The sequence below is a fragment of the Equus caballus genome, chromosome 26, assembly GCF_041296265.1.
Source record: "Equus caballus isolate H_3958 breed thoroughbred chromosome 26, TB-T2T, whole genome shotgun sequence".
In the NCBI taxonomy this organism is placed as follows: Eukaryota; Metazoa; Chordata; class Mammalia; order Perissodactyla; family Equidae; genus Equus; species Equus caballus.
The window spans coordinates 38701579-38773667 of record NC_091709.1 but is presented as its reverse complement, the minus strand read 5'-3'; the positions used below and the strand labels follow the sequence as shown (position 1 = coordinate 38773667).

The window sequence follows — 72089 nt, the reverse complement described above, 5'->3', positions numbered from 1 at the left end:
ATTGCCCAGCAAGCCCTGAAGTTCCTCACCAATCTGAAATGCAGTGCTTCTGCAGAAGTTTCTTGATTCCCTACCTTGTAAACTTAGGGCAGAAAAAATGAAAAGGCAGTTCTTCTGACTTACTCTGCTTTTGAAGAAACTGTGCCACTCCCAGTATGAACCACATCATTATTTTGCAGAATTGACTTTGTTCCTCTTTTTGAAAATTGAAACGTGTATCCTTAATAAGTCTCAGCTTTCTTTTTCCCCCTATTCTGCATAGTTCCTTAGAGATTGATAATGATTCAGCGGTCGTGCATGCCAAATATCCCAGTCCTGGAGTTGGGTTTGTAAGGATAACAGACTTGAGAAGTGGCGTAACATAGCAGTTAACTTAGCTATCAGAGTTCACAGTGAACAAATCTTGGCTCAGCCATTTATTAGCCAAGTGCTGTGAACATCCTATAGAGCATCGGTTCCTGCATCTGTAAACCTAACTTTCTAATTCATAGAGTGGCTGTGAGGACAAAATGAGAATGAATATGGCACACAGGAAGTACTCAGCGAATGTCAACACTCTTCATCACTTGCTCAGGCACTGGTTTTATCAAAGTACAAAATCTTTCTAGGCCAAAGCAGATTCTGAACAGAAGAGATGGATGCAAATAGGAACTGAGATAGTTCCAATTTCTTCCCATTATCTGTGACATACATACATTGACCTCTTTCTCACTGCAATACAACACTTAAATCCACCCCTTCCTTTCTTTCCTTGGGAATTTAAAGACTTAGTCTCCTGGATGTCAGAATTTCCAATAACCTCATTACAAGTAGGTATTACTGGTTATGAGTCCCTCTTTCCTTCTGCTGTCAATGTCTTGGAGGAGCTCCAGCTCACGGGATGACCCACTAGACAGTCCTTCTCATCATTGTAGACATTCTTCCTCAATTTTTCTCATCAAGGATATTTCCCATTTATCATTAGAACCTCATTTTTATAAGATTCTCTTCCTTCTTGAAATAATACCTTTCCTTTGTTATGTTAAAAAAAAAAACCACTTAGTATAGTCTTGGAACATGGTAGGTGCCAAGTGAAACTTTTGTTTTCCTTAATTCTTTTGTGGCCATTACAACCTCTAAAACAACATTTTCTTCCAAGATTTCCTTTCTTCTTATTCCAACTATCTGCTTGGATTCAGGGTAACAATTCTCTGTATCTCTCTGTGAGATGAAATTAACTTTGAGAGTAAATGAGGAGCTGGAGATGGCTCTCAGTTTCACAGCCCTGGGGCCTGTGAATTGGTAATGGTTTTCACAGATTTAAGGGAGAGTGGAAGAGGCTTTATGGGAATGGGAGAGAAGTGACACTTGGTTTTTAATGTGTGAGATTTAATGTGCTTGTGGGATACGTTGGTGTATCAGGATCTGTTCAGCCGATAGTTTATAGGAGAGGCTGACACTGCCTCTCCATATTCGAGAGTGACCCATGAAGAAGACAGGGATAATGTGAGTCCAGATCATGAGGAAATCACAAGGGAGAAGAGTGTAAGAGAGCTGACAACAGACTCCTAAAGACCATCTACATCCTGATGGGGGAGGAATTGGATCCACAGAAGACAGAAGAGAAACTATCAGAGATAAGAGCAGAATCAGATGAGCATTCCATCATGGAAGAGAAGAAAAGAGAACATTGAAACAATTTAAACGGTTTAGGAACAGATGGTACACAGAAGTTAAAGAAGATGATAATCGAAAAAGGTTATTGTATTTGGCCCCTTGACATGACAACAATAATAAAAACACACAACATCTAGCACAACTGATCACTCAGGATAAGACCACTACAGTACTAAGCACTTAAGTCACTTCATTGTTACGATAACTCATTGTGTTGTTATAATAAATACCAATAAGACATTGGTATTTAAAATAACCCTATTTTAAGATGATGAAAAAGAAATTACATAGATAGGTTAAAAAGACTCAACAGCATCGGCCCTTGAAAGAATTGGGGTTCCAACCCTTGGTATCTAATTCTAAAGCAGGAGTTCCTTAATACTTCATTTCTGCAGAAAACTTATCTCTAGCTGAAGAAAATACTGGAAAGGTCAAGGAACCTTTGAGTGATGAGGACATAAGGGCCAAGGGTGTTAACTATACTTTTAAAAAATTGGCAGGGATGAGAAGAGGAGAGAAAGAGAACAAAAGTATGATTGAAGAAAGTTTAGAGTTTTACGTTTTTTCTGAGGATGGGGAAGACAAGACATAGGCAGAAGAGATGGAATCCACAGACATTAAAAGAGAAGGCAGGGTTTTGTAACTTCAGCGAGAAAGTTATGGTAAACTGAAACTGACCACTACTGAAGTGGGTGTAGAAACAGGTCACAAAACACTGAACATCACTTGTAGGAAGGTCAGAGAATGGAAAGGTATCTTGGAGCATGGCGAAGGATGGAGACTAGGGTAGGGAGAAAGGACGAGACTCATTTCAAAAGAGAAGAGTATGTTGAGAGGGTGAATGAAGAGGGCTGAGAGAGGCCACTGTAGTGAAGAGAGGCTGGACAAAAGCATGCACTGTGGACCCCAAGCCCCGGGAAAAAGAGCTAGGAATGCCTGTCCAACACCCTTTGTTGGATAAAATTTCTCTAGAAAACCATGTCATCAGGTATGGCATTTTAGACTTGCCATTCTACGTAATCCACTCAGTGGGGATGGGGCTGGAGCTTGGATCTCTGCAAGATATTTATTGGGCTCTTGGACATTTTGTCAACTAGAAGGTGCCGGGATCTGTTTTACTTGGTGGTATTGTACGGAATTGCGTAGGTCAAACCAATTTCAATTTCTAATATTAACATAACTCGAAGTTCCTTGTGTCTTAATTAGAGGTCATCAACTGCCTTGTAAAGTGGTCCCTGTCAGGACTGCCTTTGGGTAATTCGGGGAGTTCAGTGAAGCTTAAAATGAAGGATTTGATAGTCAGTGTTTTTTTAGTCATATTGTTTTGTTCTTCAGCAAATAATGGGTAGCCCAGACTCCAATTAGAGCAGTATTCAAATAATTTTAGATTTGCATATTTGAATTGGCCGTCTTTGGGAAGGAGAGGCCAGGCCATGCATTTCTCCAATTATTTAGTGCAATTAGAGGAGATGATCAGACACTTCTGAGGTCTCATTAGCAGGCGTGTTGCCTGCTCCGACATCTCTGAGGATCACAGCAGTGGCTGGGCCTGGCCGCCCACATTCCCTTTCGGGAGAGTTCTGCAGACAGTGAGTCACTTTGAGTTAAACAAAGGTATCTATTTTCACAGCCTATTTCTACTTTCTGTCTGAAAAGTCATTCACCACTGCTGTTTCTCTAAAATATACATTGTAAATACCAAAGTCTTTTTCTACTTAAAAGCTCTCTAATTTTTGTTTTAGATCTAAACCCATCATCATCTTGGTACTTAATACCAGGCCATAGCAATTTCCCAGCAATAAAACTTGGTGCTTAGAAAACTAACTTTTGGGAAATGAGGTAGCCAGTATTCTAAACTTTGGTACATTAACTATAATCACCTTTTCAATCATGATAAGCACCTTAAGAATGAGCAGAGCTTTAGTGGTAAACGTCCTCCAGTTGTCAGAAGCACGGTATTAGCTCTCTGTTTGTTGTTGCACTTGGTATCACAGTTTCCAAATTAAGGATTTCCTCCTGTTCTGGCATAGCCTCCAAGCCACCCTCAATCCACTGAGCAAAGTCAGAGTGATGGTTTCTCTTTCCTTGTGTCCTGTTTCCCCAAGCAGTGGCCCTGCTTCTGCCTCCTTGTAATCCCAGACCTGAAGCCACGCCTGCATTCCAAAATCTAGATTGTAAATAAGATCAAAATAATTGTTCTCATGATTTTCAAGGCTCCACTTTAATTTCCATTTTGAGCATAAGTAGAGTGGAAAGAGAATTGGGCTTAGATCAGGATACGTAGTATTTATTTAATTTACTAATGTCGGGTCAGTGATGACCCATCTCTCTACCCTTAATCTCATCATCTGTAAAAATGACGATAATAATGCTTAATACTTGCCCTTTCTATCACATTCCAGTTGCCCTAAGATCCAACAGAGATGGAGTTTGTAAAATAGTTTTGGAAATGATGAATATATCACAGGCTTTCTCACATGTGCAGAGAGTTCTTGATCCATTTCCAAAAATTCTGCAACAGGTAGAATTTGAGGTGGCACTGCTTCATGGTTCTGGGGCCAGCCTACCTGGGTGTCAATCCCAGCATCACCGCTTACTAGCTGGGTGGCCTTGGGATGATATTTAACCCCTCCATGCCTCAGTTTCCTCCCCATGATAGTGGAATAATAATAGGATCTACATCATGGGGTTTTATAGGGCTTAAAAGAATAATAGATACAGAACCACACCTAGCACAGTAAATGCAACATGGATATTAGTTAAACTTCCAAAAAATACATCTTTCTTGAGAAGCTGGAGGGACTTAGAGTAGGGGTCTGCGGTTTGATTTTGTCTACACCAAGGTTCTTCCAAGTTTCAAGCTGTTAAGCCACATCTTGGTTCTGCTGTGATTTTGTGCTCCCAGTTTTATTTTCAACCCAAGGCATTGTTAATGGTAGCCTGACTCTAGACGTATTCAACCCAGACCAATCTGTCAGACTTCATTCCAAGAGTGTGAGGCAGTTTAGCACAGGTCTTGAGCAAATCAGGTGGCGTCTCTCCAAGCCCCCAGTTCAGCATAACTTTGGGAGTTAGGAAGACAAGGAAGGAGAAGGATGCCTAAACATACAAGCCACCTGGGAAATTTCTCGATGCTCCTGTGAAGCTTGGGTTAATCCAGTTATGTAACTCTGGGTGCCACCAAGCAATGCCTGAAAAGGCTTTAACCCAGATTGTAGCCTCCAAATTAATCATCTGTATATTTTAGGTAAATGGCAAATGTTGTTTTTGTATACCTGTGCCTCAAATGCTGCACGGGACATACACTAAGAAAATTATTCATTGTTTTTTGAAATTCAAGTTTAACTGAGCATTCTGCATTTTTATTTGTTAGATCTGGTAGCTCTTGATAACACGACGTACCTCCAAGGCTTTGAGATTAAAGTTATATAGGTAGAATGTCTAGAAGCCTTCACATGTAGCCTATGTGATTAAATATAGGGGATGAATCAATAGATGTATCTCTTAAAGGAAATGGGAAACAGTTTGCTAGTTACTTTGCAATTGCTGGGGGTTAACCATCCTTGATTTTTGCATATTAAAAGTAATCTAGCTTTCAGTTGAACTTTTCCCCATTTCTGTTGGTCTTTGTAGTCAGGTCCTATCTAGTCTTCCAGCCCTTTAAGAATGCTTATAATTTCATTTCTACATTTTGTTGTGGATGTTTAGTAAGTTTTAAAAAAAATTGGCCTATGTTAAATTGAAGAAATGAGCATTCAACCCAAAACTTTTCCCTCCTTTTTTTTTTTTTACTAAAAGCATGGCTTATTAAATTATTGAAAGATCTCTCTTTTCTAATCAATAGCTTCTGCCCTCTTGGTTCCTTCCAGAAGGGCATAATCCAGCCTGTCGTACCTCCAGGGCTACTATAAGAAAAGACTCCGATACCAGATAGTTTGCAACCTGGAATGGAATGACACAGTGAATGTGAATGTGCTGGTCGTAGCTTGGGTTACTCTGGGTGCAAAAATGGTCATGAATTGGCTTTTCTTTGAGGAAGAGTTTTTCATCCAAAGACTGATGCTCAAGTGAAAAGACTCAGCAGATCCCCTGTGCCTCTTTGTGAGGACTGAGAATCTCAAGGAAAATGACCAGGACCGGCAGTACCAGTCAAACAGCCAACCCTGTCCTAAAGGAGAGGTCACACTGTGTGCTGATGGGCTGGTGACTGGCCCCCAAGGGAAGGGAAATGTGTGTGTAAGATCTTGGTCATTTGCTTGACTCCACTCCGTGCTTGGGCCCTTGGTAATAGAGAATAAATAGGGTCAAGGGCAATGTGGCTGCTGTGCATTGCCCTGGTCCTCTGTCTTTATGGTGAGTTCTTTCTTGCCCACTGCAATTAACTCGCTATCATCCTTTCTCATCCCTGTGCTCCGTCTTGTTTCCCCTCTCATTCTTCCTTTGGTGCAAGACATCCAGTAAGAAATAATGGCTGCTGTGAAAGGCGCTCTTCTGAGAGCAACGTCTAGGAGTCTCTAGGAATCAAGCCTCTGCCTTATAATTTCAGTTGCTAATACTAGACAAGCATCTCCCCTAACGTTCCTTTAATTAAGCTGACTGTTAATATACCAGCTGCAACTTTCAGAAGTTTTCATAGAGATTTGACTGCTCATGCACTGCTTGCAACTGCCAAAGAATTTCTTATGTTTTCACTCGTTTATTCTTTGAGCAGAGAAAAGGCAATTTGATAACAGCAAAAAAAAAAAAAAAAAAAAAATCAAATTTTAGGTAAATGTGGTCTTTTGGAAGAAGTTCTAGGGTTTTCTTAAATATAACAAACATAATAGAAATTATCAGCCTTTAAAGTCATAAATGTTCTGGCCGTTTGCTGTTGTTTTGTTTCCTTGCCTGCCTCCAGTTATTCCAGTGCCCTGCCATCATTTTCTTCTGGGAAAAAGACTTCTGAAAGCTGTATTTGGTGACCTGGCTCCAGAGACTGTCCAAATTTGTACCCAGTGGATGTGAGTGAGAATATGGCATTTGGAGTCCTAAGTGCATAGATTCTAGCAGTCTATGGGAAAAATGCGTAACTAAAGTCCCATAAATTGATCCCCTTTTAATATTGACAATACTTGTCAATGAGAGGAAGCTCAGTGACTAGAGTGTAGGTTCTTCTCAATTTCATTTAAGTCCTTAGGCAAACCTTGTTCCACAGCAAGTATCCTTCTCAAATGGTTTCACCCTATGAAGCAAGACCGGCCTACCCCAAAATGTTTTACAAATCTTTTATTTCTGAACCTAACTAAATGATTTTGTACAGGATAGAAACCTGAGAAATTCATTGTCAAAGGTTGTAGATTTTTCTTTATTGACATCAATTTTCAGAGCAGTAATTGCAAACATCCATCTCACAGGCAATATCAGGGGTGTGGGAAAGACTTAGAGGAAGCTTGGAGATCATTCAGGCTGTGCACTGCGTCTCAAAGGAGGAACGGAGGCATGTCCCAACAGTTAGGTGACACAGCCAGCTGGAGAGGGACAGGACAACTGGGCTCAGACCCAGGATTCTGCTTTCCCAGGTCCATACTCTCCCAGCTTTGTTCTGCAGAAACGTGTGTGTTCTCTCTTTCCACTGAGTTGTATATCTGAGTGAACTCTATCTAGTTTGCAAATAATGCCAAGATAAATGTTTAGTTCATTTAAAAAATATCAGGAGGGGCTGTAGTGTAGTGGTTAAGTTTGCACACTCTGCTTTGGCAGCCTGGAGTTTACAAGTTTGGATTCTGAGTGCAGACCTACACATCACTCATCAAACCGTGCTGTGGGGGTGTCCCGCATACAAAAAATAGAGGAAGATTGGCATGGATGTTAGCTCAAGGACAATCTTCCTCACCAAAAAATAAATAAATAAAAATAAAAGAATAAAAAATTTCAGGAAGTAGGAACTAAAAATGTGTATTGCAGAGAAGTAGACCCTTTTAAGAACATATGTATTAAACAGCATCATAAGAAGACCTTTTGAGAATTAGTGAGTGAATTTCATATGTGCTCGATATATCACATATGGTATAATTACATTTTAAATTTAATATCTTTGGAACTCAACTATAGTTTAAGCAACTGATTGTAATCATAAGTAAATGTTTCTCTGACATTGCCTTCAATGTTCTTACTTAGATGTACTTGTCACACCATGCTAAATCTTGTGGTTTCATTAAAGAATGAATTGTGACAAAAATTAAATATTCAAATCTCTGTATATAAAATGAAAGTATACTATTTGTTATTTAATAATTATAAAAACAAAACAATAAAATAAACACTGAAAGCATGGGAATTCCGCACTCGACTTTCTTGTTTTTCTGGTCTATTAGGAAATCTGTTGTTTATGAAATGTGGTCTCTTATATAATCCTTTCTTTTTGCCACCACTCTGAAGTTCAATGTTAGCCCTTCAGAGTCCAGCTACTACCATAGAAATCACTGCTGGCAGTCACGTAGTAATTTCAGTTTCATCCGTTAGCAAAGAAAAGAGATACTTATTCACAAAATACTTGGAAATTTTCAGAAAAATACAGAAATTGGGTGGCATTGGGAGCGGATGGATAAGTGCTGGAACCTATGCTATGTGTAAAGAAATGTGAAGGTAGAAGCAAGTGTTGGAGAAGTCCATGGTGGGTAAAGAAAAAATTAAAAATAGAACTACCATATCATTCAAAAATCCCACTTCTGGGTATTTATCCAAAAGATTGAAATCAGGATCTCAGAAAGATATATGCACTCTCATGTTGATTGCAGCATTATTCACAAACAGTAGCCAAGATGTGGAAACACCTACATGTCCATTGACAGATGAATGGATAAAGAAAATGTGGTATATATATACAACGGAATATTTAGCCTTAAAAAGGAAGGAAATCCCACCATATGCAACAACGTAGATGAACCTTGAAGACATTATGCTAAGTGAAATAAGCCAGTTACAGAAGGACACACATTGTCTGATTCCATTTATAGGAGGCATCCAAAATAGTGAAACTCATAAAAGCAGAAAGTAGAATGGTGGTTGCCAGGGGCTAGGGGGAGGGGAATGGGAAGTTGCTGTTCAATGGGTGTAAAGTTTCAGTTAAGCAAGATGAACAATCTGTAAAGATCTGCTCTATAACATAGTGCCTATAGTTAACTGTACTATATGTGTGTTTAAACATTTGTTAAGGGAGTAAATCTCATGTTAAGTGTTCTTTTTTTTAAAATTAAGGTAGCATTTGTTTATAACATTGTATAGATTTCAGGTGTACATCATTATATTTTGATTTCTGTGTAGATTACATTATGTTCACCAACCAAAGACTAATTACCATCCACTACCACACACACGTGCGAATCACCCCTTTTGCCTTCCTCCCTCCCCCGACCCCCTCTGGCAACCACCAATCCAATCTCTGTCTCTATGCATTTGTTTGTTGTTGTTTTCGTCTTCTGTTTATGAGTGAGATCATGTGGTATTTGACTTTCTCCCTCTGACTTATTTTGCTTAGCTTAGTGTTCCTACCACAATAAAATTGTTTAAAAAAAGGAAAGGAGAGATATGGAGTACCCAACATACACTGGGCACTGATTATGTATAAGCCACTGGAGTTCCCAACAATATCTTTGTGATATATGTCATTTATAAAAAAGAAGTTGGGCTCCAGAAAGGCTAAGTACTTATCCCCAACTCATGAAACTAGAAGTGTTAGAATTCATCAAGATATGAGCTCATGATGGGGTCGTCTTTGGAAGTAAAGTGTGGAGTGACAGTTAATCCTTTGCATCTTCCGCCCGATCTGTCAAAGCCAGAAGCCACAGCTTAGTGGTTCCCCAGTCAAAGGCTGCCTCCATGGAAAAAAGAAAGCTCTTAGGCCAGGCTAGACTGGGGAAGTAACTGCAGGAATATGATGGGACACAGGTACCAGGGGAGCGTCAGCTGAAGGATCAGGAAGCACCCAGGAGGTGACAACGCTGTCTAGACAGAAGATCAGCTTCCCTTACCTGGATATGGATCACATTTTGTAAATTTTACCTTTCCAACAATCTGGGCATCTGTAATAGAAAGGGAAGTCTTCCTGAAATTCGAAAATAATTAGCAGTCACCATCAGGAGTTCTGAGGTCAGTTAATGTATTCCTATCATCTGTCCCCTAGATTTATCCACAGGAATCAGAGGAATAGCCCTGACTAGAAAAGGCCTCTGTTGACAATGTACAATCCTTTCCTATTCCTTGTCTAAACAGGCTTAATTCTTAGAGCTTCTGTACATAACGTAAAACATCTTTTCTAATGTAAAACATCTTTTCTAATGTTCAAAGGGAATATCATAATGTTAATCGTCTCTTCAAAAAGAATTCGGATTTTGAAACTTGATAAACCTCCCAAATAATGATTTGGTTGTGTTTACCTAATTCTTATTCATCGGTGAGCGTCTAAAAGAAATCATTATTAAACCTAGCTCACTGATTGCTTTCACTAAGTGTTAAATAATAAATAATGCATTTCTACTTCAATTAATCTACTTAGACATCTCACAGGCCAAATGCTTTGGTGGAAATGCTCTAATCTAACAGAATCAATCGGCAGCCTGGGTCTGCCTCTTGACATTTTGAGCTCCCTAACAAAGAGCTTCTAATTCGAGTTAGGAGGTAAATGGATGATTGAGATGACGGTGTACTGCCATTGTGCTCAAGCTGATGAGTAAGATGGGGCCCTGTCATGACAACCCACAGGTGTACTCGGGATAAATTTGGAATAAATCTGCACCCCTTCAAAAAATGAGAATTTTTTTCTTAATTTTATATGCTTGCATATTTTTCATCTTAAATTGGAGGTCTACAAGTGCCCAAGACTGGCTTTTTCAAGTGCTATGTGGGGTTTATGAAATGATCCAAATTCTACCATTTTATTGGCATTGTTAAAAAAAAATATTAACAGAAAGCCTAAGGATTACAGTTAACCAAAAACCCTTTATGTAACATCAGTTGTTATTTTTGTATATCCCCTTCTGATTCTTATCTATATACGTAAATATTTTATGTGGTTGAAACCATAGTGTACATACCATTTCTAACCCATTTTAGTAATCACCATATTAAAAACGTTTTCATGTGGGAATAGGTTTCATAATTATCACTTTTAGAGTTAATTATAATGCTATAATCCATCTAAAGAATGAAACATGATTTAAGTCTCCCATTAATTTTGGAAATTCAGTTCCCTGCCATATTTTTGTTAATATAAATAATGCTGAAGTGAACATCTTTGTGCATAGACGATTCTTTCCCCCCTCTTTCTTTTGGGGACAAAGGTCTGGAGACACACAGTCCAATTGCCACTTGTGAGCATACAGGTGCACCAGAGTCTCCCCAGGATTAGACATTAACACTTAGTAAAATGTATGGTAATAGAATACACAGAATGTTACTACATTTTAAATGTATACCTTTAATTACTAGTGAGATTGAGCTTTCTCCCATGTCTGTGTTCCTTAACTGAATTTCATCTTGCGCATCTGCATATCATTCGGCTATCTATGAACTGGGATCACTGTATTATGATTTTTAGGAGATTTCTTCCACATTTTGCAGAATCTGTTACCACGTCTGCAAGAATAGCAGAGGATTAAAGGTAATACATTGAAAGTAAGGGTAATTAGTGTACATTTCACGTGCTATGAATCTCAAGGAATTAAAAACTTGTACACTTCTTGAAGCAGGAGATAGAAAGTTCCCTGGAGGCAGCACCTGCCTTCATTTGTTCCATGTCTTGCACCATGTTCTTCCTGGAGAGTCCTCCAGAAACTGTTGTGAAATTGACTCGGGTATCTTTTACCGTGTTATCTTTGCTTTCTCTGACCACCCTCCCTATCCAAATATTGTGCCCTTTTTCATTCTTGAGAACTTTAGACATCACTTTTTCTAGGTTGAGTTTGCAGGTCTTTGTGTGTGCTTCCTTCCTTTCTGCACACGCCTCTCTGCTGTGGCTCACATCATCCTGTATTTACTTATTTATAATTCAGTTTCCACAGTGCACTGTGAGCTCCTGTGAGAGGACCAAGGGGCTGTGCATTTTCATCTCTGCATCCTTAGTACGTAGAACGGCACCAGGAAGAGATTGAGTGCTTGATAAATGCTTGCAGGTGCTCAACACATGCTTGCAGGTGCCCAACACATGCTTGTGGTGTTCACCGAATGCTTAAAGGATTAAATTTCATATCAATATTATTTCTGTAATCCCATCACATCATCTTCTTTTAGGGTCTAAATCAACTCTTAGTTATAAAGGGCCTGGAGACAGACCTGAGCTTCCTCAGAATTTTAGCTGTTCGCGGTGGATGCCAACACCCCCCAACACACACACTTCCGCCTCTCTGTAGGATGAGCCCAGGGCTAGCCGTCTCCTTCCAGGCTCTCAGCATGTGGACCAGGCTCCATTTGTTTGACTCTGAACCCAATCTACACATGACAGAATGACTGACACTACGAAAATATGAACTATTTTAGTTTAAACAAAGTGGCTTCTGCTACTCTTTTTCTCTCCGTTGTTTTGTCATGCACATTCTTTTATATAAAGTCTTGCTCACCCTTGCCACCACTGGTAGTTTCAAAAAATGATGTCATTGTGCTGCAAAACACTTGGAAATATTTGTGTACATTGTACATGACTGCTCAGCTTTGGGAAGGAAAGATAGATATGTCTATGTCTCTGTGGAAGAACAAAGTTAGAAACTCAAAAACACTCATTCTTTGCCCCAAATAAATACATTTGTCAGACCCAATTAGACACTAGAGAGAATAGAGTCCATTTTGTTGGTGCAAAGGCTGAGATGAGTTCATAAGATTCTTGAAGACTAAGGTTTTCCATTCTGTTGTTTAGAGAAAACTAGACTGAATGCTTTGAATGAAATGATACTTTCAAATACATTTTTCTTTGATATCATGAGTATCGATAAGACAATTGTTCTTGGACATGATTTTTTAACAGGCATCTAAAACGTCTCAGTTGAGCCTTATTTGAATGATGATAGAGATTTGAAGAGCAAAACCATGCCTGTAACTTATTTTCAAAATTTTGTCACAATAGCACTTAGAAGTACTCATCCTGGTGAGTGCTTATAATCATGACTTAGTGATGTGACTGTGACTTTAACAGTGAGGTAAATAGCATAGTCAATATTGTCCCAGCAAGGAAATCTATAGAAGTAAGCCATTTTGTCTTTATACCTATATATCTTTCCTTGGGTCTGGTTCAGCTAATAGTGATGTCAAGTCTTGCCCCAGTTTACGTCCTACGGATGTTAAGATATAAGCCTCCAGAAACTAAAGATGCACAGTCATCTTTCCCCATATCTTTTTACATCTTCATAAGAGCGGCCAGAATTTCCAGCTGACTCCTCACACAAACACCCCACTGAGTAAGGGAGAGAGGTTACTTGAATCTGAGAATGTTGATTTTGCTCCAAATACATGATTCTTGAGTTACCGATTCTTACTAATACGATAAACACACTTCATTAAATGTGTGACTTTTATGGCAGGAGAGCTACGATTTCATTTGGGAAACCACAAGTGGATTGAATGTACTAAAAGGACAGTGAGAAAAAAGTCTTCCACTATGGACATTCTGTAATAGCATACTGAGAGGCCATCACTGACTCACGAAATTGCCACTGCTTGTGACAGTGGGTACCCACACTGTGGAATTAAAAAAAAAATTGCTGTCTTCAAAGGAAGCACTTCTTTTTAAGAAAGAGAACTTAGATTTAGACTCATTCATGAGAGAGTCCAACAGTTGTGTCAAGTTCATCTTAGAAGAAATTCACCTTTGTTTTTCTTAATTTTTCCTATTACCCAGATAGGCAAAAATAAAATCTGGATCACCAATTGAAATTTTCCAGATACTCCCTCTGAACCAGGGTTTCTGAACTACAGCACTATGGACATCTTGGTCCCCAGCATTCTTTGTGGTGGGGCCATCCCGTGTGTTGTAAGATGCTTAGCAGAATCCCCTGTCTTTACCCACTAGATGCCATTGTCCTCTCTTCTCTAGTCATGACAATCAAAAATGTCACCGGATATGTTCCAGTGTTCCCTGGGGGTCACCCCTGGTTGGGAACCACTGCTGTAAAGCACACTAAACCACACCAGAAGTGGATAAGCTACCTGGGACTGGCCTTCAGTTTTGACTTTATTGCTTCTTTACAGGGCAAGTCCCTCAACCTTTCGTTGTCCCCTTTCCACAGCTGTGAAATGGCCATAATGCCATTTGCTTCAGTCACCCCACGGAGATATGGCGGAATCTTTGAAGCAATGCCTAGCACAATGGAAATACTCAGCAAATATTTGTTGACTGAATGACTGAGTGAATGAGTGTAAGTGTACAATTCACAGATCTCTGAGGAAGCAGGTATTTTTCTTTCCTGAGATCCCCCTGCAACTGCACAGCCTCCCAGCTTTAGTCTGGGTGTACGTTCCCACGGTGTGGAAGGAAGGTGGGAGCCTTGCCCAAGCTCTGTGTCTGCTTTTCTTAAGTATTCGATCTCTATTGCTCAACTGACAGCTCTAACCCTTACCAAAATAATCCCAGTAGTGTGTACATGTGTTTTTGCTGTTGTTGGCTTACTTTTTTTGTTTTTGTTTTTGATTGTCAAAATGTCAAATGTCAAACAAGACTTACACCATGGCGAAACTCACCAAAAGCAGAATTGCTCAGTTCGACCATCCTCTTCTTTAAAGGTCTGCATCACTTTCTCCTGACTCCAGTGGGATTCATCCCGTTCCTTTAAAATTTCCTCCCATCTTTCCCTACCCTCTACCACCAACAAAGGCTTAATGTACATGTAAACACATGCGTGTTTATAAAACAAAAAGTCCTCCTTGGTTTGTTTAGCTTGTTGTAAGTGACTGAGTTAAACCACGCACACACACAAAAAAACACTGTAAAAAAAAGGATAAATACTAATAGCTTTACATATATATATTCTGTAGAAAAAAAAGACAAGTCACTAACAGGGAATAATAAAATTAATTCACAGCAGTTTAACAACTTGCCCTAGGAAATTATTGACACTGTTTTCTGGACACTTATAGAAAATATCTTTGAATTATTGAAACTCCTTCTCAATTCTTCGGATTCTGTCCAGAAATCCTTTATTAACACATTTCTTTTTAACGTGACTTTATGGGAATGTTATAGTGACCTAGTTTTATTAATGTATTAGGTATATGTCATTATAAGAAATGATATAAATATGGAGGTGAGAAAATTTAAGTTCTGCCTAAGTTTTGCAGGCTTTCCAAACAGCCTATTTTTCAGGTTAGCTTTATGTTGTGATTTCGTGAAATCTGGCATGCAGCTATTTAAAGACAATAATTGGTATAAATAAATAAATAGTATCTTCCCTGGTGATTATTTTGATAATTGATACACTGAGTTGTTGCAGAGTTCAATTATATTATCCTCACTTAGCTAAGAATACAGAATAATATTCCTGAAGTCAAAAGGAAATGTTGGCCACAACTGCAGTGGTTTTCGAGGCACTGAAAAGTTAGGGAATTGCTAATAACAACATGAAATCTAATTTCTACTTGCAAGATGCCATTTAACATATTGAATATTGACTAAATTAGTAAGTGAATGAAGCAGAGCTCACGAACTCCAAAGTCAGACAACTCAAGATGTTAAAATTCTAGGTCTAATAGTAAGCCGATGCCTGATGTCCTGCCAGGGCAGCCCCTTCCGGCCGTCTTGGATTCATTCTGTCCCCATCCAATCCACTGTCCATTCGACAGTGAAAGTGACTTCTTCAGAGTACGAATGTACCACATCTTCACCTCTCCAAGAGAAAACACCTTTAATGACTTCCCATTGTTCCTAAGATGAATGCGAAATTCCCAAACAGGTCCCAATAGGTCCTCCTGCTTGGCCTTTTTCTACTTCCTGGTTCTTCCCTTTTCTTGCTCTGACAAGCCGTTCTCTGGAATCCCCTTCTACCCCTGCCAACCCTTAACCTGGCTTACTTCTTGTCCTATTTTGATCTCTTCTCCAATGTTTCTTTCTCAAGGAAGCTTCTCTGAACTGCAGACTAGGTCAATCCTAGAGTCCACACACCATCTCTTCCAGAGGGTGTACCGGAGCTGTGGTTCTCCATTGGTGAGTGTGATGACCGGAATTCTATCTGCCACCTCACCCCCTAGACTCTCGGATCCAAGATGGCAGATGCCCTGTCTATCTTTTCTCGCCATTGTATCTCCAGCATCTTGCATAGTGCCCTATGCAGAGTAAGTGCTTGGTAAACATTGATGGGATTAACAAACACATAATCATCACACCCATACCTTCCTTCCTTTCTCATTCCCCAGGCAACTCCATCTTGACTTTTTCTGTGTCGCTGGGCACTGAACATCCCCTAACTGGTGTCCTCATCCTGGCTCTAGCTCTGCCTTCTCAGGATGTGCTGAGTGAGCCTCTCCTTTTCTGCATCATGGCCTTCTACGCACTTGAGGCAACTGCTATGCCTCCTTTGAATCCTCTTCATCCTATTTCTCCATTTTCTTCAGTCATTCCTCAGCCATTTCTTCATTTTCATTCTGACCAGAATATTACTAGCTGTCCTATTAGCATGTTCAAAGTTATCTGTCTCTCTTAAGGGAGAATGGTGAGAAGCAGGCCTGGGCAGCTCTCTGGGTGCTTCCTCATCTATTACTAAATATTGCAATCCTTGGTGCAGGGGAGACTGTTAGACATTGTGTCAGACGCTAGCGCAATAGGCGCACTAATGGCATGCTGATATGGATTAAAATTTCTGCAATACTATAACAGGGTCCATAACTGTTCTAAGTTGCCAAAATTGATGAGAACATACAATAGTTTATAAATTGTCATTCCATTTGTATCTCTACAGCCAAAGCTAGATTTTATTAAAAACGTTTGCTGTTCTGAGTTTTTCCTTAAAAATAGGCAGAAAATCCTAGTGATTTTAATTAAGGGATAAAGTGCATAGGTTTCAACTAATGCGTTGGGATTGTGCAAGTCCTAAACCCTCCAGCTCCATAGATGCCTCGGGAGAAGTAGGGCATAAGAGAGAATCAGAGTAGATGCACAACCCGGTCTATGCCACCCTCTCTCCTCCCCAGAGGACCTCCTGTCCAGGTCATCTGGGTGTACATGGTATGACATCTGCAGATGATTGAACAAGCCAGACTAAGGCCATTTCAGCCCAGCGATGAACGCGATGTTGATTTAGATGGCCCTTGGAAGTAGATACTTCAAGCCCAGGCTGTCAAAAAGTCTGAAGATAATTTAATACCTTTTTAGGTCCAATGATGAAAAATGCTATGTAAGTGCAACACGGGAATCATAATTGTTATTTATCATTGTTATCAAAAGTGCAGTTGGTCATCCTTATACTGAGACCAAATGTTGGATGGGTATTGATAAACCTTTGTCTGATTTGATCATCTTTCTGGCCATGTTTATTTATAAATGAATCTTCTGTCAACATCAAATTCTCATTAGCATCATTAGCATTCTACACCCTCCTTGGTAGGATCATGTAAAATTGATGGGATCAAATTCCTATTAAATGCAGTGCATACTGCTGGGTTGTTATTTATACTGAGCATTCTGGAAGCCTGGGATCACAATATCTTGTAAATAAACATTACATTCAGTGATATCACCTTTCATTTTAAAAGGGTCTTTAGAAAGCTTTTAAAATGGTGCAGGGATGGAGCGCTCATTATTAAGATTGGAGGCAACGGAGCAATCATTTTATGTGTATGGAATTTCTGGGTAATAAGTGCAAATTAACATTACAGAGAAATTGAAGTGAACAGAGTACATCGAAATTGAGGTAAGATCCTCAGATTAAGAGCAAAACTCTTTTTCCTGTAGTTATTTGCCCAGAGGTTTTTCCAATCGTTACAAAAACTATAGTTTTCCTCTTAGGACCCCAGTTATACTAGGGCACAATGCTGGATACTGAACATTAGTCAAACGATGAAACATTTTTTTTGAAGACCCAGGAACAGCTGCTGCTTATCGAGTTACCAACACCACTTCCTGAAGAATGTGATTTGGTTTCAAAGATAGCCAAGTACTGACCAGGCTGTCTCAGCTTAGTCCGAGCTGTGATAACGTGGCATGTTGTTGTCATACTATTAGGTACATTTCATAAAGTGCTTTCAGATCCTTCTCCCCTCTGCTTGAGAGGGGACGCTCTATTGATTTTGGAGACTATAAACTGAAATGGCACTTTTATGATGGAGAGACACGTAACAGACGATTTGTAGGATGTTTTAGGAGAATTAGAAAATTTCATAAACTCAAAAGGAAGAAAGATTCACAGGGTAGAATCTGGATTGCAAAATGCATGGGCGCTTACTGGAATCTATGAACTTCTTAGGGTTACAAGAAAGATGCTGACTCGCTTGCCAAGTCTCCCTCCTATGGGATTAAATTTAAGGCTGACTTTCAAAGTATTTCTTGTGCTGCAAGATTTTGGAATGTCTCTTCAGTGAGGCAGCTAATCTACCGTTGGTACTTTTAACTCATTCAACTTGTCTCCACCCTACATTTTCAAACTATGTTTCTGCCAAACAACATAAATATAGAGAGAATTTTTGTACTTAAGATGCAACATCTTCACCTTTCTCCTCTTTTAGGTAAAAATAAATATTTTGTCATCAAAAAGATTCTTGATCTGCAATGAAATAATTTTTCAAATTGAATTGAGAAAATTAGAAAAGAATGAAAAATATCCAGGCAACTCCATACGAGAGGACCATTAGTGTCAGTAAATATTTTTATTGTCTTCAAAGACTAGAAAAATCTATGGGATATTTAAATCAATGTAATTTCAAAACGTTATTTGACCTGAAAGTCTCACTTTGAAGGATTTATTCTAAAGGAATAAATAAGGATATACAAAAATATTTGGCTAAAATCTTCTTTGCAGAATTTTTTATAAGAAAAAATGCTCACATCATATAGTAAAATACTAATAGATATTAATAATTATTTTGGAGGACTACCATCGTATACTGTAAAGATAGTCACTGTTGACTGAACACAGAGGTATGCCACGGTGCTATGTAATCATTTCTCAAGAAAACATTCTTTAAATTAATCATTTTTCTATTTAAATACCATTGACTAAAAAGGGGGGGTTTAGAGCATTCTGAGGGTTCTGCTATGAAGGCTATACTTAATTAAAAAAAGCAACAACAATCAAACAACATTCAGATGAACTTCAGTTTTCAAGGGAGTTGATAAATTTCGACTTTTGACTGTTGGAAAACTACTTTGTGTACTGAGCGGTCAAAAGTTTACTTTTGGTGTATTTGTTAAAATATTTGTTAAAGTATGTATTTCACAGAACACTTCTAGAGTCATGTTATTTTGGGGCCCACAGCTCCTTAGCTGAGAAGGATGTAGAAGCTACTAACTGGAGAACAGAGCTTGAACATCGCAGTCCACTGACGAATGTTGAGGACACGAATGCGTGGCTGCATTTATGCAAGGACAACCCTGAAATGATTTGGCAATTTTCTTGCCATTCACTCATTTAAAAACATTAACCGAGCACCTTTTCTGTATGAAGTGCTGGGGATACAGGGGTGAAAAAACACTGTCTTGAGGGAGCCCGTGGTCTAGTGTGCATCCGATCAGATCGGATCATCCGAATATCAACCAGATCATCCTAACACAAGTTTAGGAAGAAAAAATTATAGAAAACTACATGCAGGGAATTATGGGAATGCTGAGAAAGATAGAGTGACCCACTTGTCTCAGATGGCCCAAGGCTTTCTTGTTTTAACACTGAATAGGGATGGTTGGTCATTTCAGAAAAGACATCTAGGGGTCGGCCCTGTGGCCAAGTGGTTAAGTTCATGCACTCTGCTTTGGTGGCCCGAGGTTTGCAGGTTCGGATCTGGGCATGGGCTGACACACCACTCATGAAGCCATGCTGTGGCAGCATCCCACATGGAAGAACTAGAATGACCTACAACTAGCATATGCAACTACGTACTGGGGCTCTGGGGAGGAAAAAAAAAAGAAGAAGAGATTGACAACAGATGTTAAGAAAAAAAAGAGGAAGATTGGCAACAGATGTTGGCTCAGGGCCAATCTTTAAGGAAAAAAAAGAGAAAAGACATCTAACTGAGCTAAGGCTTTCTGGAGGAGGTGACCCTGGACTTCTGGGCTGTCTCCAAGTCAAGAGAGAACTAGCACGGCCAGGTAGGTTGAATGTGGAGGGTCAGACAGACAGCAGGGGCAGCTTCCAGGCAGAGGAGGCTGCCTGAGTAGAGAAACAGCCCAGCGTGTGTGAGAACCACGAGGCAGTTCTAACGTCGCTCCGGCATATGTCGATTGCAATGGGGCTGGGGAAAGATGAGTCCTCAGGGGAACCAGCCCTGACCACAGAGGATGGTGGAGGGGCTTAGGTGAGGGGGCTAGTGTGCCAGGGCTGCTGTGACAAAGCACCACAGACTGGGCTGCTTAAACAACATTAATGGATTGTCTCAAGATTCTGGAGGCCAGAAGTGCAAGATCCAGGCAGGGCTGGTTCCTCAGAGAGGGCTGCGAGGGGGCGTCTGCGCCATCCCTCTCTCCCAGCTGCTGGTGGTTCCTGGCAGTCTTTCGTGTTCCTTAGCTTGGAGAAACATCGGCTTGGTCTCTGCCTTCACCTGCATGTGGCGTTCTCCCTGTGTGCATGTGTACGTGTGTGTGTTCGTTCGGATTTCCCCTTTTTATAAGTCATGATGGATTTGGGCCCGCCCTAACAACCTTATCCTTTTTTTGTCTTGAGAAATAATAATAAATTTTAATTTTAGGTCATTCATTTTCAAGGTGATTTGTGACAACAATATGTAATAACGAGAACGTCAGGAAATTAAGCAAAGACATGGACAGAAAGGTGACACCTCATCTTATTTTTTTTGTTGAGATATAGTTGACATATAACATTATATTAGTTTCAAGTGTACGACACAATGCTTGATATTTGCATATATTGCAAAATGATCACCACAATAAGTCTAGTTAACATCCATTGCCACAAATAGTTACGAAGTTCTTTTCTTGTGATGAGAACTAAGATTTGCTCTCTTAGTAACTTTAAAAATGCAGTACAGTATTATTAACTATAGTCACCATGCTGGATATATTATCTTCATGACTTATTTATTTTATAGCTGGGAGTTTGCACCTTTTCACCCCTTCACCCATTTTGCCTACCCCTCCCGCCCTCCTCTGGCAACCACTAATCTGTTCTCTGTATCTACGAGCTTGACTTTTTTTTTCAGATTCCACATACAGTATAAATGAGATCATATGGCATGTATCTTTCCCTGTCTGATTTATTTCACTTAGCATAAGGCCCTCACACTCCATCCATGTTGTTGCAAATGGCAAGATTTCATTCTTTTTTATGACTGAATAATATTTCACTATATATATATATATCACATCTCCTATATATCACATTTTCTTTATCTACACATCTCTCAATTGACATTTAGGCTGTTTCCATATCTTGGCTATTGTAAATAATACGACAATGAACATGGGGGTGCAGATACCATTTCAAGCTAGTGTTTTCATTTTCTTTGGATAAATACTCAGAAGTTGAATAGCTGGATCATATGGTAGTTCTATTTTTATTTTTTGGGGGAACTTCCATCCTGCTTTTCATAGTAGCTGCACCAATTTACATTCCCACCAACAATGCACAAGGGGTCCCTTTGTTCCACATCTTCACCAACACTTGCTATTTCTTGTTTTTTTGATAACAGGCATCCTAATGACTTTATCTTATTTTTAACTAATTATATCTGTAATGACCCTATATCCAAATAAGGTCCCATTATAAGATACTGGGGATTAGGACTTCAACATATGAGTTCCTGGTGGATGCAATTCAACCTGCTACAGTGGGGATGGCGTGAAGGAGGTTAAACAGGGACACTCAGAGGCCTGGTGGCTTTGCAGCCCAGGGAGTCTGTTGTCCTCATTGGTTCATGGTGGTAGAGATCCAACAGTGAGGGGAAGACCCCACGTCAGTCCAACAGATATACAGTAAGGGAACATAGCTGAGCACAGGGAAAGGGTCTGAAGTCACCCATCCCTCTGGCTATGGATCTGAGAGGGGCTGACCACCCCCATGTGGACAGTGAGAGGAGCAAGCGAGAGGGCCACCTCCTCCGGTCAGCAGACCCAGGGTCTGCTGAGATCTCTCTTCAGTCAGGAATACACAGGATAAAACATGGCCTACCATACCTTACTCTAGGCCCAGAGGAAAGAAACATCATTCTGAGGAATGTATTCAGAGGAAAACTTCTAAACATTGTTTACCACTATAACCAGAAGAAAATAATTTGGCAATTAGGATGCAAAAATATATGGTCTCTGAAATAGAAGCTGAAATCTGTGCAGAGATGGATGACGTAAATAGATGCCTGGGTGGAATAGGAGGGATTAGAAAGAAAGCACACGTGAAGTAGGATCAAAAGCTTCGTTACACATGGTTAACTACAGAACACAGCGTTTCGAGTTCTCCCGGAACACAGAAGTAAAGGACTGCAAGGATGAGAGGGATGGAAGAGAAAATGACAGGCAAAGGGCCAAAACACAGCGATTTCACATAGAATCATGGATATTTATTAAAAGGGCTAGACTGATTAGAAAAGAAGACAGTTGAAGAAAACATTCTTGATCTGAAAAAAATACATAACCGTAAATACATCTAGGCCTGGTTTTTCAAATATTATGATTATATACTTAATTTCATTGAGTTGCTACCGCATTTTATATATACAGAGTTTTGTTTCTTTTTTCACCTTTAACATTATATTGTGAGCATTTCTCACATCATTAGATAAATCATACAGGCGATCTTTAATGGCCACATGTTACTTTTCGTATGACTGTACCATATTTTAAGTAGTTCATGATTTTATTTTGAAATTTTACTTTTTACAAATAATGCTGCAGCAAGTATTTTTGTTTATAGATTGTTTCTTATATCACGTGTTATTCTGGAGGATCATTTCCTACAAGTTGAACTACTGGTTCAAAGGACAGGAAAAGCAGTGGTTCCCAGACTTCAAGATTCCACAGACCAGGACATAAAAAAAATTACTAAAGGACCAAAATAAGGTTGCCTGCTTTTTCTTTTGTCAAGTAAGTTAAAGAAAAAAGCCTGTGATGCAGCATGATTATTCAGAAGAGAGAATTTATTTTATGCCAAGAATTTGAGAGGCTATAATCTCGTGATAAGGAATATCCTTAAGCTGAACAAATCAGTCCCATGAAAAACTCAATACGTTGTCTTTATTATTTTTTATTTTACTCTGTACTGGTGACAATTTTGTCGTGAATGGACAGTGGCCCGTCAGTTGCTGCTTTCGAACCACTGAGAAGACCACTCTGCTTCTGCAACGTGGCCACACGTGGTTTGCTATTTTGAATGTATAACTTTCTTTAACTTTCCGCTTTCGCATTGTTTCACATTCTGTAGGTGGGTGGATTCTGGTTGAATATGTCATTCTAAGTTCTTTTTCATAGTCCTGAAGACGTCAGTCACCTTGTCAGCAATCCCTAACGCGAGCTGGCCCTTTCTGCATTGCCGGAAAGGACCCGTGTCTTTTGAGCAAAACCTGGAGGAAGGTTGGTGAGCTGTACCAGAGAGACCTGGAATTAAATCTTGCTTCTGCCATTTTTCTGTGGCTTGGCGCGCCTGAGGGGACACCATTTGGGTCAGCTTGAATTTCCTTATCTCCAAAATTGGGGCTGACACTACTGTTACTTCATGAGGCGGTTGTATTAAAAAAAGTAACCAAATCACTTAGTACAGTGGCTGGCATAGTCTCAACGCTTTAATAAACGTTACCTGTTCTTTCTGCAAATTCCTACCTGTTTTCAAACACTATAAATCAAGGGGCAGCAAACTTTTTCTTTATAGGGTTAGATAATAAATATTTTAGGCTCTGTGCCCCTTATGGCCTCTGTCGCAAATACTCATCTTGACCATTGTAGCATGAAAGGAACCACAGTCAATAGCAATGCGTGAGTACAGTTGTGTTCTAATAAAACTTTATTTATGGACAAGGAAATTTGAATTTCGTATAACTGTTCATATGTTACGAAGTATTCTTCTGATTATTTTCCCAATGCTTTAAACATATAAAAACTATTCTTAGCTCAGGGGCCGTATAAAAACAGTTGGTCTTGGAAGTCATAGTTTGCCAAGCCCTGCTGTAAACCATAAGGAAATGTTACAAAAATTGTATTGAGTAGTACTTTGGGGAAAAGCACATTTTCTTATAAGTAAGATTAAAAATAGTTGTTTGGAAAGGAAAGTTTTAAAATTGCCCTGATGCATGGCAAAAAGAATTGGAAGATTGTGGTAGGTATAATTCCATTCCGAGTCCCGCCTCCCAGTCTGTGGAGCAGGGAGCTGGGGCCCAGCAGGCTGAGTGAGCTCCTCAGGCAAACTGCAAGTTCGCCCTGGCTACGCGGAGGGCTGACGTGGAATGTTCCTGACTTCCGGCCTGGTGATCTTTCCACGCACGAAATCGCATGATTTTATAAGGTGTACTTCATAGTTAACTAGACACTGAGATTTTTATTCGTCAATGAAAAGCTTATTCAAAACTTTGTTCCCCTGAGAAGAAAAGATAAACAATAATTTCACGTGGTAATTTTCCAAATTTCTGTACCATATTTACATATCCAAACACAGCTGTATGAAGCCCTAAATTGGCTCCAGGCAAAGAGTAAGCCTGCTCACCCTTGTTTTCAAAGGCAATGCGTGTTATTTGTTCAATGAAATGTGCTGCACGGCCCCAACCCCAACAAAAAACGTAAATAAATAAATAAAAAGCAAAAAAAAACCCAGTTGTTAACAATGTACGCCATTGCATTTCCATTTGAATGGTAAGAAATGAGAGAGACAGAGACAGATAGAGGGACAGAGAGACAAAAAGAAGGAAAGGAAGAGACAGGGAGAGAGAGACATTTCACATTTCACACAAAAAATGTGCAATTTACTACTGGTTAGTGAAGTCCCTTACCATGCAATGAGAACTTTAATTAAATGATATCTTGGGCAGCATTCTCAGACCTATGAGGGGTTTTTTTGTTTTGTTTTTTTGAGGAAGATTAGCCCTGAGTTAACATCCGCCACCATTCCTACTCTTTTTTTTTTGCTGAGGAATACTGGCGCTGAGCTAACATCTGTGCCAATCTTCTTTTACTTTATATGTGAGATGCCTGCCGCAGCATGGCTTGACAAGCAGTGCATAGGTCCATGCCCTGGATATGAACTGGTGAACCCCAGGCTGCCAAAGTGGAGCACGCAAACTTAACCACTGCACCACCGGGCTGGCCCCTCAGACCTACAAGTTTTTGATTAAAACTTATTTATATTTGTATACTTATTCTTGGAGGTTCAGAACATTCTTGTACCTGTATTAACACACTAAAATAGGATTATAGATCATTTAAAATGTTTATCTTTTATATTTTCTAATTTTTCTATAATGTGTATACTTACGTGTATATAACTCTGTAACAATGTTTAAAGCAGTAAGAAGATGAAGAACAATGCATATGTATGAAGGCATTTTTAAAAATTTTAATTCTTCTTACTTTTTAAAAAATTCCTGGGGGCTGGCCCTGTGGTATAGTGATTAAGTTTGGCACACTCCACTTTGGCGGCCCAGATTTTCGGGTTTGGATCCCAGGGATGGACGAAAACCACTCATCAAGCCGTGCTGTGGTAGCAATCCAAATACAAAATAGAGGAAAGTTGGCACAGATGTTAGCTCAGGGCTAATCTTCCTCAGCAAAAAAGTGAAAAATAAAAAAAATTCTTATACCTTATAGAACTTTGTAGAACTGTGTTGTTCAATATAGTGACCACTATGTACCTTGCTGGTCCAAATTGAGATTTGCTATGAGTATACATGCTACATTGGATTTCAAAGTCTTAGGAGGAAAAAAGATTTCCTTAGCAGGAGAAATAAAAAGATTGAAATAAAAACAACACTAACATCTGTATGTGTGTACATGTTGAAATAATATTTTGCCTATATTGGGCTAAATTAAAATAAAATAATAATATTAATTTTAGAAGTTTCTTTCTACTTTTTAAATGTAGCTACTAGAAAATTTCCAGTTGCATACGGGGGTTGATTCTGTTTCAACTGGGCAGTGCTGTAACAGCTGTCAAGCTGTTATGGAACACGCTTGGGTGACTCTCAGGAATCTTTCACAGTAGTTAAATCTGGAGAAGGGGACTGGTTGACTCGACGAGGCTGGAGGGAGCCTCAGCTTGCAGGGTGTGTCCTCTTGGGCCCTTTATATTTTTCCACATGCATATATTACCTATTTAAAAGCTAAATAACTTCTTAAATAATAAAAATTAAAATAAAATGAATCCTTAAAGAAAGCTCTACAAACATTGTTATTGTTGATCAGAAACTCAGAGGGTTTAGGAGAGTTTTTCTCTTTAGCGTCCAAAAAAATAACTATCAAGAAACACTATTCGTGGGGTCAGCCTAGTGGCGCAGCGGTCAAGTTCGCATGTTTGGCTGCAGGGGGCCTGTGGTTCACTTGTTCAGATCCCGGGTGTGGACATGGCACCACTTGACAAGCCATGCTGTGGCAGGCGTCCCACATATAAAGTGGAGGAAGATGGGCACGGATGTTAGCTCAGGGCCAGTCTTCCTCAGCAAAAAGAGGAGGATTGGCAGCAGATGTTAGCTCAGGGCTAATCTTCCTCAAGAAAAAAAAAAAAGAAATGCTGTTCCTTGTTGTTATCGTGTGTGTGTGTGTGTGTACACACCTGTATGTATGTGCCTGTATGTGTGCATGTGGGCGTGTGTGTATTTAGAATTTTTTCTTAGGGACAGAATTAGATTCAATTGGCTCAAGACCTTATTCCCCCGTATATTGAAGAAAGTAAATTTCATTTAGAGAATGGAATAATATTTTTGTGGGGAAAATTAAAATACATTCTCAAAATATCCTATTAAAAGGAAGACAGTAAATAGAATTTAAAACCCTGGCTTGGGACCCATCTTCCACAAAGGATGTAACTTAATGATCCTGTGGTCATTTAACACAACAAATATTTTTTCCACTGACATAAAAATACAATTGTTTGCTTTTCAAATAAAATCAGTTTTCTTTCTCTTAAAAAAGAAATCAATTGCAAGGCAATAATCTTTCAAATTAAACACTTTATCTCAACTAACATTTAATTTTCTTTTATGAAGAATTACCCCTTGAATTATAGCCAAAGATAAAATTCTGTTAATTTCCTAATTATCAGTTTTATTACTAGTCCTCTGGTTTATCACCGTCTTAAAAAACAATTAAATTCTAAAAAGCTACTCTAAGGACTAATCTGTGTTCAGTTAATAGCTTATTTTTCTAACATTATAAAATGTGATAATAAATTACATAAAACTCATACGTTAACATTCTAATTACAGCAACATCACCATTTACTATTAGGTCAAACTATCTGTGTGATATTGGGATTTATAATAAGAAATATCTATTTGGTTTTTGTCTTCTTTCCTGGCACAGAGCTCCTAAAACCTTTGGAATTTTCTAAGTGATTAGAACAACGTTGATGAAAAGAGCATCTTTTGTTGATCATAACAATCCCCCTTTAACTATACCTGGGTTTATGTTAATAGGGTGACTTTTGGAAAGCCCTTGGGTAACCTATTGATGGGAGCTGGTTGTTAGAGGACCCAATCAAGTGATCAGAGAGTTGGAACTTTCAGCCCCTCCCCCTACCCACTCCCAACTTCCAGGGAGGGGAGACTGGCTGGAGATTGAGTCCAATCATCACTGGCCAATGATTTAATCAATCACGCATGCGTAACAAAGCCTCTATAGAAACCCCTGAGTCACAGGTGCAGAGAGCTTCCGGGTTGGTGAACATCCACGTGCTGGGAGGGTGGTGTACCCAGACTCCACTGGGAGAGGAACTCTTGATCCTTCTGGACTTCGCCCTATGTATCTCTTCGTCTGACCGTTCATTTCTATCCTTTAATACCCTATGTAACAAACCAGTAATCTAGTAAGTAACTGTTTTCCTGAGTTCTGTGAGCCACTTTGGTAAATTAATTGAATCTGAGGAGGGGGTAGCAGGATCCTCTGATTCGTATTCAGTGACTAGGTCAGAAGCACAGAGGACAGACAACCTGGACGTGGCGATTAGCATCTGAGGTAGGAGGAGGAACAGTCTCTTAGGACTGAGCCTTCAACCTGCAGGACCTACTGTTATCTCCAGGTAGTCAGTGGCAGAACTGAGCTGAACTGTAGGACACGCAGGTGGTGTCCCAGCTTGATGCGGGGACAACCCGTCCATCTGACGTCAGAAGTGAAGTGAGCTGTGGTCGAGGTGCGGGAGTGAAGGAGACACAGGATGGAACTGCCCTTGCGAGATAAGCTTTGTCCACCAAAACCGCATTTTTATCCTCCTTACTCCCACTACCCCATCTCCAAAGGCCATCACATTGGGAGTTAGAGCTTCAATGTACGAATTTGGGGAGGGAAACAGACATTCAGTTCATGGCACCCACCAGAAAAATGAGCTCTCTCTTTTATACCATTAAACGTTGCTTTCTAAATATTTCTGAAATGGAAGAGAATTTTTTTAAAAAATATTCATTCATCCATTAATTTATTTAAGAAATTCTTTTCAAGCTACAATCTTTTTTTTTTTTTTTTTTTTAAAGATTTTATTATTTCCTTTTTCTCCCCAAAGCCCCCCGGTACATAGTTGTATATTCTTCGTTGTGGGTTCTTCTAGTTGTGGCATGTGGGACGCTGCCTCAGCGTGGTCTGATGAGCAGTGCCATGTCCGCGCCCAGGATTCGAACCAACGAAACACTGGGCCGCCTGCAGCGGAGCGCGCGAACTTAACCACTCGGCCACGGGGCCAGCCCCTCAAGCTACAATCTTGCTCCATTCTACCTTTCCTGGAATCTACTGTCCTTCCCCCACTCATTGCATCCTTAGGTCTCGTCACAGAAGCTTATTTACCCTCCTTCGAGGTATCCAAGCATCAAACCTCCGGGTTTTCCATCAGGATGTATGGAATGTTCATCCTCATTCCTCTGCCTCACTTGCCTTATGTACCAGCTGCCTCCTTACTCATTTTCTAAGGTCCAACTCAAAGGATATCCTTCTAGAAATCTGTCTTCATGTCCCTGGACAAAACCAACCTTCCATGCCTTGCTCTGCATGTTGTTTCACTATCCCCTCTCTTGCTGGACTCTGTGGTTATCGTTGACATGTCTTCTTCCCATTAGATTATGCACTCTTTTGGGTAAAGGATTTTATCTAACGTGGCATCTTCCACATGGTAGGAACTCAATGAAGGTAGATTGAATGAGCGGTGACTGCAATTGTTATTGGTACCAGAGACCGTGGGCTCAGTCATGTGGGTTTGAGGGTCCGTCATCCAGAAGGTAAAAGTTTCTTAAATGTATTGTGATTCTTGGGTAGTGGGGGCTGGGGGCTTCTGGGGTTTTTCGAGGACCTCATCCTAAGAATTTGCAGCTCTAGATAAGCCCACAGATTTACATGTTCTGGAAAGTAGCTGATGGACCATCACTGATTCTAGATTTGAGCAGACATAATGAGAGATCTTTGCTCCATGCCGGGGGTCCTGATACCCACAGGTGAACAGCCTACCTGTGCTTTGGCTTTTGTACATTTCTCTACCCTCCCCCCAACCCTCTGCTCCATTTGACTCTTTCTTCTGTTTGTCCAACAACTTCTAGGATTACATCAGTCTTATCAAAATTTCATTGAACTTTCCCTGGGAAAGAATTTCTACTCAGAATGTAAAGACTTTTTTCTCCACTGTGGGCATATATCAATAAACTTTTGAAAGCCAATGAGGTAATTGGATTTATTTAATATTAGTTTTTTCAAAGCTAGCCTTGCTTGGATGCATATATTTATTATATCATGGTTAGAAAAGGAACATTCAAGGTGAAAGAGAAATAAAGACTCCACGCTTAACACTGGAAAATCAGCAAATATAGAAATAAAACATAGAAGTCTGCCATGGGTAAAGAAAGGAGCCTCTGATCAGAGGCAGAAGGAAAATGAACATTTACTAAAATGCAATACTAATGGTAATTCAGGCCTGCTTAACAATTTGAACTTGAAAAGCTTTGAAAGGTACGTTTTAGGGATTAAAAAGATTGCGAACTCCCTCCTTTTGCTTAGAGGAAAAAAATCTCATGATTCCTTAATGTTCAGCTTCCAGGATTTGCAGGCTACATCGAAATGATAGTTTTTTATGCATTAATGTTTACATAACTGCTATTTTTGCAGACGTTTAAATTACAGAGAACAGCAATTGTTGAGGGAAAAAAAGCAGTATAAATAAATAGAAGCTAGAATTTTCCCCCTTCAGAGGTAGGCTTTTGCTATTCCTAGCCCAGAATACTTGTGCTATTTGTGTGAGGTTGTTCTTCAGGCCAGGGAAAACTAGTTTACCCCCAAATAAAAGTGCCACAAGTAAGAGAACATACAGTAGGCTAAGAAAACAATTTTTGATTCTCCAAAGTGATATAATGAACAATATATTTGTATTTCAGAGGTTCGTTGGCTTACATTAGCTGTCGCTCATTTTAAGGAAAAAAAAAAGAAAGGAAACAGGAAGAATGAGTAAGCAGAGTAAATTTCACGTTGTACATCCTTAGCTTGGGCACAATGTATATCCCGTGTTATTGGGTGGCTTGGAATTTTATAACTCAAAATACATGTTTGGAGCTATATCCTGTCTTTGGATCCCTGGATGAGAGTAACCATGATGCTCTGGGTCCTCAGGGCAGAGGGAGTGGGCTTGAGGGGATGGTGTGGAAGTGAGTCTTGGCAGGGGGACACACATCCGTTTGCCTAGATGAACCTCAGGTTGGGCCAGTTGTTTTTGGGGTAACTGCTCATATCTCCCCTTTCACTCTCAAAAATATCCCAGTTTATTGGATGACACATTTTATGGTTATCATTAACTTAGGATAAACATCAAGGGGAAGCACCCAGCTTAAGCCTCTGTAAGATGTCTCAAGTCACCTCAAGAAAGGCAGTAATAATATTCCTCGGTATGGACCATTGGTGCTTTCTTGTTCTTATATAAAATGTGAACAGCAGCCCCTTTTTACAGACTTGGCTATTTCTGTTGATCTGTAACTTATAAGCAAAAACATTGTGCTGGCTATGCAAATACAGCATCAATAAAGTCACCTAGCCTCTGCTTACTACCCCTCCACCACCACCTCCACTAGCCATTGGATTCTGTCTCGAATCCCACTCAAATTTCTCTACAGAAACCTGGAGTCCTCACTACCAAGAGCTGTCCTGAAAAGGGCGTTACTGAGGAAGAGGGAGCCTGGTTCAGGGATCAGTCCAGTTAGAAGGGAGGAAGAGATGAAGGAATTTAAGAGCTGTGACAAAGGAGAAGTAAAATATTTTGAGGGTGGAAGCAACCCAAGTGTTCAGCAGCAGAGGAATGGATAAACAAAACGTGGTGTATAGACATATATAAAGTTCAGCCTTTACAAGGAACGAAGGACTGATACACGCTATGACATGAAAGAACCTTGAGGATATTTTGCTAAGTGAAAGAAGCCAGGCACAAAAGGACAAATATTGTTGATTCCACTTATATGCGATACCTAGAGCAGTCAAATTCATAGAGACAGAAAGTAGAATGGTGTTTACCAGGAACTTGGGGAGAAGGTAATTGGGGAGTTACTATTTAATGGGTAGAGAGCTTCTGCTTTGGAAGATGAGAAAGTTCTGGAGATGGATGGTGGTGATGGTTGCATAACAGAGGGAAGGCTCTTAATGCCGCTGAACTGGATGCCTCGAAGTGGTTAAGATGTAAATTTTATGTTATATATATTTTACCAAAATTCAAATAAAAAAATACTTTGAGGATGGGTTGGTGTCAGGACAGGGACCTGAGCATGACCCAGTGTTTCTTGTTTGGTGTGTTAGGTTCCTGGGGCTCCAGTAACAAACTACTATAAACTCGGTGGCTTCAAACAATGGGGATTTATTTTCTCACACTTCTGGAAGCCAGAAGTCTGAAATCAAGGTGCCAGCAAGGTTGGCTCCCTGTGGAGGCTCTGAAGGAGAATTCATTCCCGTCTCTTCCTAGCTTCTGGTGGCTGCCAGAATCCTTGCTGCTCTTCTGCTTGTGGATACGCCACTCCAATCTTTGCCTCCTTCTTCGCATGACCGTGTGTCTCTGGGTCTCAAATCTCCTGCCATGCTCTTGTAAAGATATCAGTCATTGAGTTTGTTTCATCCTCAATCCATGATGATCCTATCTTGATATCCTTAACTTAATGACATCTGCAAAGTTTTCTTTTCCAAATAAGTCACAGGTTCTAAGTGGACATATCTTTTTATTGGGTGCAGGGGGTGCACAATTCGACCCAGTACATTTGCAAAGAGCTGGCTTTACTCAGAATTATGAAGCAAAGCCAACTTATTATGGGTAAGCTGCACCTGCCCCTTTCAGTAGGTTATAGAAACTTCTTCTTGCCTCCTGGCTGTCGTTACACCCCACTTCACTGGCCTCCCCTCAGGACCCACCCTGCCTGTCCTGACAGATGCCTGAGCTCAGAACATGCACAGATAAATTTTAAATTCATCTGTTGAGTGTTTTATTTCCATGTTAAGTGAGAGAGCAAGCAGGCTGATATCACAGGAATAGGAGAAGCTTTCATTTTACCCCATCCAACCATGTATTTTCAGTTAATGGTAATACGTTGACTTCAGGAGTGATTATAATGGTGGAAGTAGCATGTGAAATAGCACACCAGCACACCAGAGCCTTTGCACTGTCCTCAGAGTTATGCTGTATCAACACCCACCCCGTTGCCAAGCCAGTATGTCTGCCTGTTACTCCTCGTCTATGCCTTTTCCTTGGCCAAACAAACTTCTTCCAGGTCCCTTTGATCATTTTCTCTTTCCATGCCAAAAATAAACCTTGTTATCCGCTGTGTCTGGAACATCCTCCCACTTCCCAAACCATATTGTTTTTCATTTCTGCATTGATTTCAAAGTTTTCCTCCTTCAGGTGGGTTGAAGAGATGTCATGACATCACGGCCCTTATTCTTCATTAAGATGGTGGTTTTTGAAAACAATTTTTTTCTTTTTGAGTACGCTTAAGAGCCAAATAGTTGTCTGTTTTACTGCAATATGTACGTTGGTCCAGGCAGGCCACGTAGGCACATGAAACTAGATTATAAAGACTAATTCTGGTTAAATAAAAGACATTTCCAGAAATTCCTGGATCTTCTTTACCAGACTGGCTTTGGTAAGCCAACCTATCTGGGTGGGGATGATTTGTAGTAAAAGTATTTGAAAGACCTGTGCAAGAGCCATCCCTGATGAATGAAACATGAAAAATATCATCGTGTTAATTGCCCCAGCATACAGAAAGATATGAGGACATTAACATTATTTTTTCTTTCAGTTTCAAGACTCTCATATTTCATTTGAATTATTAAAAAAAAATGCTTGGTTCACTGGATGGTTTGATGAAGTAAGCATTCTCTACTTCAATGGTGAAAATAAATATCAAGAGAATAATTGCACATGCCAAGTGTGTTCAGTGAAGCAATATGTGTAGGCAGCATTGGAAACAGTGACACAGTGATTATCTGTGCATAACTTGGTCATAATATCATCACTGTCTAGACTACTAGACAATTAGCATCCAGACACACTATAGCTCAGACTGAGGAAGGTCATTAAAAAAATGGAAGAGAGAGTAGGCCTATTTGGGAAAGAAAGACCCAGTTCATTGTTTTCTAGAAAGGTATATATTGGAATTTAACTTAGGATTGAGATATGCTTTCAGGTTCAGTTTCCTTTTCTGTGTCTTTGCTTGGTCCCTGTTTCTATAAATGCAGGTAGTGAAAGCTATTTATTTCAATCTTTTGGTTTAGTAATTTTATACATATTTAATGCAAGGCACATTTATTTGATGTGATAATTTATCCCAGTTTCCACCTCTTCACTCTTCTCCCTTTAAATTGCTTTAAAGAACAGATTTCAGCATTTCAGGAAATATGAGTGTTATAATGGAAGTCCCTATGCAGAAGACACCAGGAGCCAAAAATCCTCAGCACAGTCTAAACAGGGATATCTATAGGAAAAGAGCAGCGTGCATCTTTTTTTTTTTTTTTTAAGTTGGCCCTGAGATAACATCTGTTGCCAATCTTTTTCTTTTCCTTCTTCTCCCCAAAGCCCCCCAGTACATAGTTGTATATTCTAGTTGTGGATCCCTCTGGTTGTGGCATGTGGGACACCACCTCAGCATGGCTTGATGAGTGGTGCTTGTTCCACGCCCAGGATCCGAACCGGGGAAACCCTGGGCTGCCGAAGCAGAGCACTTGAACTTTACCACTCAGCCATGAGGCTGGCCCCAGCATGCATCTTCCAAGTCATCAGAGCCTCTTTATCCTCTGGAAATTTTGTGTGATATAAATTTATAGGATGACAGAGAGTTGTGTGTTCACAAATTCCAGATTATTTACCCTCTTACTATAATAGCTAGAGCACAGTTCCCAGCCTCCTTTGCAATTGGATGGAGTCATGTGACTGAGTTCTGGCCAATGGAATGTTGGCAGAAGTAATGCACGGCACTTCTAAGTCTGGCCCCTAACACCTCCCGCCTAATTCTCCATGCTTTCTCTCTTCTCTTGTTCACTAAGTAATGTGGCTGAGAGCTACAAAGCCCCAGGAGAAGGATGGTGGATTCAGGAGAAAAGAAACCTGAGTAGCAAGTCACCACTAGATCAAGTGCAGCCCTACTCAGAAGTCGTGAGTTTATCTATGGTGTGAATGAGAAAGATAATTTGGGGTTTTTTATAAGTCACTGAAAATTTTGGGTCGTTTTTTTATAGCAGATTGTCCACCTTGAACAATAAACATAACTGGTACTATAACTATTTATTTGTTGTGCTGAAATAGGGGAACTTTCAAATGTACCTACGGTAACTGAAGTCTATTTGTCATACGAGTCCAGTGTAGTTCTCATGAGTCTCTCTTTGCACGGATGTGTCTTATGCAATTAACGTGTTCCCTGTAGAGCATCTACTGGTTTTCAACCCCCAAACCTCATAGAGCATACATGTGTCAATACAACATTCATATTTACATCCCCAAAGGTGAATACGATACCCAGCTAGTAATGAGAAATAAGACCAGACAAAGTCACACTCAGGGACATCCTACAAACTACCTGACCAGTACTCCCAAAAGCTGTCAAAGTCATCAAAAACAAGCAGAGTTTGAGAAACCATCATGACCAAAAGTTGCTAAGGACACATCATGACCATGTGTATTGTGGTCGTCCTGGAGTGGAAAGAGGATAGTAGGGAAATGCTAGAGAAGTCTGAATAAAGTATGGACTTTATTTATATGCATCAATAATATATATCAAAAGTATGTATCAATATTGCTTCATTAGTTGTGACAAATGTACATAGCAATATAAGATGTTAACAGTGGGAGAAACTGGGTATGGAGTATGCAGAAACTCTCCATCCTATCATTCCAATTCTTCTGTAAATCTAAAACTATCCTAAAATGCAAAAATTTCAAATTTCTTTAAAAAAGGAAATATCACATTTTTCACAGAATGACTTGCAGGGAAAATCTAAATTGCCTCCCAAGTGTCATTGGATGACCAAGGGTGGCAATAAGCATACTTTGGGTCAAGGATCAGGGTGTGTACCTTGGGCATGGTCAACACGGAGAGAGGCCAGGCCCTGCGCAAACAGCAGCTGTTGTTAACAACCGTGGCTGTTTCTTTGGCCATCAGGAAGCAAAGTTGCAAGCATTTATCATGTTGACCTGACATTAATGACTAAAAGTCAACAGAAGGTGGAAGGGCTTAGCATTTGGAATGGGGACATATGGGATTGCCTGGTGCCATGACAGTCCTCTGAAATCCATTCAATCATAACTTTCTTGGATTGTAATTCCATTTTTCATCTGTTCTGTCTCATCTCAGCACCAGAATTATAAATTCCTTAGAGGATCGACTGTGTTTTATTCATCTTGCCCTCTCCCCATCTCCCATAGCCCACATGCACATGCCCACATGTGCAGGTGTGCACACACACATATACACGTGGATACAAACATATAGTGCTTAGCACGCAGGAGACTCATAAACTCTGGGAGCATGGGGAAGAAACACCATCTTGGGGGAGATGGAGAAGGCAGACATCATAAGCAGAGGGCCTTGAGTCTTCTGGCCAGGACAGACTTCTTCATCTGATAGCTGTCCAGGAGTCTGGGCAGGACAGTTTGTGAAAACTCGGGTACAGAACCAAGAAAGCAGGGAGTGGTGCATTTTCTTCTGGCTTAATTTTTTTCTTAAACATACGTCAGCTATGAAACTATTGAAAGAGTTAATGTTCTATTTTTTTCCCCTGTAGCAAAAGCACAACACCAGAGATACGAAAAGCCAGCTTTCTAAGGCTGATGCTGAAATAACAAGGTTGTTTTTAAAATGAGTACTTAAGAAAATGGCCATTTTAAGTGGCGTGGCACCAACATGGTTACAGCAGTATTTATTTTTCTGTGGAACGTGTGTGTATGTTGTGGGTTGTAAGAGGAACCCTGGCCAACCCAGGCCAGGCATAGAGGAGTCATTTAGGGCTCTTCAAAATCATTAGGACTATTAGTCTTGACTTGAAACGAGTGAAATGCACAAACTCCTGCCAAAGCGGGAACAAGTTCTGCTACTTTTCAAAGTCATCAAAGCAAGCTACTCCAGGGTGAAATCTTTCAGAACAGAGTGCCTTCCTGTGCAACTGTCAGCGACATGCAGCATTTACATGCCAGGCTGTGGCTGTTGCTGGCCTCAGAGCTCTCCACAAGGGTGCATGAGGAAGCTGTCATTGGCCACCCTGCTAGTGTCCTGCATGTGTCCTTTACGAGATAGCATGAACATCTTGCTTTACCTGGGGATGGAGGGTGTGCGCATGTTCACAACAATCTCTCCTAAGGAAATCGGCGCTGGATCCCAAGTAGCTCCCCTTTTGTGATGGGACGTGACCTCAACCCCCCACTTCTCTGACATTTTCCCCCTTTGTCAGCATAAGGAAGACTCTGCTGTTTTACCCATAGTTAAACTGAGGTGTCACCTGACACCTGCATTACTAAAAACCTTCTTTCGAAACATGCTGATCTGCATGTGGTTTGGAGGAGAGCACTTGGGTAGATAAAATGAGTCGTGTGTTTTTTTTTTTTTTCAATAAGTGTTCACGCCCACATCATTCCAAACAATCACATATATTATACATCTGGACCAGCCTCTTCCTCTTGCAAGGTCCTAGCGATCTTACTTTTTAAATGGAGGGATTGGCCTCGGCCAGAGACTTTCAAGCTGAAGGTTGTGAAATCAACTTAATGGATCTCAACCAGCACTGAAACATAAGGAATAGAGCAGAATAGAATAGAAGAAAATGAGTTTTTCTTTGTTTTTGCAGATGGTAAGTTTAAGTACTGAAGCACCTTATTGAAAACGTATATATGAAATTTAAAAAAAAAACACTTACGTCTTTAGGCATATGTCCACTATGTTATGATGTAAAACATTCTGAATTCTGAAAGCCACTGGCAGAGTTGATGCTCTTATCTCTTCACTGCTGATCGAGGCTCTTTTTCCGTGAGCTGGTTAGCTTCCCTTGCCTCTCCCTCCTTCTCCATGCCTCTCCACGCTCTTGGAGGAGGGGTTCTGAAGATTGCCTCAGTAGACCCTCTTGCTCTCCGGTCCAAGTTGGGTTCAGCTAATAAGGAGCCCAGCAGGACAGGGAGGGAGAGTAGTGAGGTGAAGTCAAGCTCCATTCCCAGCTGCCATTCCCTGGGGACTCAATGGAGAAACGCAAGCTGCCCATCCGACTGTATCCTCAGCTCGTCCTAATTTGAGTGTGTTTTCTGTTTCTTTTGGAGTTGGGACAAATACAATGAAGTAGCCTTAAATCATAGTAGTGTATAGGCTTTATTCAAAATGGTTTTATATGTAAATTAAAGTTTATAGGGAGGAGGTAAGGGATCATTGTGTTCTATAAAGTTCTCCATTGGTAGTAGGAAAGCTACACTATCAAAAAAAATGTGGGTTTAGCAACTACGGTTCCTTGATGTAATCAGTGCAAATCTATTCTCGAGATTAGCTAGAATTCTATTTTCTTGACTGATCTCATCCCAGATAATTGCTAGATAATTTAGAACAAGGTCATAGAAAACAGTATCTAAATGAAGACATTTCACTTTATCATATTGGATTAAAATTTATTGCTCAATTTGCTTCTCAACTCACATGAGCATGAGATTAAATTTCATTTGAATGCTCTTACTTACCTGGCAACATTGTAAGTGTTTGGGATACATCAGAAAACACAAGGATTCCTGCCCTCGTGAAGCTTACATTCTAGCAGAAGGAGACAGAAAGGATACAACATTTGTTATAAATAAATGTTTTATATTAAAGGTGCTAAGTCCTGTGAAAAAAGGCAAATTAGGGTAAAGAGGGTTAAGATTTCTGGGGGCTGGGGACAAGTTGCAGTATTTGGCGGCTAATGGGGTTATCTGGGAGAGACACTGTTGGCTCAGAATACTGAAGTAGCAGAAGGTGGTGAGAGGTGGTTGGATTCTGGGTATGCATTGAAGAGAGAGCCAAGAAGATTGTGGTGAGTTGAAGAAAAGAGTCAAGGATGACTCCAAGATTTTCTGCCTGATTAAACTGAAAAATGCCATTCATTAAGCTCGTGTTGCCGGAAACTGGCTCTGTGAATCAGCTCTAATGCTCTTCCGGAATGACGGGGCAAATCTCATCGCAAGCATTCGTTTCTAAAGGATTCACACTTAACTATAATCAGTTGGACACCTCAAACAGAACACAGTTTATACGATCTACCCTAAGATTTTGTCTTCCCACGTTGATTATTTCATGAACTTTTTGGGGGTGATTCTCATTTACGGGGGTCAGATCATGCAGGGGGACTGCAGAAGATTTTTGAATGAGCCAGATTGCAAGTTTGGTGCCAGGTTTCAAATCAAGTGTGTTTGGGTGGACAGTATCCTATTAAAATAACATTTTGTAGCTTACTTCCATGCTCATGGAACTGTTGCTCCACATGCAGGCAATTAACGTCTGATGTATGGACGTTTGTTCCAGCTGGTGCTAAAAAAAGACACATTCAGTGAATTGTTTCTTAAGATTTGAATATTTTAGACCGCTGATTGGGCAGTAACTGTAGAAAAAGGAAGGAATATAAAAAGGCTGCCGTGTACTCTTATTAGTCCCAAAGAGAGGCTCTTTAATATAGTCCAGATAACCAAAACTCTCCATAAGACACAGAATTTACAGCCAGAGGGATTATGTAAATCGCAGAGCTCAACCACCAGCATTAAACACTAGGAAAATGAGGCCCATCGGGTTGAGTGGCTGATACAGAGCGTGTAACTGGCTGGTAGAAAAGATACCCAGACTGGAACCCGGGTGAATAGACTGTTAGGGGGGGGGGGTTCTTCTCACCATGCAGTCTAGTTCTCTTCTTTCTATCCTATTAAAATGAAGATATAACGGGCTTATCTTTCAGAATTCAATAGAATGCCCAGAATGCATGAAGATCCAGGGTTGCGGGGCAGTCAGCCCCATCGGAAGAGCCCTGGTGAATTTTGCACACCCTTTACTCTCAGTTTCTGCCTCATTTCTCTCCTGAAGCCACTGACAATCCACCTCTGAGCTCTACTGGCCCCCCTGGGTGAAGAATCCCAATGGAAGCAGACTCAACAGCCTCAACCTCACCCATCGTGATAAAAAGGGAGAGGTCTTTGCCAAGATTCTGTCATCTATCCCCAACCTCCCACATCAATCTTCAGGCTTGGTCCCTGGAAGGCTTCCGTTTACCTGCCCTCCTCCTCTCCCACTGTGTGTTTGGATTGACTTTGAGTGATGGGAAAATGGTAGATGACCTGCTACTTGCTTTGGTACTGCCACTCCTCAACACATGATTGGGGACACAACGGCCACCCCCAGCAGATAAGTGGGGTGTTGTCACCTAAGGAGTAACCTCATCAGTGATAACTGCCCATGTGCCCAACCACCAATGGTATGATGGATCTGATTTTGAATTCCCTGCTGAGGTCTCCCACCCCATGCCAGATCACAGAAGTGGGTCCTGGGCAAGGACTTCCGGTTGTACTCAGAAAGTCGGCTTCTGCAGACAAGCCAACACCCCACCCCCAACCTGCCCTGGCTTGTGGGTCTTCTACTGGGTCCCACACTCTCCTGTCTCTCTCCTCCACATTGTTTCAATATCACCAAAGAGTTTGTCTGAGATCAGTCTTAAGAAAACTAACTTCTTGTAGTGAAAGGAACATTGGACCAGGAATTAGAAGAACACAGTTCTGGGGAAGAGGAATAATAAGCCTTGCCCTGTGGGCATGTCCTATAAAATTGCTGTTAGCAGCAAACAAATAATTAATGTGAGTGTAGGCTCTTTGTAAGCAAGGAAACACTAAGTAGGATGAGATTGTAAAATAACATAGGCCGTCTTCCACTTATGGATAATCCCACTGAAGTGCCAGAATGTTTTTCATTTGTTTTCTCTTGCATTCAATATTCAGTAAATATTTTTCAGATACTTGTAGTAGGCAGAATTCTAAGATGACCCTGGAGATTTCTGTCTGTTGGTGTACAGTCAGGCACTAATATAGGTGCCCCTGTGAAGGGATTTCACAGAAGCGATTAAGTTCCAAAATCTGTTGGCTTTAAGAAAGGGAAATGATCAAATTATCTGTAGTGGGCCTGCCCTAATCAGGGGAGCCTTTAAGAGAGACTGGGTTCCTCCTGGTGAGAGAGATCCAAGTGAGAGAGATTCAATATGAGGGAGATTCCTCATCGCTGGCTTTGGAAATGGAGGGGCCTGCATGCTAGGAATGTGGGTGGCTTCTAGGTGCTGAGTGTGGCTCTTAACTAGAAGCCAGAAAGGAAATGGGGATCTTAGTCCTGCAACTTCAGAGAAGTGAATTCTGCCAACAACCTGATTGAGCGTGGAAGCAGATTTTTTCTCAGCATCTACAGATGAGAACACAGCCAGCCAAGGCCTTGATTTCAGTCTCATAAGACCCAGAGTGGAGGACCCAGTCATACAACTTCCGAGGTACGGACATGTGAGCTGGTAAATGTGAGTTGGTATTGTTTAAAGATGCTAAGTCTGTAGAAATTTGCTACAGAGCAGTAGAAAACTAGTACCATTCTCCAAAGGCAAGAGCTATGATGTCTAGAGTCTTATCTCTTCCCAGAGTTAGCACAGTGCCTTCTAGGTGCTCGAATAATAAACCTGTCTGGAATGGGTCCAGTGAAGGCATCACATGGTTTTCCCAAAGCAGGGACAGGTTTCAGCTTCTCTGGAACCACCTTATCTCGATGCCTCAGGCAAGACTGACAGGAGGTGCTGGTGACAGGACTGATGTTGTCAAGCATCAGCTTTGGCTGTGGACTGTGTGACATCAGCTGGAGCATTTGGGGGACAAAGTCCCTGAATGTGGATGCTTTGTGACCTGCCCTGGTCAACTGGTCGTCAGTGAGAACATCAACAAGATTTCCAGTCTAACGAGCTGTCTGCCGGTCTGTGCTTTCTTCCTAATGCCTTTTCTGTTCTGTGATACTCAGCAATTAGGGGAGTGAGTGTGTGCGTGTGTGTGTTTTCTTTACACACACACATTGTCTTCCTTTCCTTCTTAGGCTATTGAATCGCGCTTCTTGCAGTTCATGCAGTAAAAGAAACTTTAGCTTGGGCTATGAGGCTGCTGCTCTATTTTCGCACAACTTTATGCCATTTCTTTTGCTTCTTTGGGAGGACAGTACATGAAAGCATCAGAAGGGACTCTCCCCACTTCCCTCTCATCATTATAATCCTCTCGAGTTTTTGTTTCTTGCTGTTCCTCACCTGCTCTATTCGCTTTCTTGACTGATTAAAATGATCCTTGGATGATTTGCAACTTGAGAGGAAAAAGAAGCAGTTACAGAATGATGGAGCTGTCTAGGACTTCTGTAAAACGGAGAAAATAAAGGCAGTCTGTTTAGGAATTCTCGGTCTCTCATATTGAACCTGCCTGGGTAATACATCCCCCACTTGCTCCACACTCCAGTCAAAATGGGTACCACCCTCTCCCTCAGGCATGCCTGTTAGAACATAACCTCCCTGTGCTCAGTATCTCCACCTATAAGTAAGGCATAAATCTCCCTTTGAGAAGTGTGCCCCCCACCTCTGCTAGGGAGAAAAGAGCAACTCTTATCATCAAAGACAGGGAGTCAACACTAAGATGAGTTTGCATAAACAGACCTTACTAAAATAGCCCTTATCTTCCATTGGTTCCCCCATGTATTTCCTACTTGCTTCCCCACAATTTATCATCCCGTGAAGCCCAAGCCCTCTGTCCTTTGTTAAAAGGGTATAAAAGCCCCCAGGTCTAACCGCTTACTTCAGTTTCAGTCTTTTTCTGTGAACTCTCATGCACATAAACATTAATAGAAATTGTGTGCCCTTTCTCCTGTCAATCTGTTTTTTCTTAGTTTAATTCACATTCCCCTAGGTACTGAACCCAAGAGGGTAGAGGAAAAGATTTTCCTCCCTAACAATTGATTAAAAAAATCTTAGCCCAGTGTCTGGCATACAACTAGATAAATGTTAGCTATCACCATGATCATTGTTCCATCTCTATTCCTTCCAATTTTTCAGAAACATATCATTCACATTCTACCTTCTCCACACAGCCCCCTCTGCTCTGTGACTCCTGCCCCTCAAGGGCAAACTCCCCCACCTCTGCCAATTCCAGAGTCATTGGTTGTGCCTCCCCTAACGCTGATTGCGTAATGCTTTGCATCAACACTGTTTATTCATATCTTTCTTACTGAACTATAAGCTTCTTGAAGACAAGACATCTGTTTAAAACACGAGTGCATCTCCCATTATATCTAACTAAGAAAATAGCACATAAATATGGAAGCAGGAGGGGCCTTCCTCTCTTACCTTTCTCTATTCTAGTGCCTTCTCTCCATCTTTGGAAATGTAAACACCTTCTTCATTTGAAAGGAATCATTGAGTTACCTACTTCACCACTCCTCTCTCAGTATTGGAAAATGATGCTTATTTTAGTTTCTCTTTTTAATGATATATTTTATTGTTTGGAACAGACTTTTCCCTAATAATAAAGGCCCTTCAGAATTTGGGCCCACTCCTGCCTATGAAATAGTCATTTCTTCATTCACATGATACACATCCCCACACTCACCCCCCTTCTCGTGCAGTTAGAACCATCTGCTAGACGTCCTTCTAAATCCTCACAGCCCTGCCTTTGTTCACGCTGTTTCATTAAATCTTGGTCTCTATTCATATTTAACGCCTCTGTGGAATCATGTTTCCCACAGAGCTCATCTGAATTACTTAAGTCTATCTTCTTCTCTCCCTTTTCTTGAATTTTTCTAAATTTTATTATTTTTCTATACTATCCAACCTCATATTTGATCAAATCAAGGTTATTGCATGTTTCTAGTTTTTAACATATCTCTTAAGTCTTGACTATTGAACAAAGTTCTGAATATTCGAAAGGGCAAAGACAGATTGATTGTATGTTGGTACTTTGGTCTTGTTTTTTTTTTTGGCTCCTAGGAAAAAATACTCACGTGGTCATACACAGAGACACAGAGTCAGAATTCATAGATATTCTGTTTCTTTGAATCTAACAGAAATAAATTGCCCTTGGAGTTATCAGAAGCTTACTCTAAGAAAGAGTGGAAACAACATAAGAAAAGAATATATCTTTTAATATTTGGAGGGACAGCAGATGAAATAACGGTCTCCCCAAAGATGTCAGGTCCTGACCCCTGGGACCTGTCAGTGTTACCATACAAGGAAAAAGAGAGTGCACAGATGTGATTAAATTAGTGATTTTGACTTGGAGAGATTATCCTGGATTATCTATGTGAGCCCTAAAGCCAACCGTAAGGATCCTTGTAAGAGAGAGGCTGAGGGAGATTCAACACCCAGAAAAGGAGAAGGAGATGGGAAGACAGATGAGGAAATTGGAGTGAGGCGACCGCAAGCCAACGAATGCCGCCAGCCACCAAGAGCAAGAAAGGCGCTCTCTCTTTCTCTCCCCCTGAAGGGAGCTCAGCCCTGCCCACACTGTGATTTTAGCCCAGTGAAACTGTTGCACTCCTAGCCTCCAGAACTGTGAGAGAATAAATTCCTGTTCTTTCAAGTCACCCTGTTTGTGGTCATTTGTTACAGCAGTCACAGGAAGCTAATATAATGTATAACCTGAATATTTTCCCCATATATACTTATATTTTCAATAAAAATGGCATTATACCGTGCATATTATTTTTGTAATATGCGTTTAAATATCCTAGATAACTCCCTGGAGAGAATTTTAATGACTGCATGGAATTTATTGTACAGATAATACAATTTATTTCACCAATGTCCAACTGTTGCAGATTCTAAAAATTGTTGCCAATTCTTTGTCATTATAAATTATGTTAAATAATAATCATTTTAAGGAAATCTTTGTATACATCTATGATTTTTTTCTAGGGTAAAAATCCTAAAAGTAGACTTCTAGAAACATAGACGTTTAGAAAGCTTTTAATAGTCATCTGTAGATCCAGGCATCACTTTTATTTTAATATCTAAATTTCAATAATATAAGCTTCCCACCTCCATGATCGTTTTCAAGCTCCCACCTCACTCCCAGTGCACACAGAATATTTTCTGTAGTCCCTGTGTATGTCGTCTTCTCTGCTTGTCTCTCCCTCTGGCTCCCAGGTGCCTGCATGCACCCCCAAGATACCACTTAGAAAGGCTCACTCTGCTTCCACTGAAGGTGCCCATTGTGAGTTGACAGTCCTCATTTCTAGCAAACTGCTTCCAGAAGCTTCCAAAGCTACAATGCTCAGCATCCTGGATCCATGGTGGATCCTACACTAGAGCCCATTCTGTGCAGGAAAAATTGGTCTCCTCCCCAAGAGCATTCCACCTGTAGACGTGGAGGCCACTCTTAGTCCTGCCTTTGCCCAGAAACTGTCTCTCAGTTAGGTCAATAGCTGGTCAACTTTTCTGTAACCCATGGATCCCAAGGCCAAACGTGAACCAGACCAGGCCTGTGATTACGGGTGGAGCAGGCTGGATGTGACCAGAGGGAGGTGACGGGGAGGTGGAACTGAGGACACCTGGAAAGGTGACTCTTTTTCTCCTCCACACCTGCAATTGTTGACTTTTGGGAATGAGAGCCTGGAGTTACCAGACTTTCAGAGTTTTCAAAAGGAGCCTGAAATCTATATCTCTCTGTAAAATATTTGTAAATCTTGAAAAATTATGCAATATTTTTTTAATACTGAAGGGCGAAGCGGAACATGCCGGCGCTGAGTCCAGCTCAGTGCTCTGGGGCAGGTGTGCTGCACCAGTGAAGCGGCCTGACCCTGCCTTCCATGGGCCTCCCTTCCCCTGCCCCAAGTTATCTCCTCAAGGATCTCTTTCTCAGTTCTTTGGAGCTAGACCTCCAAACATTTCTGTATTAGCTGGGTCTTTTCTTTACCTTTGCATAACCAAAAATCTCTTTGTGGTACTTTTTATTAAGTACTTTTTTTAATTGAGTTCTCATTGGTTTATAAAAGTCTATAAATTTCAAGTGTACATCATTGTATTTCGACTTCTGTAAAGACTGCATCGTGTTCACCACCAAAAGTCTAGCTGCCATCCATCTTTGTGGTGCTTTGAAGGCACTTTCCCTCTCCCATGCCCGCCATCCCCCAAATCAGGAACCACCTGCCTTGAAACCCGAATTCAAAGCCTTGATATGTGTTAAATACAGAAAAGTTTGAAACTTTGAGAACACTGAGATTTATTCTTTCTAGCTTCCCCCTTCTAAGACTCCAGAGGCATCGGCACCAACTTTTACGCAGAAGGTAAGCTTTGTGGTTTCTGTGCTTCTCTTTCTTCTAAACTCTCTTGCAGAGGAAGCAGACACTTCCCTGGCAATCTCCTTTTCCCATTTCACACATTACAGTGTATGCATCGTAAAATAGAGGTCTCTCCTTCAGTCATTTCACTAGCACACTTGATTGGTGCTCATCTTCCTTCCCACCATCCCATGTCTCTGCCCATTATCCCATCCATAGTGAATTAGCATCCTGCCTTCTGTAGCTTTGCTCATTTTGAGCTTTAAGGAGGCACATTTGTAATATAGTTAGTGAAGGCTCTTAGCTGCTTAAAGTTTTTGTATTTCTTATATAGACCTTTTTTTTTTAACTTTTGCCTTAGGAAAGAACATTGAGATTTGCTTTAAATAATTTCTAAAAGAATTTTGCTCCTGGGGAGACAATGAGTGCAATAGAACCCCAAACTTCCAGAATGCACTCCCTTTTTAGCTGGTATCCAAAAGTGTCTGATTATTGGAGACTTCACATTCCTGAATTGCTTAATCTCCTTTATTGTCTGGGATATTATCTCATAGTGTTCTTTAAACACACCCAAGAAATTTAGAGGCCACCTCTTGAAAGCGTCAAAAGAATTTGGCCCTATTCCAATTTAAACAATCTTGAAAATCTAATTTAGTGAGGCATCCTTGACTTCTCCTCTGCTTCGTTCTCTATATCCAGTTGGTCTTCACGTCTTCAGTGCTATCTTTTTATCACCCTTTGATCTTTTCTCTCCTCTTTGTTCCTGCTGCCACTGTGTTAGTCCTGTCCTCAGTCAGTTCTTATAGGTCCCTACAACTGCCTCTTACTCCCTGACAGGTCTTTATCGGCTCCAATCCTGTCTCCTCAGGGCCACATAAACCCGGTCATGTGACCCATGATGAACATCTTTCCTTGGATGCTCATGGCCACTGGTGTAAGGACCAACCCATGGAAGAGTGTGTCTCAAGCACTCTGTGATCAGGTTCTTGGCTCCACTCTAAGCCTCACCTCTTGCCTTCTCCCAGTGTTTCTTCCACTCCAGAATAATGAAATATCCTTGAGAAATTAGAAGTAAGACTACCCTCTGAGAATTAAGCTATAAATCAAAACTAAAGAGATGAAGACGGAAATCTTCCAAGTCTTCCTAAGGCAATGGACTGAGTCTCTAGCTGGGAGCTTCATCCAAAAAATGAGTGAATGGAGCAACACATAGACAACAATGGTCAATCAGAGCAGAGTTGGTCACTCAGTTTGAAACATAAAGATAAAAATGGGATTACAGAGATAAACTCATAGCCAACGGACTTCCAAATGTTCTAATTTTGCCATCAGCAAGTGTATTTTATTGTGATCATGAATGAATCAGGCCATCTTAGTCTGGAGATCTTAACTCTGAGGCTCATCTGCCAGTGCTCTCAGCCAGGGGCTATTCAGCTCCCCCTAGGGGACATTGGAAATATGTGTGCACGCTTTGGTTTGTCACAATGACTGGGGGGCCCTTATTAGTATTTTAGCAGCAGGGTCAGGGGTGCTAATGGTTTGGCAACTCAAGAGACTTGTACGTGCCATGAGGAATTCCACCTTCAAAATGCCAATAGTGCCCCCACTACGAATATAGAATCTTGCTTCTGATCTCGGCTTTCTGTTGGGGGTTGGCTACCGGAAGAGAATATAGGCAGTTCTGGATTCACAGACATCAAGTCTATTTAAGTGACTGGAAAAAACTCTCCTTCCCACTCCAATTAGAAAATTCCAAGGAAGAATTCCAATTGGAGCCAATTAGTTCATGCTCCCCCACCCCTTTACCAATCAGTATGGCTACAGGGATGGAGCCTATGATTGGCTCAGTTTGTGTTGGCCCACCTGACTGTGACCAGTGTCTATGTCCGGAAGGGGGAGTGAAGCAGATGGGGTACCAGGTACACACAAACAGAAGCCACCACAGTCACTTTCCTTCCCAGTAAAGTCTATGTAAAACCTATATTCTGACCTCCATTGGGTCATGTCCTCCATTGTTCCAAGGAAATAAATGACTCTTAATGATTAGTCTTCTATCCAACATCAAAGACTCAAACCAAGCATATGAGATACCTAAGCCTGGCATAACAAGATGCCGCAAACTTGTTGGCATAAAGCAATAGAAATTTATTCTCTCGCTATCGTGGAGGACAGAAGTCCAAAATCAAGGTGTCATCGGTGTTGGTTCCTTCTGGGAGCTCTGTGGGAGAATCCATTCCGTGTCTCTCTCTTAGCTTCTAGTGGCTGCTGGCACCGTTGGCATTCCTCGGCTTGAGGCTGAAAGTCTGCATCTCTGCCTCCGACTTCACATACCCTTTCCCTCGGTGTCCCTGTTTCTGGAATCTCTCTCTTTTCTCTTTGATGGACATTTGTCATTGAAATGAGAGCCCCTCCTAATCCAGGATGATCTCATATGGAGATCCTTAATTGCACCTGCAAACACTCTATTTCCAAATAAGGTCACATTCACAGGTACAGATGTCAGGGACATATCTTTTGGGGGGACACTATTTAACCCACCTCAACGACTGATGTGGTTACAGCCCCAGGAAGCCAAGGTAGCTTTTCCTTTCCCGAGTTCTCCAAATTCATCATCTATACCCATAGAACATGAATCATTCATGACAAAAACACTTTCTAAAAGTAAAGCTTTCGAACAAATGTGTGGATGGAGACAATGAGCCCCAATTAAGCTCCCTTTTGTGACAAACCTCTTAGAAAAGCATTAACTCTAATCTTCAGTGAAAAGCATTGTAAAATGAAGTTTGGATGGGAAGATGGTGTTTGAAATGGCCCGGGTTCCCTTTAATGGAATGAAGAGAGGCAGAATTTACTGCGATTATGATATGCTTTTAGCCACACAAAGAGTCAGGGTCAGAGAATTAAGTGAAACCAACAAAAGTGTGGCCAACTGTGGTTTTGTCTTTGAGAGACTTTGTGAATTATCAACAGCCTGGGAGATGGAAATGCTCTCTTTCCATTCAAGATACCTTCAGAGTTTGTGTGAACCAGGCTCTCTCTGCCTTTCAGAATCACTTTTGCCTTTTCCACCTGCATTTTCAGTTTTATTTTTTGATTGTTAGTGTTAAGAACAGGGTAAGAAATGATGCCTTTGGTGGGCACTGGTGACAAGAACTCTTTTTGGTTAAGCTAAGAAATTAGCACATAATTCATTTTATTATAAAAGCTGTAATAATATGCCCCAGATCTTCACATGGCTTTCTCTACCAGTCAGTCTGGGCTTGGCTCGAAAGGTACTTCCTCACAAAGTCCTTATCTGTATCTGAAGCATCTTCCCCACTGCCCTCCACCCTCCCCGCCACCGCCCACTAACCCTGTCGCTCTCTATCCCCTGCTTTATTTGTCTTCATGGTTCTAGTGACGTTTTATTGAGGATATACTGATTTGGCTGAGGGCTGTTGCCTTTCTGGATTGCAGGCTCCAGGACAGCAGGGACCTTGGTCATCTTGTATACCCAGCACCTAGAACAGTGCCTGGCACATAAGGGGCCTTCAATCAATATTCATTGAACAGATGGACCAGTGCATGTGTGAATTCCTTTGCTGTGCACGGTGTGTACTGACTCATTTCCTCCTCGGAGCAGCACTGCAACGTGGATGCTGAAATGAGTCAGAATAGTTCCCTGGTGAGAAGCGCGGCAGTTCAGAAATTAGACAGGTAGTGTAAGACACTTGTGAGAGCACAGGCTGTGGGCACCAACACCTGCTCTGCCACTTTCCACCTGGTTGCTGCGCCTCAGTTTTCTATCTGTGAATTGGCATGATAATGATACCTGCCTTGTAGGGTTGTTATTATGACAAATAAATGGTGGGAACAGAACCTGGTACATTGTAGGCACTCAATAAATATCAGCTGATGTGGTGCCCTTTCTCTAGATGAGGGAACTAGATTGGGAATGAGGTAACTTAAGCAAGAGCACGTAGTTGCTAGGTGGCAGATGCAGAATCCGAACCCAGATCTGACTTCCCGTGGAGTCTGAGTCAGGCCTTGGGCACTGCGTTAATTCACTTGATGCATTTGGGGTAGACTTGAAAGAAAGTGGCTGTGTCAAGGGAGTGCTATAGCAGTCTGAAAGATGGAGGTTGCATACTTCAAATGACACTGCTATCAATGGGCCACCCCAAGGACTTTGGTCAACATGGGGAAACAATATTGGCCAATTTGGGAAAATAGCTCACAGCTGTACAAAACAAAATCTGATGGCTTTCAATTTGACTTCTCAGAGATGGGCATACAACAGGAGCAGGCCAACCTATGCTGATTTACCAACAAGCAAGTCTCATCAGACCCACTTCAAAAGATGAGAGACTAGTTGAGTTCAAGCCACGGCATTGCATGACAAAAAGCAGAAGTTAACTGGGTGACTCACAGCGTGGTCAACCATACTCAGCTACAAGTGCTGTGGCCCCAGATCCCTACCTTGTTTTTAGCACAACTCTTGTGTATCTACTAAGGCCCTTTGGACACTCACCTCTTGATTATCTGCTTCTTAGTCTGTAGGTCAGCTGAGTCCATGGATAAGTCAGAATATAGACACATCGTTCTGTGTCTTCAGTCTTACCTTCCTAGCTGCGTTTTGTTTCACCAACAATCATTGCGATGTTTAGGAGCACAAGACAGTTGCACAGTTTTGGAATGTTGTTAGGCATATGCTGGGAAAAAGGGATAAGGGTTTAAATTTTTCCGCAGACAATGTGCAATCAGTTGTGATTCAGAGCTAAGAACTCTGAGCCTTATGGTGGTACTGTGTTTATTAGGTGTCCTGGTCATCAAGGCTTAAGGACATCTGGAATATTGCCACCAAGGTCTTGAAATCCAACCCAAGAGGCTGGATCCTTTTCATCTGTTGACCTTCCTTTCTTAAGTGTGGCTTTTAGAAATAAAATCTATTAAAGACCATTGACCGGCTACTTAGCTAAAACAGGAAGAGATAAAAATAATTCGCTTGCATATTTATTTATTTATCTGATCACTGACAGTTCTGAAAATGCCAAACTGAAAAATACACCACTTTCCTCTCATTGGTGACAATTAAATAGCTGCTCTAATACAAAGTAGTAATAATAATTTGAATGCGTTAGTTTCCCAACTGCTGATGTCCTGATACTCTGCAGAAACATTCATGGATTTTCAAGCTGATTTATTTTTATTCAATTTCTCTCTGTCTTTAGGGTCTCCAGAGAATATTCACATAGTTTTCTTATGAACTTTGTTCACTATGAAAAGAATCTATCCTGGTTGTTGGGAATTAGTATTATGCTGTAAAATACAGTGAAATTCCGTCTTAATAAAGCAGTTTCTATTTTCCCTAACTTACTCCTCTTCTCCACACATGCAGCGTGTTCTATATTATGGACACGTTAAACTACTATAACTTATACTCTACTCAGAAGAATTTGTTTTTTTAAAAAACCCCGTAAATTATCTACTGCCTCATCAGTATTGTGCTGTGCCTTAGCAAACACAGCAGACAAAAGTTCTTGTGCAAATTCCTAGTGATCCTACACATTTGAGAGAGATAGGCCCTCTCCTAGCAAGCACACAGGCAGGGCCTCCTGCACCATGTGTTAAATGCTTAACATCTTTAGAGAGACCCCCTGGCCTTCTACCCAAACCAACAGTGAGCACAGAGTGGGAGCATCTCCTGTGTTTGAAAGCCCTTTGATTGACAGGAATGAGAAAATCCATATTGACTGCCATATTCTGCTCCTTTGACGGGTTTTGTTATTGTTTGTGGCAAAGTGCAGGAAGCTGCCATTTGCTAATTTCCTTCACTCTCTTTCCCAGGATCTGTAGCATGTTCCCCTCGGTCAAGAGATTGCTGACTCAGAGGAATATTTCGTGGGCTGGATTATATTAGGAAGAAGGTGTCCGTTTTCAAGTCTGTAGAAAGAAAAGGAGACAGTTTTAAAGGAAATTAAGAGAAGACAGGCTAAAAATAATTGTGCTTACAAAAAAATAATAAATAAGAGGGTGTGCCACAGCCACATTACTTCAGAATTTTAAAATAACCTCCCAGATGGTTTATTAAGAATTAACTCTCTCTATTCCGTATAAAATTGCTGTGATAAGAAGTAAAGTGTTTCCTATCCAAGATATTTGCCTTTATCAGTTCACCCAGCTGAGCCTGGGTGAACTCAAACCTTCCAAGACCATAGATTATGTCTCTCTAGAGTAGTGTTTCTCAATGTTGGTCAGTCAACATACGGGGCTGGGTAACTCTTTGCTGAGGGAGGTTGTCCTGTGCATTGCAGGATGTTTAGCAGCATCCCTGATTTCTACCATTAGACGCCAATAGCACTCCCCCTCCCCCATTTGTGACCTCAAAAATGTCTGCAAACACTCTCAAATGGCTCCTGGGAGCAAAACCACCCCCATGGAGAACCACTCCTCTAGTGCAAGGATGGCAAGACTTATAGTCTATAGCTTACAACCTCATTCTCGTTGGCTGGTCATGGTTATCTGGAGGAGTAGCTGAGGAAGACTCTGAGGGCTCGGCTGAAAAAAATTTCTTGGACAATTAGCAGCATTTTCCATGGGTTTGGGAGTGGGGAGAGGTGGTGTATTAATTAGGGTTCTTTGGGGAAACGGAACCAACAGGAGAGAGAGAGAGAGATTGAGAGAAAGAGGTTAATTTTCAAGACTTGGCTCCCATGATTGTGTGGGCCGGCAAGTTCAAACCTGCAGAGTAGGCTGGGGACCCAGAGAAGAGCTGCAGGTCAAGTCCAAAGGCCATCTGTTGGCAGAATTCCTTCTTGCTTGGAGGAGGTCAGTCTTTCTTCTGTTAAGGACTTCAACTGATTGGAAGAGGCCCACCCACATTGTGAAAGGAAACGTGCTTTACTCAAAGCCTACTGATTTAAATGTTAATTTAATCTAAAAGTACCTTTACAGATACACCTAGAATAAAGTTTGACCAAATATCTGGGCACCATGGCCTAACCAAGGGGACACATAAAATTTACCATCACAGGTGGCTGCTACCTCCCACATGAAAGCACTTTAGACTGGACTCTTGACTGTATTGTCCTGCACTGCACTCGTGGTCAATGCCAGCTGTGTCCACTGGGTGGATCCTAGAAGACAGGCAACAGCCTGCACACCCCATGTGTAGCATGGTGCTGCCCTAGTCCCATCAACATGTCTAACTTGACAACAGGAAGAAATCAGAAGATGGCAATGAAGTCTAACACACAAATCAGAAGAGAATGGGGAGAAAACCAGCTGGAAAGACGGAGGCAAATGTACCCCAGATGGGGGGTGGGGGTGGGGATGGATCTTAAAATGGAAAGGAAAAATATGCTGCCACAGATGAATCTCACTGACGTAAGTCTGAGTGAAAGAAGCCAGAAACAAAAGCTATACACTAGAAGATTCCATTGCTCTCAGATACAAAGCAGACAAAATCAGTCTATGGTGTTAGAAATTGGGAAAGTGGCTGCCCAAGTGGGCTTTCGGGGGGCTGGTCATGTTCTTTTCTTGAGCTCAGTGTGGAAACATGAGTGGGTTCTCTTTCAAAACCGCAACAAGCTATATTTATTATGCATACACTCATCTGTATGTATATTATATGTGAATAAAAATGTAAATTAAAAAGACACAAATAGCAGGAAAATGAGGGTGGGAGTGAGAAGACGAGAAAGGTGGAGGCAGAAGCAATGATTATGTCATCAAATCATAGGCCAGTCCCACTATTTGTTTTATCTACTATACAAGATTTTAATACTAATTATGAAAATATTAAAGATTTACTATTTTTCATTAAGGAAATGAGGAGACCTTTAAAAAGACTGACAATATCCATTTTTGACAACCGACTAGGTAACAGGACCACAGGACCCAGGAGGTCCTGGATTACTAAAGTTCTAGCTTTCAAAGCCATGAGCAAAGCAAAGGCCTGTCCTGTGACAGGTGAATAAATGCCCCACAGAATTCCAGGAGAACTCAGCTAAACTACGCAGCTTTCTTTTTAAGTGGGAAAATGGAATACTTCAACGTGAGCAGAAGTAGTATGCTAGCAAGAATAAAAAACGTTCCTGGTCCTCATCAACCCTCTTCATCGTCAGTCTCTGGTGCCTCCTGGGGTTGACCAGATGACCTCAAAGGTCTTTTCTGTTCCTCATGTTCTGGAATTTCTATATTCCACTATAATGTATGAAATACCCATTCAAATCATGACTATCGTACAGTTCTATAACTTAGCACTTTTCTTCCATTCTTAGCTTCTCCTTTAACAAGGAAAACAGAGACTTCAATGCTCACAAGCAAATCGCTGTTTTGTTTGGTCTGAAGTCAGATGGGCGGCCTCCAAGGAAAACTCTCTTTTGGCATTTTCCAATTAGAAAGGGCTGCACACTGCAGCAAGAAACCATGTTCCTTCCCACTTTCCGTCTACTTTTATTGCCATTATTTATCTGAGAGGATCATATTTCAAGAAAGACTTTTTCCCTAACCGAAGGGAAAGAAAGACATTTCTTCTTAAAAAAAAAAAAAGAAAAATCCAGCAAACTCAGATCCAGTAGGATGTCTATCATTTTCAAGCTATGACATTTTTTATGGAGTTTGGAATAAGTGGATATTAGGAAGAGTGGTAGCTTATAAAAGCAGCTTGCTAGATAAAGACCTATTTGGAAAGGCTTTTAAAAAGTGTATTGTTTACCCACTGGAGCTGTCAGGTTACCATATTTACTCAAAGGAAGGCAGATTTTCTTTTTTTTTAAATCTGGCCTAAGCTTTTCTTAAAACGGGCTATTGACCGGAATCAATACAGAGAGTGGCCTAAAAAGACACAGGACAGCGTGGCCGTGCTAGCACCTAAATAAATTGTCAGCCCAAGGTCATGCCTTCCATCCGTATCAGAAACTATTGTTCAGTGGCTTATATTGAATGTGAACTGCTGGAGGCCCAAAGTATAGATACAAAAACATCTTTGGGGTGGGAAGCCACTCCAAGAAGCCCCCTAAATTCATCAGGTTTCCCTCCGATACTGGGAGAATATTTTGACTATTCAGCGCTACAGATTTTGATTATTAAAACTATCTGTGATTGCAATTTTTTTAATAACTGCTTGTTCCTGTCATGTAAGCAAAATCACATATGAAATATAATCAATCTGTCTTCTTCTCTTTTCCTCCTCAGTAGGGCAGACTGATGCTGTGGTCTGTGACTTGCTCTCCTGTCAGTGTGTAGAAAAGTTTCCAGCGAGCTCAGATGCAACTTTGGACCTTGCTCCTAGTGGAGGTACCAGTCTGTCACTAGTGCGTCATCAGCGTGGGTGTGGTTATGCTGCTGTAACAAACAAGCCCACAGTCTCAGTAGCTTAATACCCTAAAGTTTTGTTTCTCACTCAGGCAAAGTCCCCCATGGCTTTGGAAAACTCCTCAAGGCAACTGTCCTCCATGTGGCAACGTGACAGCGCAGACTGCTTCGATCCTGGGGCCTAGCCAGGTCAACACAAGGCCTTTTCATAGCAGCCACAGTGGGCAATCAGAAGGACATAACGCTCTGCTTGTAACCCATGAGCAGAATTAACCACATGGGTCCAACCAACTGGAAGTGGTGGGAAAGCAGAATTTCTGTGTGCCTGGAAAGAAGGAGAGCCAGAGAAAGACAACGCCCCAGAAGTTTTACCACAGTGGGAAAAAGAAAGCAATCTAATTATTCACCTTTTAGATAGGAAATTGTGTGTGTGTGTGTGTGTCTGTGTGTGTGTTTGATTATGAGAAAGAGAGAGAGACAGAGAAAGAGAGAGTTTGAGAGAGATGAAGTGTACAAAGAAAGCAATGTGATGGCAGTAGGTGTTCTTCTGATCTGAAAATGAATTTTAGGTGTTCTTATGCTTACTTAATGGATAAATGGTCGACCGTGAAGATGTGTGAGCAATGTTACTAGAACATAGAAAGTAGCCAATTTAGATGTTTATATTCTTAGAGTTTTTGTTTGATTGAATAGGAGCTTTGCAAAGATATTTAAAACTAGAGCTCTTTAAATGAAAACCAACTTTATATAGGTAAAGAAAAATAATATCCAAGAAGGCTCCTCCATATAACTCTAAAACTCTTCTCAACCAAGGACAATTTTGCCCCTCAGGGAAACTTTTGCAATGTCTGGAGACAGGTTTTACTGTCACAACTGGGAGTGGGGGTGTTACTGGCATCACTGACAATTCACAGGACAATACTAACAACCAGAGAATAATCTGGCTCAAAATGTAATAGTGTTAATGCTGGGAAGGCTGAAGCTTAAGTTCAAGGCTATGAGCTTAGTTGTCTCATTGTAGGCAGGTTCTTCCTAGGCAGGTTTCAGTTTTTCCATTTGTTAAGCAGATAACTTATTTTCATCCCTCATATATTTAAAGATAAATAAATAAGAAATTACACACTTTGGAATGATATGAGTCCCACAAAAGCTGAATTCCCACACACCTAAAACATTATAAACTTTGAGAGGTACCTGGTAATGTCACTAATTCATTTAATAGAGGTGTAGACCCTCCCTGAGTACCTACCACAGTCCAGGATTTGTGTTAAGCATTAGCCATGGGGAGATGAGCAAGATGCAGCAACCACACCCAGGGACCAAGTCTGAAACAAACACGTAAACAGGTAATCTAGTCATTTGTGGTGGTTAATACAGGTAGGTTTATCCCAGGGGCCATGATCACTTGACTCAGATATGTGAGTGTGTATCTGTGTGTATTACGTCTACGCACACACATACATGAAAATCAATACGTTTCTAAAAATATTTCAGTATATTCATACACCACCAAATGCACATTAATGTACAATGCAGTTGTGGTCTTTAACGTCTTCATGGCTTTGGGGAGATCTTTTACTCACAGCAGAGAGCCTATGAGGTTGACGTGAAGGCTCTGAGCACTGAGGGGCCCATCCAAACACTTGTTACACTATCAAGTTAAAAGAGAGACACCATGATGACAACTGCAAGAGATGAAATGATGTGGACAAGTGGACTTCCAAAGCATCAAGTCTGGGCTATGTTTTTAGATTTATACAACAAATATTTCTTTAGCACCTACTGTGTGCACAGCATGGGGGATGATCTGACAAGTAGGAAGAAGAGTTGTTTGTGACCTCAGAGAAGGGATGGTAGACAGGTGCTGAGACACAGGGAGGCGGGGACAAGGGAGCAGAGGAGGGAGCGATGGCAGGACTGAGTGCTCACTGAGGACTGACTGGTGGGGAACTCCGTCTTGGGCCTCTAATGGTGTGTGTTTATTTGTGTATTCCTCACCCTTTGCCTTGAATGTCTTGCTCACCACTGTCTCCCTAGCTTCTGGAACAGTGGTTGTCACATAGTAGGTGATCAATAAATGCTGCTGGAGTGAAAGAATGGATGAATGGATGGATCTCAGTCTGAGGAGGGAAGGAGCAGCTTTCCAGGCCTGAGAGACACGGGCAAGGCAGGGAGGAAGGCAGATCCTTAGGAGTGACTGCACTTGAAGATGGAGTAGACACTTGGCCTGTTGCCTCATGGGAGAAGGGGCAAATGAAGGCAGGAGAGAATGAGTTCACAAGCTCCGGAGATCTCCATAGACTGGAGATCAGAGAAGAGGGAAGAGGACTGAGAGGAGTGACAAGATTGCACAGGCTGTGACAAAAGTGGTGACCGACTTGGAATTAGACTGAGGATCTTAGTTCAGATGAAGTTCAGAAGCTTACGTCAGTTGTGACTGGCTTCAGACTGGGGTCCCTAATGTCCCTCCACCCTCCTCAACCGCCACTAAATGCAGGGCAGGAATCTGGATCTGGCTTTGCAATATCCAAGGGTGTGGCTCATCCTCAGGAAAAAGATATTCATTTAAATCCACTTTAATTTGAGCACTGAGTCTGCCATGAAAACTTTTGGAAAGTTTTCTGTGAAACTTACCAGACACAGCGTTCTACTGCAGTGGCCCCCCAAATGGGTGTAGTGGGCAGCGACCCTGTGAAGCAGAACCATCACATGTTTTTTGATTTATTGAGATATAACTCACATGGCGTAAGTTTACCCTTTTAACATATGCAGTTCAGTGGTTTTTAGTATATATTCAAAGTTGTGGACCCGTCACAATTATCTAATTCCAGAACACTTGTTATGATCTCAGAAAGAAATCCCATAACCATTAGCAGTCATTCTTCGTTCTCCCCTCCCCCCAGTCCCTAGCAACCATCAACCTATTTTCTGTCTCTAGAGATTTGCCTATTCTGGACATTTCATATAAATGGAATCATACAGGATGTGGTCCTTTATGACCGACTTCTTTCGCTTGGCATAATGTTTTCAAAGTTCATCCACGTTGTAGCATATGTCAGTATTTCATTCCTTTTTATTGCCAAATAATATTCCAGTGCATGGATATTGTTATGACCAAAAATTCACATGTTGGAGTCTTAACCCTCAGAACATCAGAATGGGATTGTATTTGGCCATAAAATCTTTAAAGGGGTCATTAAGTTAAAATGAGGTCTTTAGGGTGGGCCCTAATTCAATATGACTGGGGCCCTTATAAGAAGAGAAATTTGGACATAGACATGTACAGAGGAAAGAGCAGCATGTGAGGACACACTGAGAAGGCAACCATCTGCAAGCCAAGGAGAGAGGGCTCAGAAGAAACCAACCCCGCCGACACCTTGAGCTTGGACTTCCAGCCTCCAGAAGTGTGAGAGAATAAATTTCTGTCATTTAAGTCCCCCCGACTGGAATTTTGTTATGGCAGCTCCAGCAAACTTATACACCCATGCTTTGTTTATCCATTCATCAACTGATGGACATTTGGGGATCAGATGCTTTTTTCAGGCTTATTGCATCTGACTCTGACATGCCGCATCCAGTTCAGTGTGTCTTGAGGGCTCTGGAAGGCCCCTCTATGGTGCCAGAGTCTGTGGGGGCTTGTAGGGTGTGAGTACCAGCACAGAGGGCTGGTTTCTAATCTTGCTTTCTCCAGAATGAAAGCTCACAGGCATGCATCTTGTACGGCCATGAGGATAGGTACTCTGATTTCAGGGTCCGAGAAATGTCCACCTGCACAAAAGTATTTCTCTCTCTGCCCTAGCAAGGTGCTACCTACCTTCTTGTCTGGCTGTATTTACTCCAAAGGAAGGCTCTGATGGAGAGAAATACCTGAGGTGAGTATGGGTTTACAGAAGGCCTCCACGAAAACATATGCTCTCACTTGCAACAAGACTGCCTGCTGGGGGGGGCGGGGGGGGGGTGGCCCTGGTCTCTCCCCAGCACGGATTACAGTCAAGTTAATTGCCATGTGGGAAGGCCTGCCCAGTCTGACCAAAGTGGGATAAGACAGAGAATGGATCTTGGGGAGGTTACGGCACACAGACCTGGGCTCAGGGGAACTGAAATGGACACATGAGGGTCTGTGTAGAGGAGGGCAGACAGGTCAGCTCAGACCGGCTGGGAGCGCAGAGCGAGAAACTCCAACACAGTGTGCAAGTCCCACCTATAGCTTTCTCACCTGCTTTTGTGCATTTGCTTACTGTGTTGACAGGCATGCAAGAATATACCTATCCAGGAACATAAATAGTCAACTGTATTTGCTCGCTTTCAATTTAAAGAGAGATTGAAGATGAAGAGTCATCCTAGTTTGCAAAGGACTTTTCTCCCTGTTCCCTTGACCTAACCAAGTTGCCCAGGCTTAACCACTGATGATGACAACTGCATACTTTCCTTATATTGTTAAATTTCTCTCATTAGGAAACTCCCTCAGGCAGCTGAGTGATGGAGAAATTGGAAGTGTTTTAATAGGGTGTGTCGCTCTTTGCTTGTTGGCAAGTCAGCCTAGACTTCATATCAGAAGGAAGGTGAAAGGTGACGAGCAACAGGTAAGGTGGCCGATTGTGCTGTTACCATCATTTGTGTGAGGGTGGAGATCACACATGTCCCAGTGATATTGTGCTTCCACCCCAGCCATCCTTCTTGGGGATCTTGGAGACTCAGGGCTGTTTGTGTAATTGCTTCTTGTAAATGAGCTCCTACTCTGCAACACTTTACAGTAAACCACTTTCCTTTGCCATCTGGTATCCAGTTGTTTTAACCGAGTTTCCAGGATTTGCATCAGTCATTTACAAGAACCTTTTTAACCTTCACAAAATGGAATAATTGAAGTCTATCCTTTCAACCTCACGTCGTTTCAGAAGGGCTTTGAAATCAAGGAACGGAGGGGCTGAAAGATGGGATGAGATTTAAACAAAAAGGGTTCAGCTCTTCTCCGAGATGATCAGAAATGCTGACTTTTAGGTGAGGGGTCGTAAGGCTGGAATGGGTTCTCCCTTCTGTTATGGGCTCATCTGTAAGGAAAAACTCTCTCTTGCAATGGTGAAATGGAGAGGCTGATAAGCTGGGAAAAGGAGTGCCCTTCCTTTGCACCGGGTCTAGAAATCCTCGCTTGGTATACATTGGTGTCTCCCTGCCCAGCTTTCCCCATTACTCACCTTTCACCCTCTTCTGCTTTAAACCATGACTTCTGTGCCTTGCTTGGAGGGAGAGGAAAATGAAGAGAGATTCAAATATTTGCATTGTGCTGCTTCTCTTCAGAAAAGCCTGTTTCACTAAATAATATGGGTGGAAGGAGATTAGGACCACTGGATAAAATTTTGGATTTTACTTACATTCTCCAAACAGTGCAGAATATAAAATCCTTTAGTTGCAGATAAGACTATAGTTCAAAAGCTTTTGGCTCTGGGACTATCTGGCCACCTTGTGTCTTTCTCATTTCTAGTCTTAATCACCACTGATGACACAGGGCCTCTGGAGGTCTAAGTAAAGGGAAAGTTTAATTAAAAATAAACTCTCCACCTTTCCTGAGAAAGGCTTTTCCAAGGTGGCTGTTACTTAACCCTTAATCCCATAATGACCTGCTAGCCTTTTGGGCAGTAGCATAAATTCGTTTCTGACTCAAATCAACCATAATTTGCTTGGGTTATTCTGAAGCTTTTCTGATTAATTCTCACACTCCCTAAATAACTTAGTCTGAAAGCAATTCTTTTTAATTATTGAAAGGTTTTCTTAAGAGTTTCGAACTTTTCCTAAGGAAAGGTTCCCATTCTCATCTATCTTCCTGTCCTTTATTTTCTGGTTCCTAATTGTTGATGAGAACTCTGTCTTTTGGGAGAAGGCATGGAAAATATCCCAGAGAAAGAGAACAATCTATGGAATCTGAATAAAATGTACTCTTATAGTCCATCTCAACCAGGGTCTGCATCCAAAAGATCCCCCCAAGTGTGGAGGAGGAGAAATGTGGGATCATTTGAGTATGAGAGAAAACACACATCCAACTGTAGGAGAACTGAGCAGCGATGCGGCGATGTACTCTGTGCTTCTTTGGGAAAGAGGGAATTCTAGCCATATCATCTAGGAAGACTTCCTAGACATGCACGCTGTACGTTCTTCTCTCTCAACCTCACGCCTTGTTAACCTCTGCCTCCCTTACTGCTCACTCCGTCTGCAGGTTGCCCACGCTCTACTCTCTCCACTCCCTCAACGGTTCTTCTCACCTACCTGTGCCCCCACCAGGCACATCTTCCTTCTCACTAGAAACAACTTGGGGAGCTCTGCAGCACTTCTCATGCAAAGGTCTGGTGGCTGGTCCAGCAGATCAAGCATCCTCCCTCCTTAAACGGCTGGGATAGGGATAGTGATGCAGATACTTGCAACTGAGTATTCTCTGACTCAGGGGAAGTGGGCATGACCAAGATTAGGATCTGCCCACTCTGTGGGGGATAGAACCTGGTGGGTTCTTCCTCGTACTTCCAGGGTACTGTGGTCATGTCCTCATCTATTTGAGACTTTAGTTCAGAGTTGTGTCTGTATTTGCCCAGTGGCTTGATGGGCCGCTTATTAACCACACTCTATTATGTGAGAGACGAGGACGGCACTCCTAGAAAAACTTGGTTTTCAATTTCTTTATTTGCTTGTGGTTCTCAATTTCTTTCTTCATTTTATTCATTTTCCTAGCTTCTTTCAACCACACAAGAAAATATATCTTTGCACCCAAAGAGAAATTTCAGGATGCAAAATGTTGATTGGTTTGAGTAAGAATTTTAATTGTTGTTGTTTTCTGTGAATGTAGTTAAACAGTGCTTTACTCGCAGTACTCCCTAAGGGTATTTCCTAAACCAGGAAGGCGGATACTGGTTCTTAAGTTTGAAACCATGGCCATCCATGGATGGTGCCCAACTGAGGGTTAAACCCTGTAGGATTTTATTCTAAAGAAAACGTGCAGTTGACAGAGGAAGTGGATCCTATCATTGCAGCCAACAGGGAGAAGATTCACCCGAGAGGACTGGATCCCCTTGGGAACTCTGCCGGGTACGCCCATGGTCTCTGCTGTGGGGAATGAGTTTCACCCACACGAGCTCCTGGACGCTCGCACTAGGCTGTCCTGTGGGCAGTGGAGTTCTGGAGAAAGGGTATTTAGCTTTCATTGACTCACCAAAGAGGCAGATGAGAACTACTGCCCACAGGGTGTCATTAGTTCTCAGTTTGATGCACACAATCAGAACGTGGCATCAGAGAAAATAGCATTAGCAGCGCTGATGGCAAAGGCCGGGTTGGAAAAACTGTTCTGTTTAAGGAGTGTTGGGATTTGACAGTATGTTCATCTGGCACTTTTACTGGGTGTAATGTCTTTATTCAGCCAGGCACCAAGTGTGTTATAGCTGCTCACTTATTTGAGGAAACTGCTTTCTGTGGGGTGCTTGGCGGCTCGCCGGCTGAGGCACCTTCCCGCGGCAGCCTGGGCGTGATTCCCCTTTAAGGATGGAATAGATCCGACATGAATCGGAGCCTGTGCTGAAGCTGATGTCCAGTGTAAGCAGAGCAGGCCTGGATTTTTACTGCTTGGTGTTCCAAGTTAACGTTTTGCTGAGAAATATTAAGTGTAACCAAATATTACAAGGAACACAGTGTTCCTGCTATATTTCCAGGGCGTCTGATCAATGGGAAAAATGAGAAGTCGAAATAAACAGAAAGGACAGAGAACTGAGCAGGCAACTGGGCTTAAAGGAAAACTGAGTAAAGTAGAGGAAATGATTTTTCAAAGAAAATACAGATAACCGGGCAAAGGAAGGCCGATGCGACGCGGAGAAGTGTCTGTCTTGCTCTGGGTCCGGGTCAAGCCAGGGAGCATGGTGGGGCCGTGCTTCGCATTTTCCTCTGGGGCCTGGTCTCTCAATAAGTCCAGCTGTCAGAGGCAATGCCAGGAACAGGCGAGATGCAAAGCAGTCAGGGGAAAGAGGTCCAACCTCCAGGAGAAAACAGCCCCGCAGAACGGGAGCTGATGAATTGCTGCCAGCAGGCCCAGAGGCCACGGAGGATTTTACTCTCAAGTAAAACTGGAGTTCACGGAGGAAGTAGATCCTATAATTGAAGCAAACATGGAGAAGATCCACGCTAGAGGATCGAGTCCCTTGGGGACTCTGCAGTTTGAGCCAATGTTCTTTGCCTCAGTTGCTTCACCTCCGTGAGCTCCTGGAACCCTCAGAATAGTGTGTGATGTGGGCTGCATGTCATGATGGCAGCTCTACAGCGCACAGTTCTCCTTGTTTGTTGTGAGAGCTCTCCTGGGCATTGTAGGTTGCTGGGCAGCACCCCCGGCCTCTACTCACAGGAAACCAGTAGCACCCTTCCCCCAGCTGTCACACCCAAAATTATCAAATGTCCCCTGGGTGGCACAATCATCTTTGGTTGAGAACCACTGCTACAAAGGAAGAGCTAAGACCCAGAAAGTGTATGTGGCCCATCTTGGCGGGGGGCGGTTGCACAAGAAACTGATGCAAAGCCAGACCTGGAACCTGCTAACTACGGAGCTTTGATGACATCTTGGCCTTTTCTATGACTGTAATCTCAACTGGAGAGCAACAGCCATGTAGAGTTTGGTCCCAGGTTCAAACTTGGACTCCACATTCAACTTACTGTCTACGTGCGTGCAGCTACCTTACCCCATTTCGTTGTGCCTCAGTGCCTTCATCTGTAGAACAGCTTTGATGATAACAGCATCCACCTTACAGGGTATTAGCCGAGTAGAACAAGATAGGGCAAGCGAAGAGCACAGTACAAAGTTGTGCTATGCAGTAAGCTCTCAATAAGGGCTAATTTTGGTTCTTCCCTGCTATCTGCTGCTTGCTCGAATAAACTGCTTTTAGTTTCCTTTGCTTATGTGGTCCCCTCTACCTGGAATACCCTTCCACCAACTTCTTCATACGACTAACTCCTTCCAGCCCATCGAGTCACAATTTAAGCTTCATCTCCACAGAGAAGGTTATGGGTCCCCATGCTATGTCCCCATAGCAGCCCCTAAATTGTCAGGTTTACCATATTATATGTATTGAAATGTCTGTGTTTGTGTCTGTGTTCCTAACTAGACTGACCATGAGCAAGCAGGCTAGGGACCTTGTATAATTGATTTATACATCCTTATGGCACTCAGTGAATGGGTATCACCTTAAAGGAGAAATGATGGAGATGTCAGAGATCAAGGAGGATGCTTACAGAATGCCTGGAGCTCATTTAGAAGGTATGAGTGCCAAGTTTGGCCCCTTTAAGAGGCCTCAAGACAATTTTATACTCAATTTACCAGTCAATGGGAAGCTGTCATTTGCTTTCGGTGATGGAGGGAGTGGGGGTTGGGGTGGCTTGATCAGAGCCATGCCATGGGAAGATTAAACTGGCAGTAGATCGCAGTATAAATTGGACTGGACAAAGTCTGGAGGCAGGAAAAGATTAGTTAAGCAACTTAACTGCAGGAGAAAAGTCATAGGCCAAAACTGTAAATACAACTGTAAAACATCTTCAAGTTAATAAGAGTGTTAATATTAGGAGAATGGTGACAAATGGTCAATCATTGATTGTTTGGGGAGATGAAAGAGAGAAAGAATCCTCAGCAGTGGTAAGAGTATTTTGGGGTATAAGGAGGTTATTCTGCCAGTGAGGATCATTGCATAGCAGAGTACGGTTTCAAAGAAAGTTCCAGAGTCTCCTCTGGAGATCTTTAAAAACTAGAGATGACCCTTCTCAGTCAGGTACGGTGGTTAAATGCCCTGATTGCAGTTAGGGAATGGGGCCAGTGGGAGACGGGGCGTGGGAAGGTTGGTAGAGATGGAATGAATGTTCCTGTCCTTATTCTGAGAATCAGAGTCATTTCTCAAAATTTGAGTTAGAAATCCCAAATAATGTCTCAGAGAAATTGAACATGGCCACGTCTATAAGGGAAAGATGTTTGAGGACTGCATGGAGAAGCCAGACTCAGCTGTAGAACAAAGAAAAACACCACAGACAAAGCACCTTGAATATTTTGGGAAGAAGAGGGTTTAGATACTTGTTTACATAGATTGGTGCAGCTGTGAAACGTATACACATCCTAAAGTTGAGGGCAGGTCTCCCCTCCTTCCAGATCCACATATAAAGTCTATCTCAGGCTGTAACTCAGCCTTTCTAAGTCACGGCCACATTTTCTTCTGCGTCTCGTATAAATGTTTGTAAAATCAAAGAACGAATTTCCAGTCCCCTTACCTGGTCTGGTGTGAGAAGCTGGAGTCTGAGGCTGGGATCCCAGCCTTCTGTGGGTAGCATGCTGCTACTCAGAAGAGATAGAAGGGTCTCCGCCCCAGATGTGGCCTCTGGCATTCTCATAGACTAAGGAGAGCTGGGGAAGTAGCTAAGGGAGAAAACAAAACCAGATCTCAACTCCAAAGTCAAAGCTTACCTTGTTCTCCTCTCCAAGCACAGCTGTGGTCTGGCCAGCCAGGAGCCTGCGGGATATCAGCTGAGTCTTGCAGGATGGAGCAAATGAGCTGCTGGCCTGGGCTAGGCCCTTTGCCCTCACCTGGGCTTTCAGGAAGGAGCTGATGTCCTGAATTATTGATGGCTGCCTAAGTAAACAGCTGCAGAAAATAGGAGGAATCCCTTCCTCTCCCATCACCAGGAGGACCAGAGGAGGAGGGAAGCACTTCTTTCAGGATGGCAGCGAATTCAGACAGAATACTCATGGAAGACCTGGGCCAAGTGCATTCCACGCATGCAGCCTCCTCTCCAGCTTCCTTACATAGAAACCCTCACGATTTTGCTTCTGAAATTAAGAAGCAATGGACTGGATGATACCATTAATTTAGACATTGCAAGCTAACGCAAAAATAGACATGATGCTAATATTTGCAAATAAAATCCATTCTAAAAAAACCGTTTAAGCAAGAAAAGAAAGAAGGGAAAGGAATAGCCCATGGCTTCCTTATCTTGCCTAATTGAATGAGCGAGGGAAGGGGGCCAGCCAGTGGCACAGCAGTTAAGTTAGCGCTCCGCTTTGGTGGCCCAGGGTTTGCCGGTTCCGATCCTAGGTGCGGACCTATGCACTGCTCATCAAGCCATGCTATGGCAGGTGTCCCACTTATAAAGTAGGGGAAGATAGGCATGGATGTTAGTTCAGGGCCAGTCTTCCTCAGCAAAAAGAGAAGGATTGGTGGCAGATGTTGGCTCAGGGCTAATCTTCCTCAAAAAAAAAATGAGCAAGGGAAAGAGGCCCTTTGTCAGGACCCTGGAGAAATTGAATGAAGGGTACAGGACGCAGCAAGGATGGATGAAGGTGGCAAAGAGAAAAGGATATGCCTGTAAATGGGGGCAGGCGACACGTAAGATGGAAAATGGTGGATCGTATCTATCATTACGTTGCATTTGCATCCGCTTACTGCATACTTTTAACATCTAAACTGGAGCAGGATAGGCAATAAAAATGTAGTGCTGCCTTCACAGGATGGTGAGGCTCTCTCTCGGTGGCTCCGTAACTACAGAGCAGGCTAAACCATGGGGCTGGTCCCTGCCAAGGGGGACCATCAGAAAGCTCACAGCTGGTGTGATTATTCAACCGATATGCCCAGAGAACCTACTGTGCGCCAGGCACATGCTGTACTGCCTGGGCTGAAATGAATGAACTGTGTTTAAGGAATTCAGAGTCTAGTCATAGGAGCAATTGAGAATATATGACTGTTGGCTTAAGCACCTCCATTTACTTTGAGTAACAGGAGTTAATTGAACACATTTTGCTTTCCCACAGCTCTTACTAAGCCTTTAGAGGTTTCAGACCACTGTTGCTGCCAAATGCAGCCCACCAGGGACAGATACCATGTTTAAAAGAATAGTTTTGTATTCCCTCCATAGAGTTGGTTAGGAAATGATATCAAAGGAGTGGGGTTATGCAAATGAAAATAAGATGTTAAACGAAGAGAAAGACATACATCAGCAAATACCGATGTAGTTGATCATTTGTTCCTTCAAAAGATACTATTGAGGACTCATGTCTAAGATACTGGATGAGGTGCTAACCCTGAAATCGGGTCAGGAAGGTGTTTAAGAGGCACCCAGGTCATCCAGTGGTTTTCAAAGCAGTGCAGATCACATGCAGAAAACAGCGGAGTATGCTGAACACCACATACGCCAGTGATACAGGTAATCAATGCTGCAACGTTTCCAAGCAATAAAGGGTACATTCACCAAGGGAAAGGACAAATCTGAGGTCTTGAAGGATAGGGGGAATTTCCACAGCAAAAAAAAGAAGGGAAGAGCATCCTGATGTGAGGAGGGAGGGTGGGAGTGGGAGTGGGACATGGAGCAGGGGGGACAGTCTGAACAGCCTTGGGAATATCAAGTCCAATCTGCCTGCCCCTCAGCAGGTGTGTCCACATCTCTCCCTGCGCCAGCTCCCAGGGTGGCCCAACCAGCATCACCACAGCTTCTGACTGGATGCTGCTTTCTTGAATTCCCTACAGTTCTTGCTGCCTATTCCCCACCCCGATCTGGTCTCCGTGGAGCAACCCGAGTGGTCTTATTTAAACATAAATTAGATCACGTCACATACCCGTATAAAGGAGGCCTACAGACTTCTTAAAATCCCAGCTTACCTGTCTATCCCACCTGCTGATTCTTTTCCAGCCTCTGTGGTCTTCCTTCTGCTCTTCGCACTGACTAAGCTCATGCCCCCATTAAGGGTTTCAGACTCAATTTGCCAAGCATAGCCTGCCCCGACCCTTTGAATACCTGGCTCCCTCTCAGTTATCCATCCGACAACTACTCGTTGGGTGTTCTTCTTACCACCCTTGGGGCCGATTCCTGGGATACAGATTCAGGGAGCTTCTGATCACAGCTGGAATGCCACCTCTTCAGAAAGATCTTCTCTGGCTACTCTACATCAATCAGCTGCTTCCTGCCCTTTCTGCCATGCTTATTTCCTTCACAGTATTTCTCACCAGCTGTAATCATTGGGTGCATCTGTTTGTTTGCCTGTTTATTATCTTTCCTGGTAGAAAGTGAGCTCTATAAGGATGGGGATCATGTCTTGTTTTTTGTCCTCAGCATCTAGAAGAACACAGGACACAACAAAGGCCCTCAATAAATGTACAGTTAATGAATGAACGAGTAATGAGACACAAAGACTGGAGAGTTTGATTGGGATCAAATTTTGGAGAGCTCTACATTAGGGAAAATCTTTATCATATTCGTTTATGTGCTGGGCTCTCTCTAGGTGCCTATGGACACAGTTGGGAATAAGTCAGAGAAGAGGCCTAGAATCCTGGGACTTCCATTTGTGATCAGTGTTGTCCAATAGAACTTTCTGTGATGACAGAAGTGGTCCATATCTGCTCTGCCCAATATGGTGGCCGTTAGCTACATGTGGCTATTAAGCACTTGAAATATGATTGGTGCGACCAAGGAAGTGAATCTTGTATTTTATTTAGTTCATGATATTTAAATTTAAATTGTCACATGCAGCTATTGGCTGCTCAATTGGACAATATAATTCAAGATGACCACAACAACTGCCTGATGAGACAGACCTCACTGTTTTTCATTTAAAAAATACACTTACTTTGGATTAATGCCAGCTCTTTTGTCAAAGGCTAATTCTTTCAATGTTTTTCTTCTAGCACTTCCCTCAATCCTCTCTAGCCAGCCAAGGTTTTCTCTCTAAGTCGGTGTCTGGACACAGTGGATAGCCTATGGGTCCTCGTGGCGGCAGTGGGATGAGGGCCTCACACCCAGATACGGGTTCTTCTCCTCTTCTCTGGGTCTTCTTGACTTCTCAGAGATGACCTTATCCTACCTGGTCACAGGATGCCCTGCTAACACTAATCACTGACGTCTACTGCTGACAAAGCCCATAGCTGGGTTCCCAAGCATGGACAAGACAAAATGATCTTTCTTGGAATCCCCTGGATCCTACTGGCAAGGCAGATCTTCTGCTCCTCAGCCCACTGCCATGCTGCCATTGCCTCAACATGGTGGCCCATCCCAAGTACCTCACTGGGAACGTAAGATACATGACACAAGAACCGAGGGCCACTTGGGGACCCTGTTTCCCTCAGATTTAAACTTAAATTTCCATGCCTCTCCTTCCACTTACCATCCTGCATTTACCCCCTGCACAGGGTGATGGTGCAGGCCTCTACATGACACAGGTTGGTTTATGCCCTGAGCTAGTTCCAACGTTCAACATGGTGAGTTGGAACCACTGTGCATTCCCGCAGAAGCCCAGGGGCTTGATGCTTTAACTTCAGAGCTTCATCACTCCTCTGCTTCAGGAGGCTCATGAGTGTTAATGAACTGCTAGCCAAGGGCGGGGTGTCTGCAAGGGGCTGTTCACATGGGGCTCAGCAACTCTCACAGTATGGGTGTGGCTCACTTTTGCTGGGAGACACATAGAGGTCACGCAGCCCATTCCCAGTGGACAGTGCTGGTGTGCCAGTGTGGCCCTCTCACTCTGTGCTGTGCCATGAGTGGTCTGCAGGCATTGGCTGGACTTTCATGTGGGCTTTGGCTGCGTGGGGCCACTGATGTCCTAAAAAGACAATTTTCTAATAAGATCTGTTAACTGGCTTGCTTGTAGTCATCTATTAGTTACCCTTGTAGGCTCTTAGCCCTGCCAGAATTTGCTTCTTAAAGCCCGTCAACTCCAGAGAAAGCAGGAATGGGTTTTCTGTAGCAATCCGTATTCCACAAACTGCAGTAACTGAAGGAAGGATGGAACAGGAGTGGTCAAGACAGCCAGAGGCACACAGGGATGTGTTCTGTAAAGTCTTGTGTCTTTCAGTGACCAGAGGCCTAGAGCATTGCACAGAGAAGTGGAGGAGGCTGAGGACCACAGGGACAATCCCAGGATGAGGGGGACTTGGTCAGGGGTAGAAGCATCATCTACAGTCCCAGGGCTGTGGCAACAAAGGTGCATTTTGGGGTGGGGGCTCACATAAGAAAATCCAAGCAGTGGGCTGCATCAACACACGTGTCATAGAATCATAGCCTCAGAGTGGGAAACACCCCAGATTCCTTCTCATCCACAGTCTCCCCCGTCTTTGACGTGTGTGTCTCTGAGTCATCTGGGTAGATAAGATAACAAAATATCCTCCTAGGGAGTCAGCAGCAGAGGCTTGCCAATATTGTTGATTCTGCTGAATTTCAAAATGTTGGGAGCAGGCAGCAGGAACCAATATATTTTGAAAATTGGCATCCTAAAGCCACTGCAATGGCGCTGCTCTTCCTGAGGTCTTTGCTTCTTTCAGCCCTTCCCCAATATTGTACAATGAGTGGCCCTAACTGCATCCAGGGCACAAGGCCATGGGAGCAGAGCCCTCAGTCTGAAACCCAAGACCCTCCAGTCCTGCCTCATGCTGCCACGTCTCACCCTTACTGAAAAACTCTCATCCGTGGGAAGCACCCAGACCTCTGGGCTCCTAGAGGGAGTGCATAAATGAGCTGGACCGGCTCTGATTTCCTTATACTCCTCCATGCAGATGTGATACTGCTGCTCACAATGTCCCCCAGCCATGCTTCTCTGAGAGAAGTCAGAAGCAGCAGAAGTGGGGCTCTGCTTGGCCCAGAAATGATTCCTCTCACCCAATATCCCATCCAAAGGCAGCTCCTCCACAAAGCAGCACAAGGTAAAGCAAAAGAAGCAAACAAACCAATAGCTATTCATTCTTATACCATGCTAGAACCTTCCATATAATGAGTTGAGTGTGTACCTTCCTTAACTCTCCCAAATGATTGGAGAGGAGTAGATTTCTGTAGTTACAGGCAGTATCTGAAGTTGTAGAGAACAGGGTCCATACTCAGCTTTGCTAAGTCCAAATGTCTCTTTGAGACTCAGTTTCCTCATCTGTAAAGCAGCAACGATAACATCTCCATCCCGGAGCTCTGGTGACAACGTGTGCCCTTAGTTAAGTGCCCGCCCACGGTAAGCGCTAACAATCCAGCGTGGTGACTAGTTTGCTGGCAAGCTTGCCCCTCTCTGCACCCCTGGGACTATCTGAATGATGTAGAAGGCATGGCCCAAGCCTCTCTCTCTTTAGCTCTCTTTACCACAAGGTTATCAGAAAAGAAGCTGCAAATAACACACAATGGACAACCCATAAATGGAAACATAGTGGCTGAAATTTCCTGAACCGCTAGATTCCCACTCTTTTGGCTCTCTTCCACCTGCCCCCTGATTGCTGAAGTGGGGCAGCTGTTGAGTCCAGCTTTCTCATTGGTTTTGGTGGCATGTGACATGTATCTATGGCTCTGACTTTGCCCTAGCCTCAGTCATGGCCAATAACTTCAGACCTTCTGGAAGCTCTTCAGTAGTGTCTTAATTTCTTGATTTCATTTATGCCTCTTGCACTCATGGCCTCAATCTAAGGGAAGGCAGAAATCTTCAGTCACTTTTAGGAGATGCCACCTTTGTATGTTCTTTCACTCAATGTCAATTCCTCCCACATTGCCCCTTTTTACATATCAGACAAGAATTTCTGGAGAAATACCATTGGAATCTCTCTCCCTAATCAGTTTTTAGCTTTCCCTTTCTCTGCTGTTTCCTCCATCATCCTTGCTCCTGACAAGCTAAAGATAGGCCATCAAATTTTATATTAACAAGTTCATTGCGCCATGTTATCTTTGATGTCATCCTCAGTTACCTGGTACCAGAAATTCAATGGAAATTACTTAATGAAAATGACAGTTAGTTGACATCACCGAAAAGAGAGTGCTAAGTGTGCTGGGAAACAGCAGCTCATACTCTTCTGAGAGATAAACAGCCTCTGCTGATTGGCCCCAAATGTGGCAAAGCAATTCAGCCAGGGAGCGGGAGGAGACTCCAACTGAGAGCTAAAGTATAAAACAATTCAAATGGGGAGGTGGAGAGTAAACCCAGGGGATGCCCGCATGCTGAAGCTTAAAACATAACATACTTCAGCATTAAGACAACATGACTGTGTTGCAAACACTCTGAATGATTCGTATTACCTGGAAGTAATGAGATGGGTGTCTCACACATTGTTCTTGTCTGAGAGTCAAGGCTTGCAGGA

At 42.0% G+C, this 72089-nt stretch overlaps 1 long non-coding RNA gene across 1 annotated transcript; it reads right to left on the bottom strand.

Moving 5' to 3' along the window:
* Nucleotides 1–50698: 50698 nt before the first annotated feature.
* LOC111770770 (uncharacterized) lies at nucleotides 50699–57699 on the bottom strand. Its single transcript, XR_002804176.2, has 3 exons — nucleotides 57643–57699; nucleotides 56258–56333; nucleotides 50699–51633 (listed from the first exon to the last, which is right to left on the bottom strand). It is a non-coding gene; the product is annotated as an uncharacterized lncRNA (long non-coding RNA).
* Nucleotides 57700–72089: the final 14390 nt, after the last annotated feature.